The 70,798-nt window shown below is 45.8% G+C and overlaps 3 protein-coding genes across 4 annotated transcripts; all 3 read right to left on the bottom strand.

The window, feature by feature from the left end:
* Positions 1-12,493: 12,493 nt before the first annotated feature.
* RAX (retina and anterior neural fold homeobox) lies at positions 12,494-16,740 on the bottom strand. Its single transcript, XM_090285078.1, has 3 exons — positions 16,452-16,740; positions 15,886-16,139; positions 12,494-13,076 (listed from the first exon to the last, which is right to left on the bottom strand). Exons 1-3 carry the CDS (start codon positions 16,738-16,740, stop codon positions 12,588-12,590), a joined length of 1,032 nt encoding a protein of 343 aa, XP_090141204.1. The 3' UTR covers positions 12,494-12,587.
* Positions 16,741-27,995: 11,255 nt separating this feature from the next.
* Positions 27,996-45,331, bottom strand: CPLX4 (complexin 4). The gene is made up of 3 exons (XM_090285077.1): positions 45,037-45,331; positions 40,268-40,355; positions 27,996-28,256 (listed from the first exon to the last, which is right to left on the bottom strand). The coding sequence occupies exons 1-3, from the start codon at positions 45,201-45,203 to the stop codon at positions 28,029-28,031; spliced, it is 483 nt and encodes a 160-aa protein (XP_090141203.1). The 5' UTR covers positions 45,204-45,331; the 3' UTR covers positions 27,996-28,028.
* A 7,639-nt stretch (positions 45,332-52,970) lies between these two features.
* Positions 52,971-70,394, bottom strand: LMAN1 (lectin, mannose binding 1). 2 transcript variants are annotated; one of them, XM_090285426.1, is made up of 13 exons: positions 70,151-70,394; positions 66,827-66,981; positions 66,635-66,742; positions 65,431-65,492; positions 64,209-64,308; positions 62,117-62,240; positions 60,562-60,620; positions 60,006-60,138; positions 58,159-58,352; positions 57,956-58,026; positions 56,381-56,534; positions 54,555-54,676; positions 52,971-54,264 (listed from the first exon to the last, which is right to left on the bottom strand). In XM_090285426.1, the coding sequence occupies exons 1-13, from the start codon at positions 70,386-70,388 to the stop codon at positions 54,228-54,230; spliced, it is 1,557 nt and encodes a 518-aa protein (XP_090141552.1). In that variant the 5' UTR covers positions 70,389-70,394; the 3' UTR covers positions 52,971-54,227. The 2 variants fall into 2 exon arrangements, with proteins under 2 accessions (XP_090141552.1, XP_090141553.1); XM_090285427.1 differs by having other exon boundaries at positions 58,159-58,349.
* Between the last annotated feature and the right edge of the window lie 404 nt (positions 70,395-70,798).

Here is a 70,798-nt window from a genome sequence, read left to right as displayed (position 1 = left end):
CTTCTGAGTGCCAGAAAACCAGGGTTTCTGGACTGTACGCTTCCTCCACGGCTTCATCTGGCCTTCATCTCTGACAACAAGGGACTGCGATCGAGATCATGTTTTGTTGACTAGATGTCCTCTTTAATTTCTTTTATAATTTTTTATTGATTGATTTTAGAGAGAAGGAAGAGAGAGAAAAAGAGAGAGAAGCATTGATTTGTTGTTCCACTTAGTTATACATTCATTGGTTGCTTCTTGTATGTGCCCTGACTGGGGGTCAAACCCGCAACCTTGGGATGATGATGCTGTAACCAACTGAGTTACCCTGCCAGGGTCTCATCTTTAGTGTCTAAAACTAAACACAAGATGTGATACTTCCTACACACAGTCATATAGTGCTTCACGATGGGGATGCGTTCTGAGAAATGTGTCTTAGGCGATTTCATCCTTGTGCGAACATCAGAGTGCACTTACACGCACCCACATGGTGTAGTCTACCGCACACCTAGGCTGTATGAGATAGCCCATTGCTCCCGGGCTACAAGTGTGTGCAGCATATTACTGCACAAAATGACATGAGATTAAGTCAAACACAGGAGGAGGATGCAATCAAGGGACGCAGTAAACACGAGATGCACCTGGCTGCTGGTGGTGGTGATGTGGCATGCTGATTTACAGCGAACATCTTCTATAGGTCAAAGGAGTACACTCGAAAATAATGATAAGAGGTATAATATAGTAAATACACAGACCAGTAACAGTCATTTACTATCACTATCAGTTAGCACATAATTGTGGGTGCCATACTTTCATATGACTGGTAGCCCAGGTTTTATACCAGCGTCACCCCAAGCATGCGAGGGATGCACTGCTCTACAAATTTATGACAGCTATGGTGTCACTAGGTTATAGGACCTTTCCAGCTCCATTATGATATTAATGGTACCACCATCGTAAATGCCGTCCATAGTTGACCGAAATGTCATTATTGGGATGGGAAAGAGACTATCTTGTAGACCTTTAGGAATGAACATTGTATCGGTTGGAATACCTTTGGCTGTTAGCAACAGAAAACCCTCAACTCAGATTAGCATAAAAGAGAAAAAAATTACTGTCTCATATACAAGAAATCCAGAGGAAGGTGGGATTCGGGTTGTTCAGTTCAACTTCCTTCACTGATCTATTTCTGTCTTCAAGTACGATGGTCTTTCTGTCTTCCCACGGTGCCCCCAGGGGTTCAGATTCGTCCTAAGTCAACGACTCCTCTCATGGTCATCAGATGGCTCCTGGAGTTCCACGTGTCACACCTTCACCTTACTAATAGCTATGACTCCTTTTCCAGAGGCCTCTCAGTTCCTCACACCTCAATGGCTGGCTGAGTCACAGGCTTGCCCTAAACCCATCGCGGATGAAAGCGAATCAGACCAGTGACCTCACCCGATTAGGCTTTAGCAATGAGTCCCATCGGAGGAAGGACAGAAACACAAACAAAAGGCTCCCTGAGTAAGGCGGGAGTGTGAAATTGATTTGGATGGACGTCCAACCGCAACTGCAACAAGTGAGAAAGTCATTTCTTGTGACCCCACCCGAGCCTGGATCTACCTGTGCAGCAATTTCAAGAACTAGTCAGTGCTATTAAGTGTGAGCATATTGGGTTTTATGCCTTCTCGGGTGCTTGAGTCAAGTCCTTTTGATGGCTTTGAGACCATGAGTCCTTAGGAGCAAGCAATTGTCTGTTCCTCTTGCCCGAAGCTCTGCTCCCCTCTCTTGTCTGGGCCTCTTTCATCCTGTGTTCCTTTCTTCGCCTTGCGAGACAAGTGGCTGTTACCGTAACAACATAATTGTTCCTCCGCCTCTACTGCTGAAATAAACAGAAATGAAAAGGAAATAGTTTTAAATTGTGGTCTTCTCCACCTGGCAATTTCCCAAGATGCCTCAGCTATAGACAGCCTACATCGACCACCTACATGAACTTGAATTTAAAAAAAAGAAAAGACCAGACCTGATTGTAATCCTTTCTTCCCACTTAACTCCTGAGGATGGCAGGAGGCAAGAAAAGTGAGTAACGTGAAAAACCATTTATCTTAGTCATTGGGCACTGACAATCTGTTCATCAAATTCTGCCCATAGACATGCTGTTTGCCTGGACAGTTTCTTAAAAATTAGTATTAGCCCCAGACACTTAATAATCAAGGTTTTCCACATACAAACCCAGACTGCAATTTTTTTGCAAAATTGGAGGACTTGCTCCTGGGCCTGCTTTCCTTGAAGCCAACCAGTGCCTGGTGCTGTCCCTGTGGATTTGGCCCACCTTTTCCACTTTGCTACAGTCCCCACCACACCCTAGTAGACGTCCTGCCTGCTTTATTTGTTTCCATTTCCTGCCTGCCCCCGATAGGCATTGAGATGATGATCCTCGTGCAACTGTTATATGCGCCAGGGGTAAGGGGACTGACTATTCCACAGTTTGTTCAACCATATTATTTACATTCCTACTCACACCTGTGATTTTCTACCTGTGTGTGCAACCTTTTAGAAGGGTGCCATATAATGTTTGCTCTGCTGGCTGACTTGGAAGATTCACCCCTTCCCCGGCTGGTCACTGGAACAAAGAAGGAACCTGCTAAAGAAGAGGCGAAATTGTAGGCAATGCCATTCACTCCGAAGTGCTGCTGGTGAGCAGTCCTTAAGACACCAACAGAGCAGGGATAGAGTCTGGTGCAGGGTGCGGGAGCAGACTGCCCATTCCCATTGTCTCTTGACATAAACCAAAGAGCGGGCCTTCTGTAGACTCTTGCTGAGCTCCTGTGGTCTCTCTGCTCTGTGTCACCTGACTATGTTTGTGAGAAGACTGAACGCACAGTTCTCACAGAACCAACCAATCGTTGCCTAGAGACTTAAGTATCACAAAGAGAAATTTCAATGTTCCCTGACTAATGACATTGAGAGATAGAGCTTGCATCTTTAAGAGATTCTGTATGATTTTGATAGGTGACGTATTAGAGAGAGCGAGAGAGAAAGGTGACGTGAGACCTCTTTGTCATATGTGAAGACACTAGGAAATGTCTGTGCCTGATCTAACCCTGATGGGTGGGTGAAGGGCGAGGGGATTCCCACTATCCCTTCTGATGCTTGCCTCTTTGCTGAGAGGCTGGGCTTCTTTGATTTATTCCCTCTCCTCTGGGCCACTTGGCCTGACTCTTCACATGGAGTTCTCCAAGAGCAAAATCTGCAATCCCACTTCAGCATGAACAGAAGTCACACTGGGAACTCCAAATAGATTACCTTGCTTAGTATTTCAGAGCAGCCTTTAAGATAGATATCATGCACAGTGCACAGATTAGTAACTTCAGTGATATAACGTTAGAACACGATTAGGGGCACTTGGTTTACAAATGGCAAAAACAGAAATAAAACCCATTCTTTTAATTCCAAGGCAAGCTCCACTTTACTATACCACACTGTCTCCTACAAATACCTCAGGACCAAAAAGGGAATTCCCTTCCTGGGGACTGTCTAGGAAGCAAGTGAATTTAGAGCAGTTTTTTAATTTTAATTTTTAAAATTTTCCTTATTTTTAGAGACTAAAGAGAGGAAAAGAGGGAGAAAGACAGGGAGAGAAATATCAAGTGGTTGCCTCTTGCATGTCCCCAACTGGGGGCCTGGCCCGCAACCCAGGCATGTGCCCTGACCTGGAACCAAACCAGTGACCTTTTGGTTCACAGGCTGGTGCTCAATCCACTGAGCCTCACCAGCCAGGACTACAGCAGTTCTTCATGTCCTCTCCTGCCTATGAGCCTTAAGTATCACCAGCTTCTTGGTCCCTTGTGTGCTTATTCGAGGGTGGCCGTAAAGGTGACGGAGACTCAAAGTATGTCCCCACCCGATTTCTTACACACCTAAAGTCTACTATTTAAGGTTTATTCTCGGATTGGTCATTGTACCCCCAGAAATATGCCTTTAAAATGTAAATATTTCTAGATGGCTGGCATATTAGGACATTTATATCTTTATACCTTGGTATTAAATACCAGGTATTAGAAACTAACCCAAGTAGAACTCTTATAGTATATAATGTCTAATGGTAGGCCTAAACTTACTACCTATTTGCTGTGTTTTGAAGGATACCAGAGGGGCACACCATGTATCAAATATGCCCGGCATCTAAAATTCTACCTGTAGTGCATTTTTCTTAATAATGAAATTTGAATTAAGAATTGCCCTCCTTTGAGACTCATTTTGTTAAGATGCAAATATTTCTTCATGCAAGGTTGAAGAGGTCAGGCCAATCGCATTTGATTTATGCACGCGATTTAGAAGCAATTCCTTCCCAACGTGGATTATGGCGGGGCGTGAGAACGTAAAAGCAGAAGCTTTTTGGCCTCCTGGTTTATCTTAGGGTGGTTTTATAGGAATCTCCGGCGTGGGGTTGACCGGGCGGGGGAGGAGGGATATGAATGGAAAAGGAGAGGCTTTCCGCCCGAGGGGCAGCGTAAACCCCTGGACTTGGGGGCGCTCAGTCAGGAGGGCGTTACTGGGCTTAGGAAAGGCCGTCCTCGGTCATCTCTGGCGATTCTGGGAAGGAGGCTATGCAGTTCTCAAAGTACCCATCAGAGGGCACGCTCAGCCAAGGTACTGAATGAAGATGAGCATTTTGCAGCTAGGGGAGTATTAGAGGTTCTCTGGTCCAACCCCTAGATTTCCCAGGCAAAGAACTTCAGCCAGAGTGAGACTACCCTGCCCGAGGCCGCATAACAAGTCCTGGCAGAACTGAGGTTCCTGAGATCTCCTGACAGGGAATCCAATCATCTATCATAGTAATCTGAAAGGAGTGCTCCTTACCCAAAATGAAACAAAATATAGGAAAGACAAAGGAGCGGCTGTTTGAGTTTGAGTTCAGAGTCTTAAAGGTTAACCCTTGAGCCTTGAGCAGAGGTCAACTGTTAAGCAGTCACATTTACTGAGGGCTTGTTTGCTCTAAAAAGAGAGCAGGACAGGGCAGGGGAGGAACTAAAGAAGGATTCACAGACTGATCTGGGAACAGTAAGAAAACAGTGGGCAGGTAAAATCACGAGACCTTCTGGAAGGCCATGAACTTGGAACTAGAGATAGAATACTTCAAGGATAGAAGAAAAGGCAACCTAGTTGGAGGACATATAGAATTCGCCCAGGTGAAAGAGCAGGAATAAGCCCACCATTGCAGCCAGGCCTGTCCTATGCAAATAGCATGTAAGGCTAGCATCCCTCTTGCTGAGGCCTCTATCTTTCCTTAGTTGATTCTCATAGGACCCCTCCCCCCACCCCTATCCTCACCTCACTAAACGGTCACTGGCAGAAAAGGTTCTCCAACCAGGCTTGAACATGACAGTGTGAATCTAAGTGATTGTCTCTTTCCCAGGAGAGCAGGTGCTTCAGGCTGTTCTGTTATTTTGGATAAAAAGGTGTTGTTCATCTTGAGCAACAGTATAGAGGAGGAATCGGGGAGAGTGAGACACTGCCAAGGTCATTTGTTTAAAGCAGAGGATCTCTATCTCTGAGAAGGTCAATGGGAAGGGAAATGAGTGAGTCATGCCGGTGAGCCTTGAAGGCAGAAGAGGAAGTTAAGACTGGGAACTGTGGAAGAAGTATGTGGGTGTGTGTACCATTGCCTAAGACAGTAGGCATGCCATGTATGTTAGCTGAATTGATAACATCTTAATTGATGCTAACTAGTTTCATCTAGCAAGGGAGCAACATAGTGATAATGGTTTTTAGAAAAATCATCCCAGTGTGAGTACTTGAAATGGATGGAAGCAGCAGGAGTTTGTGGGAAGGCTATTTTTTTTAACAGCTTTATTGAGATGGGATTCACATATCACACAATTCATTCAAAGTACACTCGTTTGGTTGGGTCAAAGAGAAGTGCAACCATCCTCCCATCATCTCAGTCAATTTTGGAAAATTTCCATCACCCCTGGAATAAGTTCCACATCCTTTATCCATCACCCTCTATGTTCCCACACCCCTGCCCCTGAGCACTAAGCAACTACGGGTCTACTTTCTGTCTTATGGATTTCCTATCTAGTCTTTCATATGAATTTCCACTTATATGGTATGTGGTGTTCCACTTAACAGAGTGTTTTCGAGATTAATCCATGTTGTAGGATGTATCAGGACTTCATCCCTTCATGGCCAAATAATATTCCATCATATGCCTATAACACATTTTGTTTATTAATTCAACTGTTTATGGGCATTTGGATTGTTTACACCTTCTGGCTATTATGAAAAACGATGGTATAAACATTCACATTCAACTTTCTGTGTGGACTTGTTTTCATTTCTCTTGGCCAGGATTGAGAGGTCACATAGTAACTGCATATTTAATCATTTGAAGAACTGCCAGATTTTTTTTCCCCAAGGTAGCTCTCCCATGTCCCATTTCCACCAGCAGTGTTTGAAGGTTCTGAATTTCTCCACATTCTCACCAACACATCTTACCACTGACTTTTTGATACTAGCCATTCTAATACATGTGAAGTGTATCTCATTGTGGGTTTCCTTTTTCATTTTTCTGATGACTAATTATATCAAGTATTTTTTCATGTGATTTTCTCTATTGTTTTTCTATTCTATTTTTCATTAATTTCCACTCTAATATTTACTATTTCCTTCCTCTGCTCATTTCAGGTTTTATTTGATCTTTTTTTCCCAGGGTCTTGATGGTGGAAGGTTAGGTTATTGATTTGAGATTTCATCTTTTTTAATATAGGCATTTAAAGCTATAAAATTCCCTCTAAGGACTGCTTTAGCTGCATCTCATAAGTTGCATTCATCTTACATTATTCTCTGTGGGGGAAGACATTCCAGGGAGAAGGAAAAGCTTGTATATATGTACAATCATGTTCTTAGTTCCACTTTTGGGCCCTGCTCCTTGAGGGTGGAGACTTGTGTTTACCCATCCTTACACCTCCACCATGCCAGAATGGATAAAGATCCCAGGAAAATTAAGAAGGTGAAAAAAAAAGAAAACTAAGGGCAATTTTTAAATAAAGATTTTATTTATTTTTAGAGAGAGGAAGGGAGGGAGAAAGAGAGGGAGAGAAACATTGATGTGTGAGAGATACATCAATTGGTTGCCTTTGCACACCCCCAACCAGGGACCTGGCCCACAACCCAGGCATGTGCCCTGACTGGGAACCGAACTGGCGACCTTCCGGTTCGCAGGCTGGTATTCAATCCACTAAGCCACACCAGCCAGGGCAAGGGCAATATTTTTTAAAAGTACAAATGGGGAGACTGTAGAACCTAGGTATTATTAGCACTGAAAAGAGCCTTTGCTGGACAACTTTCGACAGGAAACCAACCTTGTATACAATTCATTCAGAACCTTCCAAGATGAACACACATGCTTATACCAAGTACAGAGCAGAGGAAAGGAGCTTCTACAATGAGGTGCTGTACTTGAGGCATTTATGGAGCGTTGGTGAGGGGGGAGGGGAGATCTTGGAGATCTAGCTTTACAGAGGAGCAGGGTCAGGCAGTGTCATAGCTGAGACTGAACCACAGATTCCCCATCTGCAGGCTGAGGGGCGCTGCTGCTCCTGACACTAAGAAGGTGGGGGGAACGCCTCCCTCCCACACTCTCCGCCTCTTCCAGGGCTGTGAGATGTGCCTAAGGATCTGGATCGGCGGTTCTCAACTTGTGGATTGTGACCCCATTGGGGGTCGAATGGCCCTTTCACAGGGTTGCCTAAGACCATCGGAAAACACATATATAATTACATATTGTTTTTGGGATTAATCACTATGCTTTCATTATGTTCAATTTGTAACAATGAAAATACATCCTGCATATCAGATATTTACATTACAATTCATAACAGTAGCAAAATTACAGTTATGAGGTAGCAACGAAAATAATTTTATGGTTGGGGGTCACCACAACATGAGGAACTGTATTAAAGGGTCGCGGCATTAGGAAGGCTGAGAACCACTGATCTAGATGATTTAATCCCCCTTTACCAATGGGCTTTTACAGCGAGCAATTAAGGCGCAGCTGAGAAATTAATCACTACTGAGTCATTAACTCTGCCTGCTATCGTACACTTCACAAGCTGAGGCCAGGTTATTAGAGACAGTTCCCAATTAAGGGGACGACATTGTCACGAAGCGCGCCATCGGGGTTTAGAAGGGTCCCGCGTGCCCCTCCTGGAGCGACGGCGCCACCCCTCTCCCAGGCAGGTTAGGACTCAGGATGAGCCCCTGGGCGGGTGCGGAGGTCTTGGTTCCTGATCAGAGGACCTGCCAACTTCTCGTTCTTATTATCTTCCCTAAAAGTCTTCTCCTGCCGGCGTCCTGGGGCAGGGGCAGGGGCCGGGGCTGGGGTGGGGGCCGGGGCTGCTGGGCTGGGGCCGGGGCTGGAGGTGTGTGTGTGGTGGGTGGGCAGGCGAAGGGGGGGTGGTGGCAAAGACAGCACCTCAAACGCTAAAGTCGCGGGGGCGGCTGGGTCCCCACCCCGGTGTTCCTACCATACACTGCCCGCAGGAGGGACGCGGCTCCCGGGACGCGGTGTCCAGCTGTCCCTCTTCCCGCACGCGGGCTCTCCAAGGTCTCTGCAAACTCTTTCAATCAACCGATGAATGCGGCGGGGAGAGAGCAGGGCCGGATTCCCTCCCTCCCCTCGCGGGATTCTAGATTTACTTGGGCGGGCGTGGGGACCCTGGGGGGGTTGTCTTCCCTGGTTTGACACGTCTCATCTCCCCAAATATCAAACTGTATGTTCAAAATAAGTAAACGCAGCGAGGCCGCCCCAGTTCAGTGGCTGACCTGTGGGGGAAGCCTGCCCCTTCCAAGGGGCCTCTGACTCCTACCATCACCCACAACGGCCTCGATCGCCCTTGGGGCGGCGGAGAGCGGGAAACCCATGATGGATGACCAGCTTGGACGGGCGTGGGGCCGCAGTGCGGGCCCCGGGACACCGTGCGAGGAAGGCTCTGCGGGGCTGCGGCCGCCACTGGACCCGGTGGCTCCGGACCGGAAGAGAGGAGCCCTCAGTCCCCGCGGTGGAGAAAAGTCTCCACCGCAGGCGGGAAGCCGGGCTGCACGCAGCTTGCACGACACCCGGGTGGGCGGGAAGAGCAGAAACTCCTCCTTAGGAAAAACTGAAGCGTCCCCAACACAGCGGGGGAGACTGATGGAGACCGAGAGGGCTAGGGTGGCCGGCTCCGCGCCAGCTGAGAACCACAGGATCAGCGCAGGGTCTCAGCTGGGTGTCCGCTGGGTCCCCGCAGCGCGGCGGACAGTCGCTGGCCCGACCTGGGCTGCGCCTGATTCAGCCATTCCGACGCGCGCTTCCCCGTGCGCCCCTGGGGACTTGGCGCCCCACTTGGGCGCCGCCCAACGCGGTGCCTGAGAGCCGAGACGGAGCTGTTGTACTGACCCACCTGCGGCCGGCCAGACCAGATGTCGTCTTCTGGGGAAGGGTCCCCAAGGCCTCCCTCTGAGATTGACTGGACCCGAGTCGGCCCGAATTAAGGTCGGTCTCCATATAGGTCGCTGTACTCCGAACAGCCCAGCGTTCTTCCTCCCCAAACTCCGTAAAACCACTCGCTACTGGTTCTTGTTCCCCTTCAGTGGAACCCCAGGCTCATTATAGAAGACGAAAGAGCCATTTCCCCAGGGATGCAGGCTTCCTGGGGGAGGCCTTTCCCTCGGAGTCCCGCGTGCCTGCCCCGTATCAGAGCCAGCAGAGTCTAGTTTGGGAAGCCGGTGCCCACCTAGGCCGGCGCCTCTGCAAAGTGCTTTCTGTAGCCGTGAGCTTGAGCAGCGGCCCCACCTGTTTCAGGGTCGTCAGGGGCTCTAATACTCCTTCTCACAAACCGTCCTCGCCTTCTCGCATCACCAGCACCCCTTCTGGAGCTCACAGCAAGAATCTCCGGGCCTTAGAGCAGCCCTGCTAGGCAGCCCCTGGGGGTGGGGTGGGGGTGCTGGGACTGAAGTGTCGTCTAGCCTTCCCGCAGGAGGCCCAGGAAAGCACCCACACCTGACACTCAACCCGCAGGCTCTCAATTCCCATGTGGTCTAATGAGCTGTTCTTAGGAACTGAAATAAGGAGCACTTATTCAGAAAATGTTTCCTGGGCATGCGCTCTAATGGTGAACTGACCCCAACTTCCGGTTGTTTCAGCTCCAACCGTTACAGGGGTGTTAACGGGGGCAACCTTTCTGTGCCTCAGTTTACTCATTTATAAAATAGAGCTAATTGTGTCTTCCTGATAGTGTCGTTGTGAGGCTTTCATGAGTCAACAGATAGATGTAAACCACCTGGAAGCGTGGTGATCATTAGCCATTAGGATTTTTATGATCTTTTCTCCAAGGACTTGTCCCTGAAATCCAGTTATGGTTCAAATTGTTGATACCTAAAGAGATGGTTTAGAATATTCACTCTCAGACTAAAGTAAATAGTAAAAGAGAGGGAGGTAGTGGAAAGTTGTGGAAGAAAAAGAAGAATAGAAACTAAAATGTCAAAGACAAAATGAACAGTCATGGGAACGATCTAAGAAACGAAGGGGATACTGAAGGTGGGATGGGCAAAGTCAGAGGCGCCCAGGATGAGAATAATGAGGGCAGAGCAAGTGTGGGGGGCAGTGAACTTGGCAGTTCTCTGAATAAATTATTCCTAAGTGTCAAAGAATAAAAGAGGACAGGCCAAACTCAAATAAGTTTACTTAAACATTCATCTTGAGTTTATCTACTTCTTCTTGCCAAGAGCTGATATCACTTGGGCCACTTCATCCTTTTTCCCAAGGAACATCCTTGTGGGTGAAAGCGCACGTGTTACTTGATAATCTTGGGGAAATAACCGATTTAATAAATGCTGACTGAGCAGCCTACTATGTGCAAGGCACCAGAGGAAGGTCTAGGGTAAACAGCCTGTTTGTGCCCTAGCCTCTCAGGACCTGCATGGCAAGGCCTGAATTCTGCAATGGCTTCCTCTGTCCCCAGTCCCGGGACAGTCACCTTTTCCCCAAGGACGTTTCAGGAACCCAAGCACAGCGCAGTGATGCTGCGGGAATCGCAGAAGCGGTCCAGTATGTGTGGCCTCATGCCGGGTCACTGAGAGTTTACACAAAGGACTTACAGGTGATCTGATTCCATCTTTCCCACCTCCCTAGAGGTAGGGTTCATTCAGGCAAGGAACGCGGACTCGGTGGTTTGCTAGCGAGCTAACCACCGACATACACTAGCCTATTGATGCGTAGCCCGGAGGCTAGAGGACCTGCTTGGTGGGAATCCGGCTTATTCCCGCGGCTGCCCAGCTTCCAGGGCCAATTCAGGGTATCGCAGCTGCTCAGGCTGGGAGTTGCGGGCTCTCCTTTACTTGGGACTCCGCGAGAACCTCGGGAGGTTCTGAAGCCTTCGGGTGACCTCTAGATTCCCTCTCCACCCTACAGCAGGAGCAGAAGCCAGGGAACTGCAGATCTGTCCACGATGCTCCTCGAGGATGTGCCCTGCGCCTCAGCTAACCCATCATTGGTCAAAGCCGTTGGGTTGGGGCTGCGGAGCGAGTTTGGGAAGGGGGTGCCCGCGAGAGGCGCCGGGCTCAGAAAAATGTTTCGGAGAATTCGGAGGACTAATGTCATCGACCCTGGTTAGCAGGGGCTGGCAAGGACCCGGTGACCTGGACAGTGATCTGAGAGGGGCCTGGGCCTCAGCACAGGGAAAGAGGGAGGCGGGGCCGCTAGGGGCTTCGCGTCGTTCAGCTCTCACCCCGGGAAGGTGGTGTAGACGCTTTCCATTGGGGTCAGTCCTTCAAAGAGGCAGCCTCAGCTGGGCTTCTGTGATATGGCGCAGACAACTGAGCCTTAGGCTCCAAGTACCCCGAAAGCCGCGCATGTGCACATGCCCTTCAGCGCCAGGGAAGGGGCGCCTTGGGTCCGCGATGCCCGCAGCATCCGGAATGGAGACACAGTGTCTGGGATACGGACACAGCGTCCGCCACAGCACAACTCCCCCCACGAGGATACCTTGGGGGAGCCCGGGCTCCGCTCACTCCTCTGCTTTCCTTGATCCACTCGGTCCGACACCTCATTGGCTCTTACACCTTCCTCCCCCCACCGCAGTTCTGAGCACGCTGAACTAGAGTCAAACTAAAACAAGTAAATCTTTAATTTTCTTCCCAAATCCTCTGAAACTACTTATACAAACAGTCTTCAAACTATTTTCCCGCCTCCCCTTCCTCCCAGTTGTTATCTGGGGTTGCCACTTCGCCCGGGAGAGGCTGAGGTCAGGCGCTTTGGACCCCTTGACCCTGGAGGCTCCAGCGCCCCGGGGGTGGGAGCAGCGTGGCTGGCGGGGCCCAGCTGCCTCACCCCTTCCCGCAGCAGGACTGGGGTCCCGTGGATGGGGGGTTTGGGGTGGCCTCGGGGCCTTGGCAAGCCTGAGTGTCGGCCCTCTCAGGGAGTCAGGAGCAGACGCGCACCCAAGGCCCAAGCCTGGCTGCAGCTTCGGGCCGCACGGGGAAGGAGTAGCCGAGTCGGGGGACCCAGGGAGAAGGGGTGCCCGCTGGCGGCTCGCGGTCGGCCCCCAGGAAGGTCGTCTGCCCCGACGTGGCCCCCGGTGCCTCTAGAGGGCCTGCCACGGCTTCCCGATGGCCTGGATGTGCTCCTTGGCCTTCAGGCGCAGCGCCGCGATGCTGCTGTTGCGCGGGTCCGCCTCATCCAGCGGAAACTTGTCCCCGAAGCCGGGCCCGCAGGGGTAGGCGGGCGGCGGCGGCGCGAGCGGCTGCAGGCCGGGACCCAGCGTCGGCGGCGAGCTCAGGAAGGGCGGGGGCGTGTAGCTGGCGGGCAGGCTCTGCGCCGGCGGCCCGAAGCCCGGCAGGCTCTGCAGCGCCGTGGCGCCGCCGCCCGGGAGCGGCGGCCCGAGCCAGGACTCCAGCGGCAGGGCGCCCCCCGCCGGTCCCCCGCCACCTCCCGGGCCCGCCCCGAGGGGCGCCAGAGCCGCCGCGGGCGGGGAGCGGCTGAAGGAGAGAAGGGGCGAGTCCTGCAGCTTCAGAGACGACACCTCCAGCTTCTCCTGTCGCCGCCACTTGGCCCGTCGGTTCTGGAACCACACCTGCGGGAGGCAGCACCGTGGCCGTGGGGCTGCAGCCCAGCCAGCGCGACGGCTCCACCACGAGCAAGACCGGGCCGCACCACTGCACACCTGCTTCTCTCCCGCCCCCACTGGATTATCCTTCCTCTTCCGCCCGGTTTCTCCTTTTTGTCCCGTTCCTCCTCCTCTCTTGTTTCCTCTGGGTCCCATCCTGTCCTCCCCACATGTCCCTGCTTATCTCACCCACAGCTGCGGTTGTGTCTGTTTCCCTAAGAGCGAAGTTAACCCTGGCAGCAGACCGCAGGGCTCTGGCGCATCCAGATCTCCCGGACGCCCGTGGCCTGCTGGTTGGCAGCCCCTCCTGACACTTGGCTTTGGCCGCAGCGTCCTCCCTGCGTGGTTCCGCTCTCAGTGGCTCAGACTTTCTCTGCTTCACTTACCTTTTGTCTCGACTGTGAACATGTGTATAAATAAACACTCTACTGTAACTGGCACTATTAGATGCCTAAGTACAGCAATTTCCACGAATTACTGGTTATGATAACTAGTGGGAAAGTGTGCATTTATTTTATCCCAAGCATATTTGAACTGCTGCTTTGATAAGATTTTCATTTTGATTTAATTGATATTCATTTAGGATTTCTGATGTTTCTTATAAACGGCTTTCGATGATTACAATAGTTTATCATATCTTACTTTTACTTTATGGATTTCGCTCTGACATTACCCTAAGATGGGTTCAATGAGTTCAAGTCTTTTTTTCTTTACATATAGAAAGCCTATGTCAGAGTGAAGTCTGGTACCTTTACAATGAAACTTCCATTATTGATTTGATAAAAACACAAGAAAAGGTGTAGTTAGTGTTTCACCACAAAGTTCCCACCCTCAGAAACAGCAGAGAGAATTGGTCTAGTTTAGTGCAGTATCTGGAAAGAACTTTGGCCAAACTAGTGACTTCAGTGTTGAATTTATAAAGGGAAATGGGGGATTAGTTGCGACTTCAGAAAGGAGAAAGCAGTTTTGAGTCAATAGGAGTGGGGAGGGACACCTCCCATCTCTGATGGAGCTGAGAAAAGAGCTACCCAGCACCTGAGCCAAGCAGGGTAAATGTTTGTAAGGCTGGGATTTGGGGGGAGGGGAGGAGAGAGGAAGAACAAAAAGTATAAGTAACCCTGCCCCCTTCCCACAAAATATTCATCTACATATCCAAGGCCCCGATTTTCCCAGATGCAGGAGATATTTGCTGAAAATAGAGAAAAGAGAAACACTGGCCTGGGTGAGGGCTCCCATCTCCCTCTCTTCCCTGTTTCTCTGCATGTCCTGCTCCACCCCCCCAACCCCCAAATATCGGCTATAGTCTTCAGATCCAGTATCTCAAATAGGAAGGCTAAAAACCGGGATAGCCGCTCTTACACAGCTGAATGCAGTTGGAGGCCCTGCCTAGCACCCACACCCCTATCTGATTACATCATAGTCATGTATTAAGAACCTGCCATATGCAGGGCACTGTGCTGGCCCTATGGGCACAGAAAAGTCACAGACATTGTTCTCAAGAAGCTCATAACTTAGAAAACAAGCCAAAGACCTGAACAAGTAAAGAAGGAGAAAAGGAGGTGGGACGGAGGTGGCCTCAGGTGTGAAGGCTGTCCCTGGACAGGCTCTGCCTTTATACTGCCCGTGCACTGGGAGGGTTGGCCTCTCCTCTTCCTTCCTCTTTCACTTGTATGCTCTTTGTCTCCCTTCACCATCTTCCTCCTTGAAAAGTAGGTGCTAATACGCTCACCTCTTCAATGAAATCATTACAGCTTTACTGCCCCAAATCAGGAGAAACTGAACTGTCCGTGCCAGTTAATCCCAGGTCACTTTAGGGAACTATGTTTGAAAGCCATGACGTTTCCTCATTACTTTAAACCCCCAAACTAAGCAGAAGAGACAAAGGCAAGAGCTTGTCCCCTTTTACTTTTCAGACAAGGCCAAAAGCCCCCAAATGTCTGAGTATCTCACATCCTGGAAATCTAATTCATTAGACACACACAAAAATTGCATCTTAGCTCTCCTGCCTTTCGGACGCAAAGAAATTGGTTCCCAGTGACTCCTTTTCAGGCCTCCATAAACTCTTCCCAATTTGGAAATCCTCCCAGACTTTTTACAGATGACTAGCAAATATTTAAGGCTTTCAAATATTTTAATGATCAGGGATTAAAGATAATTCAGCTTTAATTAAAGCAAAAACCCCTTTACAGCAATAAGAAAAGGCCTCTGCAGCAGCAGGAAGTTTGGGGGGATGTACCCCAGAGAAGTAAAAGTCAAGTCCTTAAATAAATCCACTGAAAGGGTCAACTGCAAGGCGCCAGGCTCCTCACAGGAAGACAGGGTTTTTGTTTTAAACAGGTTACACGCAGCTAGTGACTAGGGTGGCATTTGGCACCCCAGTTCGGTGACCCTCAAATGCAGCTTACAGTCCCTCTCCACACAGTACTGACCCCCCACCCACAACACACACACATACACACCCCCATCCTGGCTGTGTCTAATGAGCTGTCACTTCTTCGCCTTGCCTGCCATTCCCAATTTCTGTCTTTAACTCAGAAGAGGGAGACCGCAAAAGGGAGATGGAAACTGCCACCTGGAACCGAGTGCCCGAAGGATGGTGCGTGGGACACCTGGAAGGTCTGCGACGCTCCTTTGGGGCTCTGGGCCCCTCAAGTAGAGGAAGGCCCACGAGAAACGTGTCATCGTAAATATAACCGGGTGGACTCCTGGGCATTCAAGGGAGCATTGGCTGCAGCTCTGGCTAGGGCCCTCCAGGGGACCGATCTGGGCGCTTTACCTGGACCCGGACTTCAGGTAGATTGACCTTGCCCGCCAGCTCTTCGCGGCTGTACACGTCGGGGTAGTGGGACTTCTCGAACGCGCGCTCTAGCTCGTGCAGCTGGTACGTGGTGAAGGTCGTGCGGTTCCGCCGGTGCTTCTTTTTGGGGGGCTCCTCTTCGGCCAGCTTAGCGTCGCCAGCAGAGGGTCCGACAGGCCGCCCTGGGCTTGGCCGCGCCTCCCCCGTCTCCTTGGTGCAGTAGGGGCCAGGGGCTGGGACGACCGGGCCCCAGAAGGTCAGAGATACTCCCCAGAGTATTCCTGGAGCCCACCCTCCCACCCATGGGCACTGGCATCTGGATGCGGACTCCGAGGTGGCCTGGCAGGGGGTCGGGGGTCGGGGTAAGGGCTGCGAGGAGCCCCTAAGCTTTCTCTGATCGCAAGTTGGAAGCTCCGGCTACACCTACAGTGCCCAACCCCCGGCCCAGGCGCCTTGATAAAAATTAAGGCAGGGTCTCTCTCCTCTTGCAGAGTTCCTGAGTTTGGGCTCCCCGGGGCCTCGCAGCAGCCGGGGTGCGCACTCACCTTCGTACTCCGGAGCGGGCGCCACGGCCCGCGGAGGGGAAGGCTCCGTGCCTCCCCCCAGTGCCTTAGGGCAGGCAGCCCGCAAACCGAGCCTCCTGTCCCCCTCCTTGGCGCCTCGGGCGCCCGGCTCCGTCGGGAAGGAGCCGAGGATCCCATCATCCTTGGTAAATCCCAGGATGGCTTCGATGCTGTGCAGCCGCGACGTACTCCCGCCCGGGCTGCGGAGCAGGTGGCCGGTGAGCGAGAAGCTGCCGTCGGCCATGGTGGGGGCACAGCCGGGCAGGTGCATGGGGAGAGCGGGAGGCAGGAGGGCGCCGCCCGAGCTCTCAGCAGCGCCGTCTACTTTGGGGACAGAGAAGAGGCTCGAAGTCGGTGTTTTCCCAGTGCAGCCGTCCAATCCGAGAGCCACGGATCCAAGGTCAAGCTCAGTGGGCAAAGCCGTCGGGACTTGGCGCGCTGGAGGTGGGTGAGCGCTCGGCCCGCGGACGCCTGGGTCACTGCAGGAGTAGGCCCGTGCGACTCCCGCGAGCTGGGGCTCCGGGCGCTAAAGATCGCTAGCCCGCTGACCCGGCTCCTCCCCGCTGCCTCCGGTCCGAGCCCCTCCCCGCAAACCCCCCTCCCCACGCCGGCAGAGGGGCGGATCCTTCGCTCACCCAGACCCCAGGGGAGGGCAGCCCTCAGAACCTTCCACCATCCACCTTCCACCTGTGGATTCACTCCAAACACACTCCGGGGACAGACGACAGCCGTGGGATGTTCGACAGGCCTGGGGACCAGGGTCTGGGAGTCGGTGACCCCAGTCCTGCCTCGGTGGGGCCGACGCCCTCGGTCTCATCTCCTCCCCTCGGACTTGCCTCCCTCCTGGGGCCCACCTACCCCTTCACCTCCCCCACCCCAGACTCGCCTCCGCCCTTCGGCTCTGCTCCTCTGTAGGGCTGAGAGTCCGGGGCGACCCTTCGAAAGGCTTCTTGGCTCCACTGCGTTGGAAGTCCGTCCACGAATCGTTTCTGCTTGAATGTTCCCGTCTCTGTCCCTCTTCTTACCCGCTCGGGCAGTCCCCTTTCGGCTCCGTAGTCCAACCGGCCTTCGGGTTCGCTTTGCTTGTCATAGCTGTTAGCGACTCCAGCCTGTCCTCTCGGACCGGGGGCCGGCAGGCGCCCTGACCCCAGCGCCCGCTCCAGGAGGCGGTGGGGCCACCTGTGCTCGCACTCCTGGGACCTCAAGGGCCCGACGGCCCAGCTGGAGGCTGCGAGGCCCGAGGCGGACGGACGCGCTGCCGGCCTAAGGCTGGGAGGGAGGCCCACTCGGGCTCCTCACTGTCTCGGACTGTGTTCTGCGGGAACCCTCCCCACCAACCAATTCTCCGAGCTGATGAGATGACCCAACCTGTGGCCCAGTGGGGAAGGACCTTGGGGGTTGCGGGGAGGCCTCCAGCTTCTCTGGGGGGCGCTTGCCTGTCTTTCCCCTTGGGGGTGGTGGTGGTGGTGGTGGGGAGGCTCGAGGCTTCCGTGGCCCAGAGCGACTCACGGGCCAAGTGGAAAGATGATTTCTGCGGGGGGAGTGTCCCCACTCCACACATACCCCAGTGCTGTGACCTCTGGCACTTCTGAGGGCGGATCGAGGCGGGAGCCCGGTCTTCGCTGAACTTAAGTGCGTCAGGAAAAGCCTAGCACGTACAGGAAAGGACCCAGGGATTCTTTAAAATCTGCAGCAGGCGCCTTGATCTCCATGCCAGGGCGTCCCCTCCCCCCATTTGCATCGGGACAGGTGTTTACTGGGTTCTTTCTGAGGGTCCAGCTCTGACGTGGCTGTGTCACCCCCACAAAGGGAAGGAAGGGCCAGGGCCGCTGGCCTTGAGGAGCTTAAGGTCCAGCCCGGGTGACAGCAAGACAAAAGAAACAAGAGAAAAACACCTATCTTTGGGTCCTCCACCTTTAAATCGAAGTTAGAAGGACATTGACAAGGGCAGGACTCTACTAAGAATCGTTAAATGGGCAAATGGAGGGGAGGTAATTGCACAAATCGCTTTATTTTTTTTTTTAACACAACCATAAAGAGGTAAGTTAAAACAGCAAGCATATGAATTCCAAGCACACAGAAACTGAGCTACTAAGTCAAGTTAAATGAATGAAAATCAGTATGTGCTTTATAAAGTGTTTGCACATCATTTCATCATTTTCAGAATCCTTTCGCATTCTTCCTGTCCTCTGAGCCCCACACCCCTGTAAGGTGAGCAGGACAAATGTATTCGTCCTCATTTTACAGAAGAGGAAACTGAGTCTCAAGGTGACGCATGCAGCTGTTAAGTGGAGGGATCAGGACTAGAACTCAGACCTGCTGACTCCTTGTCCCCTCTTTTCTGACTGCGGCTCATTTGTAATTATTATTATCGAGGGTGATGCTTTGAAAAGAATCAAAGCACAGCTTAGCCTAAAGGTGTCTTTAATTCTTCCCCAAGACTGAATCATATGTCTAAGAGGCTGAGGTAGAAAGAAAGGAAGTCAGACTCTGTAGAGACAGGCCTGTGGGTGTCCAGGAGGACTGACGAGGTTCCCACGACAATCCTGGCGAAGAAGCCTGCGCCAGGCTCTACGCAGACTCCCTAGTCTGTCAAAGGCACTGTCCCATCAGCCTGGTGGCACCCTACAAGGTCCCACGTACCAGTGACCTCGTCCAGGCAGCTGGAATGCTGACGGCTTTGTGACCAGAGGGCAGCCTTCAGGATAATTAATTGGTGTTTGCTGCTTCCTCTCTAACCGAGAATGCTTTTTATGTAAACTTGCCCAATATTAAATTGATCTCTATAATTACTGCTAAACAAAGATTGGCAGCGTTTTCTTAAGCTCCTGCCCACACGCTAAGGGGCTTATGGTCTTTGCTTTCCAACACTAATTCCCTCTGGAACTGCCCAGCTCTCCCTAATAGGCCCAGGTGAGGTTAGCTTTTATTTATTGTTTATTTCAGAATCTGGTTGGAGGGGGCAGTGGGGGAAAATGCAGAAAAAGACTTCAACAGCCACTGGTGAAGGACTAAGGGGGAAACAGGGCAAAGCGGGCCAAGGGGAGGTTGGGGCTCCCTTTGTGAACCACATAAAGAGCCAGTCAATACCATTGTGGGCACGGTGGAGGGTACTCCAAGCAATCAGCCGGGGGTCATTGTTAGGGGCTAATCTACATGTGTATTTCCCAAGAACTCGATTAGGGAAGATGAATGGACTCGCCCTTGTCCCTAATTCTTCTAGCACCAAGCGGCAATTTTCCAGCAGTTACGCCAGCTCACAATCAGCCCAGCTTCAGCAAAAGTAAGGAGCCTGGCTTCTGAACCCCACCTCTGTGTAATTCATTAATTCATTAGGTGGATCAAAGAAAACTGCCCCCTCCCATCTGCCTCCGTGGGGGCTGAACTGAGAAAGCTCAAGCCCCTTCAAACCAGGCATGGCTCAGAGAAACATTTCCAGAGGTGAGGAGAGTAGGGTGATTGGACCATGGCCTGGGGTGCAGTTCTTAAGAAAGCGAGGTTCTGTGTGACGGGAAGGACAAGGCAGACGACTAAGGTTGGGAGAGAGATTTCGGGGAGAAAGGAGCTAGAGACTGCCTAGTCCCAACAAAACGAAATCTAAATGCAGGCAGCGGTTAGGTGGAGCTGTAGCATAAAGTGGCTCCTTTCTCTTGGGTGTATGCAGGAGGCCCCATTTCTGGAAGTAAGAATACGAGGCGGACGCTTCACCCACAATGCTCTTGAGAGAAATGGGCATCTATAGAGTTCCCTGAGCACTGGGAGGGCAGGGGGCAGGGTCACCAAGTGAGTTTATGCCCTTTGACCACAGCCTGGAAGTGATGTTTTAGGTTTGGGTGAAAAAACACCTATTTAAGGGCCTGTGGGATATCACTTTATGAAGTATATAAAACGACTTGCCTGTCTGCATGTAGACCATCTCCTTAGTAGCTGTAGCTGAATCCTGGGGTAAGTCCATCAGTCTCACCACACCCTGGAAAGCCATCGCTTCCCGCTAGTGATCCATGCTCATTCAGGAAAGACAACGCAACCTTAGTGTTAGCCAAAGCAAAACATGACTCCTCTCATCATTACACACCACACTGAAGTTCAGCGTTTTCTAGACTTACAAACAATATGTAACAACAGTGTTTATTTGTAGAGTACTAACTCTATGCCAGTGGGCACTCTTTCACACGAATTACTTAATTAGTCCTCACAATAACCCTGTGAGGTAGACACTGTTATCTGTACTCAGATAAGAAATCTGAGACACAGAGAGGTTAAGTCACTTGCCTAAGGTTACACAGCTGGTTTCAGGTGGAGCCAGGACTTGAGCCCAGGTGTTTTTCCAGGAAAGCATCCATCTAACCACAGTGTGTACTACCTCCCTTGTGGAATAATCTGCACTGTTAATTCTTCTGTGGCAATAAGAAAACTGGCAGCTAAAGTAAGAAAGTGTGGGAGTCAAGAGACACCAGAATAATATGGTTTAGGTTTTGAGGAATATGGGAGTAAAAAAAAGTATGATGGATAGTCTATAATTTATGTGGGCAATTATGATGATGACAGGCATGCTTCACAATAAATTAATTTCCCGAGGCTATCTTACAAAGTTTAGGGAATTCTTGCTCTGCTCCCAGAGTTTTAATTCACTCTCAGTGGTTTGTAAACAATGTATTTGTGAGCCCCCACACATGTCATTTAGTTGGTCTGCCTTGGATGCTATGAATTCTCCCCTACAATATACTCTGTATTGTATGCCATGGGCAAGATACATACGTAGCTAGCTGACAATGACTGCAAAAACATCAATAACTAAACTTTCTCTTTAGTACCCAGGGATAAAATACACTATGCTTGTTCATCTCTCACTACACCATCTTCCAAATCAATGAAATATTTTCCTACTTGGGAGCTTCACAGAAGCTACATTAAGGAAATATTCTTGAGATGCTTATAAGAAGTGCCATTTTCACATAGAGATAACTAATAATGACTATCCTTGGTCACACTTATAAAATTGGCACAAATAATAAACATATGTCCTACATACCAGTTTATGAGTCAATATGACAAGCTGAATACTTCTAATATTTTCAGACTAAATTGAAGTGTCGATAGAAGGATACTGCAGTGAATAATAACCCTATCATATCATTGTGGCTAAAATACACAAATCAATGAAGAGATGGGCTTAGGTAGGCATTTTTGGCTGAACTGAGAGTCCTCCCAGATGAGCACGTGGAAACTGAACTCTCTTCTGATTATAAGATGACACCAAGGGCAGTTGGAAGCTGCTGTGTTTCCCAGCGGTGATACCCTGTTTGAAAGACTTCCTTCTGTGTAAGAACAGGGTCGGCAGCTCTCGGGAGACCAGCCAGTAATTAGCAAGAGGTCTCTCCTCCTTTAGCATCCTCATAGTTTCCCAATGACGATACTTCAGGGAACGACACCATAAAGCTAATCTCAACTTAGTTTTCTGCTATTTCAGGGGATCATGTGTTTAGGACTTAGAAGGGGGAAATTTGGTGATTATGGTGTGGACGCTCCCACTTCTAGCCCCCACCACCTTTTCTTTATTGTTGTGGAAATGGGGGCCTAGAGAAATGAAGGGCTTTGCTCAAGATGAACAGAGCCTCTGTGGCAGGTCTTGGACTCCCAACCCTCCCACAGGCCGCCATGTCTTTACTCTGCTGTGCTGAGCTATCTGGGTCCTACACTTGGGTGTCCCATGCTGGTACTTGGGGTTAGTCTGCATATGGACCTGGAGGAATGTGTTTGCTGTACAGAAACAATGAAGTTACTCTTTGCATGGCTCCCCAATCATTTACCAGCCCGATTCTCCTAGACTTGAACTTGCTTTTGCAGCTGATGCTAAAATCCAAGTAGCCTCTACATGAGAAAAAAGAATCCCTTGGCAATAGATTTGCATGGAATGTTGGCAAACAACTGATGTTCTTACCGACTGGCCATGAGAGCCAATGGTTAGCCCCTCTTCCCAGCTCTGAGTTCAGTGACGTCATAGTAGTAGCTTGTAGTCCACCCTAGTGGGAGGATTTCTCCCATAGAAATCGGCAAACTCTAAAAATCAGGGCATCCTCCCTCCTCTGCCCATGAATGGTTTTTAAATATTTACTAGGATCCCACTCAAGAGCAAAGAAATCAGAAAGTATTATTATTAAAGCTAACATGATCTATTGGATAAAAGATGTTTGTCTATCTTTTTGACAAAAAAATGTTGGAACATTTACATACTTATCTCAGAATATGTAAATAAAAGAGGAAAACTGGCCAAAGAAATGGCCATTTTCTTCTCAGTTGCTAGGAGCAAAACTATATTATGATAATTCCTCTTTATATGTTTTCTAATTAAACTAATTGAATTCAGAGTGTCTAGGGGAAGCACAAAAGACATGTATCTTGAGGGGATGTTGGTCTTGAAGCCAGACAATCCTCTTACAGAGCTAAGAGGACAAATCCGGGGATGCCCACTTTGCAACAGCTTTGACCCCACCCACCCCCACTCAGAGTCTGGCCGTCTTCAAGATTCTTCTCTCCTCTTTTACTATTAAAAAAAAAAAAGAAAGAAATCAGGGAGCCAATTCTCATTTCATTTTCACAGCACCCTATGAGGTCCATTTTATTATTATGCTTTCTTTCCTACACTAACACATTCGGTACACTTCTTTGGCTCTCTTTCTGGAATATTTCTCACATCTGGACACTCTTCTCTGTCTCCATCACATTGTAGGCCATCATCCTGTCTTGCTTGGACAGATTACTGAATTAGCCCCTAACTGGTCTCCTTCCTGCTGCTCTTAGCTCCCTACTTTCTACTTTCCACTCAGCAGCCAGATGATCTTTCAAAAACATAAATCAGATCATGCCACTCCCTGCATAATACCATCCAAAGGCCTACTGTTACACTTAGGGTAAGATCCAAACTCTGTGCACTGGTTATAAGACTTACTCCTTCCCCATTTCTCAAATAGCCTCATAAAACACTTTTGGCCACTCTCCAATCTGCCCCAACTTGCTCACTGAGCTACAGCCACATTGGCCTTTTTCCTCTTCTTGAAATCCTCCAGGGCCCTTCCTGCCTCAGAACCTTTGCACAGGCTATTCTCGCTGCTTGAAATGCCTGCCTCCCAAATGTTCACACGATCCTGCTTGTCATTGTATTTATCCTCATAGCATCTTCTACTCTCCAAAACTATTTTATTATCATTGGTTTGCTTGTTTGTTACCCATCTATTGTACCTTCACTAGAATCTAAGCTGCATGAGAATAGAAACTTCTCCACAGGCATCCAGAATATATGTTGCACATAGTGGTGGTTTATTTAATGAATAACTGCAAGGAACTCAGTTATTCATTAAATAATTCATTACAGATGAGAAGACAAGTTAAGTAACTCATTTAATTCCACACAGCTGTTAATTAGCACAACTGTACATTTTTTTCATGTTCTTATAATCAGTCATTGGGAGTTCTTCTACAATATTAATTCTTTCCCAGATTTTTGGAAGATGCCAAACTGCTTTGCTTTCCTTCCCAAACAACCCACAGAAAGCATCTGATTATTTTCCAAAGCCAGTTCCATCTATTTCAGTCTTGTTAGCATCAGTGCTGGCCAGGGTTTCCCCCACTGGCTTTGATGGAATGTTCATGGACCGAAGGGTCCGGAGTGCTCGGCCCTCTGCTCTGCTCACTGAGTGGGCTGCACTGTCTCAGGGAACTCCATTCTTTTTCCAAAGTGGCTCCTGCAACTCTACTGCAGACTAATAGCTGTAGTTTACTTTTACAGTTGACAGCCACTTCATGGACATTCATTTGTCAGTTTTTACTGTATTTTCTCCTCAGACCCCTTAATTCCTAAAAATTCTCATTTTCTACGTCCTGACCAAACTAATCAGCCCTCTTGAACCACCAATAAAAACCTTCAGTAAGGTTGTCAGGATGCTCCCATGAAGGGTCTTCACTCAAATATCAGGAGCTTACTGCACTGACCACAGGGTAAATTAAGGGAATGAGTTTTAAAGAAATACAGCCTGGAAATCTTTAAAGTTTTTCTGAAATGGTGTAAGAAAACAAGTAATCACCCCTCGGGACATACATGCAACATTCCTATAGCTCCAGGAATGAGCCACCACCCAAAAATGATGCTGTCAGTTTATAGATGAAGTAACAATATAATACAGTTTTCCAAGGATAGCAGCACTTTGGGGCTAAACTTGGACACATGTGGATTTTTTGACTTATATTTCTACTTTTGGTAAGGTTTGGAATATTTCCATAATAAAAGATTTTTTCAGAAGGCAAAATAATTACAAGAGTTTTGAATCTAAACTTAATTTGTACAATACCTAATTTTATAAGATTCTCCAAGCATAAGTTTTGTAGCTCCCCAAACTTCTTTTTAAAAAATATATAATTTGTTTATTTTGAAGGATTGCATACATAGAGAAAAGTGATTAAAACAAAAATTACACCTCAGTGAGTTATTAGAAGGTCAGTTACCTCTTGTATGTGCACCAACATGCATCCAAGCATGTGTCCTGACTGGACCTTTTACTTTGCGGGATGACACTCAACCTGTTGAGCTAAACACGTCAGGGCACCATTGTGATATTTCTTTGACTTTGGAAGTTTATATTCAAATGTTTGAATATTTCTAATTTTATTTATATTTAAATTTTATTTTTCAATAACAGTTTTATATTCAATATTATTTTGTATCCAAACTATTATTTCTAATGTAGACAAAAACCCAATTCCACTTCTGAGTGGAATTTTACCCAATTTCACTGAAAAAATTGAAAACAGGGACTAGAATAGATCTATTTTTAAAATTTATTGATTTGGAGGAGAGAGAGAGAGAGAGAGAGAGAGAGAGAGAGAGAGAGAGAGAGAGAGAGAGAGAGAAAGAGAGAGAGAGAGAGAGAGAGAGAGAGAGAGAGAGAGAGAGAGAGAGAGAGAGAGAGATTTATTGTTCCACTTATTTATGCATTTATTGGTTGATTCTTGTATGTGCCCTGCCCAGGGATTGAACCCACAACCTTGGCATATTGGGATGATGCTCTAACCAACTGAGCTACCTGGCCAGGGCTTAGATTAGATATTTGTACATTCATGTTCATAGTAGCATTATTCATGCTAGTCAAAAGGTAGAAGCAACCCAAGTTTTCCCTGATGGAGGAATGGATAAACAAATGTGGTATATATACAAGAAAATATCATTCAGCCTTAGAAAGGAAGGGAATGATGACACACACTACAGCAAATGTGAACCTGGAGCACCTTATGCCAAGTGAAATAAGCCAGGCATGAAAGGAAAAATTTTGTATGATCCGCTCATATGAGGTTCCTACAGGAGTCAAATTCGGAGACTGAACTTACAATTCAACACCAAAAAAACAAACAAACAACCCAATTAAAAAATGGGCAAAGGACCTGAACAGACGCTTCTCCAAAAAGGACATACAAATGGCCGATAGGCATGTGAAAGAATGTTCAACATCACTAATTAACAGAGAGATGCAAATTAAAACCACAGTGAGATACCATCTCACTCCTGTCAGAATGGCCATCATCAACAAATCAACAAATAACAAGTGCTGGCGAGGATGTGAAGAAATGGGAACCCTAGTGTGCTGCTGGTGGGGATGCAGATGGGGCAGCCACCATAGAAAGCAGTATGGAGATACCTCAAAGAAGCTAAAAATGGATCTGCCTTTGACCCAGTGATCCCACTTCTGGGACTATATCCGAAGGAACCCCAAACACTAATTTGAAAGAACATACACACCCCTGTGTGCATTGCAGTGTTATTTACAATCACCAAGATATGCAAGCAGCCAAATGTCCATCAATAGATGAGGGGATAAAACAATCATGGGTTACTTACACAATGGAATACTACTCAGTCATAAAAAAGAAGGAAGTTTTATCCTTTGCAATAGTATGGATGGACCTGGAGAACACTATGCTAAGTAAAACAAACCAGTTTGAGAAAGACAAATACCATAGGTTTTCATTCCTGTGTGGAATTTACTGAATAAACTGAACTAACAAGCAAAACAGAGACAGACTCACAGACAGAGAGCAGGCTGACAGCTAAGGGTGGAGAGGTCAGGGCACGGAGGGATTGAGCAAAAAGGAAAAAAGACTCATGGATGTGGACAATGGTGTGGTGATTGCTGGCGGGGGAGGGAATATAAGGCGAATAAATGGCAATGGAATAAAATACAATAAAGATTAAATAAAAAGTAATTCAGAGACTGAAAATAGAATGGTGGTTGCCAGACGGGGTGGGAAGAAGAAACGGAGAGTTAGTTTTTAATGGGTACAGAGTTTCAGTTGGGGAAGAAGGAAAAGTTCTGGAGATGGATGCTTTTGGACCCCTAATCATCTGGTTTATTTGCATATTTTCATATCATGAAACTCCTTATACAACAGATGCAGGAACTCTGGGTATGGAACAGGTCAGTCCCTAACTTTTCGGTTTTAGTTCCCTTTCCTCCAATAGAGCAGACCTTTTTGATACAGTTTGTCTTTGAGGATTATCCATTCTATGACATGCATTAGCTGTGTTTTAGAGGTAAATGCCCTAAGTTTTGGACAACTCTCTTTGAAAGAGCAAATGTTAGGAAAAGGAATTCTGTGCATACCCTGGGAGATCATGGGACAGAATGATGGAATGATTTATTGGACACTGGTCTGAAGCAGAGGGATGGGAGAGGAAAAGGAAGAAGGAGAGGCAGGGAGAGGGGTCAAGAAGGGAATGAGAGAGGAATAGGGGGGCAGAGAAAGAGGGACAGAGAGAGAGACTGGCTTAACTTCTCAGTGCTCTCTTTGTTTCCAGGCCCTTGGGTCCCACTGCTATCACCAAGGCCAGGCAAGAGGAGATAATGCTGAATGTAGAAACGGAGATGACCTTCTCTGCCTCTAGTTTCACCCCAAGTCTGTTCTTCACACAGCCTCTATGAGACAAGGGCTAGAGAAGTCTGCTCTCTGCCTTCATTGCTCATCTTAATATTAGCCCATTCCCACTCCTGGCCCTTGGCTCCAAACTATCCAAGGGCTGCACTTGATGAGAAGCCTTAGGATGCCAAGGAGTCTGGGAGTAAGAGGTGGTGTGGTCTTTGCTTGCTGGTGGGCTCCTGGTGGCATCATGACCTTCCATCTCTGAAGGGACCTGGAGTCACGCTATTGACTGGACAAGGTGAGACCTTACGCTCTAAGGAAGGAAGTCGAACAGGAAATCCTATTTGCTTTTGTTTCTTTTTGGCTATCCTGGACGTCTTAAGTAGATACGTGTTCTGCATCGTTCACAGCAGAAATCCCACGCTTAGCCACATTTATAACAAAAAGGAAAGTATCGTTTTCTGCTGCCAGGTGCTAGCTAAACATTCTACCGGGACCAGTTAGGACATCAAGGTGTTGTGAATGTGTTTGTAGAGTTTTGTCATCGTGGTTTTTCTGACCCCGTTCACTACATTGAAGTATGTGCTGCTCAAAAGCATTCCTTAAGACAGTGGTCCCCTCTGCCTCGGCCCCTCGTCCACCCTTGCTCACCCCTCACATCACAGAGCACTTCTGCTCCGCCGTCTGCTTGATTCCTGTGAAGGTGGCCTGGGCCTTTTCTTTTATGGTATCCAAATCCATGTTCTGAAGATTCTGTAACTGCCCAAGAATAGAATCCTTATCTTCTTCCTCTTCTTGGTCTTCATCTACCATTTTCTGGAGATCTTCAGGCAGCTCCACGTCATCTCCGGCCATATGGATTTGGTTCTCATCCATTTCACTCTATGCAGAAAAACAAATGCAGAGATGGAGAGACCACTCCAGAACAGACAGACAGACAGACAGACATTCACAGCAGCAGGAAAATAAAGGTCTGTTGAGGAATGAGGGGAATGGTGTGCTTGTCTGGGCCTGGGAGCCGTTGTGGAGGCTGGAGGTCCTGGGGGGGACACCCCTCTTTCAGTGCACTTGGGTGGATCAGAACCTCTAGCACAGTGGTTTTCAGAGCGTGGTCCCTGGTCCCAGCAGCCTCAGCATCATCTAGGAACATGTTAGAAAGACAAATTTTCAGCGCCCCCCCACCCTAGACCTACTGAACCAGACACCCTCAGTGGGGCCCAGCAACCTGTGTTTTAAGAAGCCCTCCCTGTTATGCTGACGATACCGTTTGAGGGCTGGCATCTATCCGCCGCCGCGGGCTGAGCCCTCGCTGATCTGATTCTGCAGGGTGGGGTTTGCTTTCATGGTGGCCTGACAGTGCGCCACCATTTTAGTCACCACTCTTGAGTAGCAACTTTTGCTTAACTCTTGCCCCTCTGTCCCTTCTCGACTGGGGCCCCTCATGGATGCACAGTCATGTGAACTTGACTCTCCACCTGTAAAGTGGGTCTGCAAGGGCCTTTCCCGTCTGAGCCATCCAAGGCTCCATACTTCTTTAGCAGATCCTTGGAGAAGCTGGAGGCCTCTCCACAGACCCCCTTGTGTTTGTGTCTCTGGGCAGAGTAACGAAACAGCTGGAGGGCAGACTTCTGATGCAGAGAAGACGACATCTCATGCTGGTCCTGCTGAAGACCCCTGACAAGGTCCACTCCCAGCGCCAACCCCCCCCCCCCCCCCCCAGGTCAGGGAAGCCTCTCCTGCACTTGGTCAAAGCGCTTAATGGATTATTTTGTTCCTCCTCAAACTGTTGTGGGGATTAATTAGGTAGTTAATCCCCAGGGGCTCTCAGCCAATCCTCCCTGTCTATTTATTTTTTTATTTACCTGCCCTAGAGCTTGTCTTCCTTGAGATCACCTGCCCCAGTTGGCAGTTTCAAAGGGAGGAGAGGAAGTAGGACGGCAGCCTGGCGAGTCCCAGGTCAAGGGGATGCGGGATACCTGCCTTCCCTTATGCAGATGAAACGCCATGTGCCTGATTTGAAAAGGCATTCCTGGGAATTCTGACACGTCCCCCTCCCCCTCCCCCTCTAGTTGGTGGTAGGGTCTCTGGGCTGTCACCAGGGCCTCAGAGGGAGTAGGGCCAGGCGGGGTGGGGGTGCACCTGGTAATGGTGACTCCTGCGTGCGTGGTCAGCCCCAGCAGAAGGCTTGCTCTCTCTGTACGTCACCTCTGGCTTGCGAATGGCCCCATTTTTGCTGAGTAGGCTCAGCTTTCCTAGCAACCGGGGCCCATTTATTTCCTGTTTGTTACTAGGCCCTCAATTCTGGGAGAAAGCCCCCTAGAGGGCCCTGCTTCCCCTAGCCCTTGTCAGGCCCGTTCTCGAGTTTGTGGGGCCCAGAGGAGGCGTACTGATGGAGGTCCTGGCTCACCACCTGGTCCTCGTTTTCCCAGTCCCTGGCCCCGTCTCTCCCTGGGAACGTGGCCCGTGTGGTTCTCAGGTGCCCTGCCCTGCTCTTCAGCCCTAGCAATGCTCAGGCCAGCAGCTCAGTGCATCCTCAGGATGACAGACAAGGTGCAGAGGCCCGGGCTGGCCCCGAGTGCATCAGGCAGAAGATTCGGGGTCCTGGGCAGCCAGAGTGCGGTCTAGGAGAGGCGTGTGGGCTCTGTGGGGGCCTGTCCCTCTGGCCCGGCAGCCTTCTCACCCCCTGTGAAGGAGGGTACGTAGCCTGAGGAGGGGGCCCAAGTTGTCAGTCTCAAGCAGCAGTGGGTGTGGTCAGTGCTGCGGCCAGAGTCCTGTATGCACTATCCTTCCAGAAGGACAAGGTGACTGACCGCCCGTCAGCAGCACAGTTGCTTCTGGTGGTGACTCTATACCGGAACCCGGTTCCCTGGCCACAGCCTGGGCTGTGCACAGCTAGTGACTCAGGGTAGGACTGGGCCAGTGAGCAGCTAGAGGACACAATGAAGTGCTCTGGAACCCAACCTGCACCCCTGGCCGCGTCAGCCCTGGGTCCTCACCGAGTGAGCTAGCTCAGACCGAAGACAGGCCAGGGGCCAGGGTGCCATTTGTGTACAGAAAGCTGCAGCGGATGCAGATGCAGATGCAGATGACGGTCCTGCAGAGAGGGCCCATGACACTGGGAAGATCATGGGGTTTGCAGTCAGGAGACCTGGCTCGAGCCTCTATCTGTCATTTGCCCATTGCATGACCTTGAGCAAGTCCCCTTGCACTTCTGGTGCCCAGTGGGGGTGGCGCCCTCAGAGTTTTGCTGAGCAGTCTGAATGAGACGTTGTAAAAACAGATTTGTAAACTTCTAAGTCTGGGACAGACCGTGCCTGCGGTTATTAATATTTTAGTGGAAGAAGGGCAGCGTGGGGCCAAGGTCCCTGCTGAGAGGGTCCCTGGGATAAAGAAGGCATGGACAGTGAGACAGAGGGTGGGGGATATCGGCCCTGAAGAGAGAGATCTGGGACAGAGCGAGCAATTAAGCAGCCTGAGTGGGATTTGTGCAGAGGGCCCTGGGTAGCCGCCTCCTCCGCTTAATGAGCTGCCCTGCGGAGGGAACTCTGTCTACAATCCAGACAATGAGTGTCTTGTCCAGTCTTTCTGCTGCCCACTGGCAGGCCTTAGGGTGGGAGACCAGGGACATTTTTGTCACCGTTCACACATCCAGGAAAGGCAGTAATGCCTCATTATACCCACCACGTGTAACTGCAATGACAGCCAAAGTGAGTCAGCTCCAGGGAGCGAAGGTTTGGTGCTGAGAACCAAGGCATGATGAAGGAAGGAAGGGAGGGAGGGAGAGAGGGAGGGAACCTGCACACAATTAGGGGGCTTATAGGCTACACTGTATTCTTAGAAGTTCTGTTTCAGAGGTCTTCTCATTTCTAGAAATCTTATCAATTTGGGATATTGTTTTAATACAGTTAAGAGCTAATTATTTTTATGCCAGCTGACCAGACTCAGTTTTAATCTCTTGGTTTTTAACTCAATTTATACTCTTAATCACCAGTGCTGAATGCCCCATTATTTAAATAGCCCCATATCCTGCCCTTCTTATTCTCTGTGACTGATTTCTGACTTTTCACTGAAGGGTAAGCAGGACCCTGAATCCAGACTTTTTACCCCCTGGATCTTGATAAACTGGCCTTCACCTTGTGGCCAAGTTGAGATACGATGACAAACTATTGTAGATGGTTATATAGCCAGGTGGTCAGGGGACGAGAACCCAGCACGGCCACCAGGTTTAGCAGAAAAACAGCCAGTGGGGGCCGAGAGGGTTGGGGTCTTATCTTGCCCTGCCATTTACAGGCTGTGCGACCTTAGGAAGTCACTTTCTCTCTCTCAGCTGGGGTTCTTGTCTACGAAGGGGACATACTACCTGCCCACCTTCCAGGGTAGGTGTGCCGATGGACTGAGAGAGCTAAGAAGCATGTATTAAATTCCTGCTGTGCTGCGGCAGGTCCAGGACTCTTTCTTCCCTTCCTCGCATCCCCTTAGGACATTCAGCCCAAAGGGCACGTGAGGAGAAGGAGCGAACTGAACTGGGGCCAGATGGGGAGGGAAGGAACAGAGGGCCCCTGGCTGGGCCTCTGATGGCCTCCCCACCAGGCCACAAGACACAGCTGCTCAGTCCTGCAGACCAGCCAGACCCCAGAGCTCCTCATTTGAAGGAGAAAGGCAAAGAGAGGCTCGCAGAATCATATCTTTTTTTAAGAGGTGAATTTTAAATTCAATTCTAATGGAGCTTTCCCCGTGATACTTTGAAAGACAGTTCTATTGATAGACTGTCTCTGTCTTCATCTTTATTCAGACTGAATGATGCCCTTAATACAGCAGACAAACACCAGGTGTAACTAAATCATGGAGCTCAGCAGGGGGCATGACATTATTTTTCAATGACTAACCTAGATTGACAATGCCATTAATAGGATTAGGGTTCATTATCGAGCTGTTTTCGCTTATTAATTTGGCTTGACTTACATATACGTTTTGAATTGGCTAGGAAGAGGGGCACCTTTGTTTTTAAACAGAATCTTGTGGCTTTAATTATAACATACTACTTCCTCTAGTTGAAGAAAAGTGACATCTTAATTATAATGGCAAGGAGCCTTTGCATTTTATACAAAATTATAATTTTGTATTATGTTACAATGTCAAATTCAGACTTGTTCTTTTCATGAAAATTTATTTTAATATAATTCTCATGGCAGACAGAGTCTTTCTACTGTTTTTGATACTTTGTTCTTTGGGTGTGGTTTCTTTTTTTTCCTTTTCTGCAATAACATCGCCATTCAGCAAACGTTTTACACAGGTGCGTGCGCGTAACTTCTACATTCCAGGCACCATATGAGGCACTGAACACAAAGGTGAAAAACAGAGCCCCTTTTCTGTTAAGGAGCGCCCAGTCTAGAGGGTGACACTATTCTGGCTGGCAATGACATAAGAGACATGTACTTGGGTATTTACAGGAATAAGGAGGAGGGCGGGGAGAGGGAGGTCATGGAAGGTTCTGGAAGATCTGGCACTAGACCAAAGTCTTACAGGAGGGAAAGGGACCACAGGGAGCCATGGGTAGGGAACAAACAGGAAGAAGGGGCAGGTAGTGGCAAGAGGAGAGGCTGGGAGGACAGGAGCCACATCATGGTGTACGGGCCAAGGGGTTTGCACTTCATCCCAGAAAGTCATGGCAAGTTTGTTTGTTTGTTTAAATAACAGGAGAGGAACAGGATCAGATTTGCATTTTGGAACCTCACTTTGCCATTTTAAGGGGAGCAAGACTCCAAGTCGGAAGCTACTGAAGAGCTGGTGTAATAAAAGAGGTGACAGCAATGGGGCCTGTACTCGGGGAGAGGGTTGGGAATTATTTAGGAGGTGAAATTCGGGTGACTTGGTGATTTGCCGCAGAAGGAGGGAAGAGCCAAGGGTGACTTCCAGTTTCCAGCCTGCAGGAAGGGCTGGCCAGGAGGAAGGCAACAGGAAGGGCAGGCTTAAGGGATAAGGAAGGACTCTCTTCTGGACATGAGGTTTGAGGAGCCCCAAGGAGAGGGGATGTTTGGGGAGAAGGTGTGAGCTGGAGGTCAGCACATCCACACACAGGTAGGTGGTAGCAGAAAGCAACAGCAAGGTGTAGCCATCCGAGGGAGCACCCTGGAATATTCCACAATTTGGGGCAGACCGGGGGAGGGTAACCCATGAGGAAGACAGAGAAGAAACAGTTGGAGGAGAATGAGAACCAGAGGGTGGTGTCCAGAAGCTGAGGACAGAGAAGGCTCGGGGAGGGAGCAGGGACCGGTGCTTAACGAAACGAGGAGGGACCAGAAATAATGGGATGATCTGGCCGAGCATCAGAAGGGAGAAGTTTCAGCAGAGCAGAGGCTACCAGTCCTTTATGGGAGACACTCAGAAAGGCATGTTTACTCAGAAAGTGCTGTTAGTTTGTTTTCGTTGAGAGAGATTCAACTTTTTTATAAAGGAGAGGCCAACAGAGAGAAAAACCCAAAAATACAGGATTAATGGAATGGGACCCTGTCTGATATGAGCATCATGGCTTCCTGTAACATCGGAGGTCCTTGAATTACTAGCGATACGAAAACCAGAGGAAATCTACAGAGGGGAAGTGCACGTGGACATGATGTCACTAGGTGCTTCAGATTACTGCCACTTGATCACTGCACTTATTTGACTGCTTACCTCATCACTGCAGTGGTCAGCAAAAGACATGGTTGTGACAAGTGGCATTGTCACCGGCAGTAAACAAGCACCTTGGAGAGGGGGCCTTTTACAGTGTGTCTGCCGGGCGAGGACCCGCACTACTCCTGCTCGCAGCCCAGGCGTCCTTTCCCCAGTCAGCCATCAGGCGAGGACAGCCAGTTTCATGGAAAACACCAGCCGAATAATTTATTTAGAAAATTGAGTTCTGAGTCTCAAATGTGACACTGTTATCCTCATTAGACCTGACAGCTCCCAGGAAGACATTTTCCTCCAATATGCTCTCCATTGGGCCTGGGTAAAGGGGAGGGCGTGGGACCACCTCCTGCTAGCTATGCATCCCCAGGCGTGACCCTGGGGAATTGTGGGCAAGGTGCCCAGGTCGTCGCTCATTAGCTGGAGGACATGTTGAGTGTGTCCAGCTCCCTGGACTGTTAACTATTAGTGTGGTGGCTTGCCCAACATGGACTTTATAAGATGGTGCAGGGCTAAGAATTCTGCAAACTCTGAGGGAGGGGAAGGATGTTATTAGGAGCCCAAGAAGGCCCTGGTGACCCTTTCCTTCTGCCCAGAGCCATTTTTTTTTTCTTTTTGTTAGACAGTTGTGTTCAGTTCTCATGTTTATCACGTTGGGTGGAGAGACACAGGTGAGGGGGGTGTGGGGGAAATAGGGCATGAAAAAGGACCGGGAGAATAAGGAGGCTCGAGAGCCCGTTTGTCAAACTTTGTGATCTTGGGGAAGTCCCTTAATTTACATAAATTCAGTGATTGCGCACTGAGTGTGGACCTATGTCATGTGCTTTTCTGTAGACAAAAAAGAAGTTCAATAAGCAGAGAACTAATACTCAGACACTGGGGTCAAGGAGCCAAAGTGCCGTGGTGGCTCCGGAACCCACCCACACCTGTGCGAGAGGCTTAGCAAGGCGGAGGAGGGGGTCTCTGTGGGCTCCCCAGGTGACCCTGCCTGGCCCAAAGGTCATCCCTAATTGTTAATGACAATACCATGTTTCTACAATGTCTTTTGATGACCATTTTTAAAAACACTCATCATGCTGTACATTTTAGCCCTAAGGCCTATTTATCTTCTAACTGGAAGCCTGTCCTTTTGACCTTCTTCACCCATTTTTCCTGCCCCTCCCACTTGCCTCTGGCAACCACCAGTTTGTTCTCTTCTCCTATGAGTTTTTTTTTTAAAGATTCTACATATGAGTGAAATGATACAGTATTTGTCTTTCTCTGACTTATGTCATTTAGCGTAATGCCTTCAAGGTTCATTCATATTGTCGCAAGTGGCAGGATTTCCCTCTTTTTAATGGTCCAATAATATTCCATTGTATATATTCCACAACAACCATTTTTTAAAATTCTAATAGTATATTTATTAATTATTATATTATTTTTTATATGAACAACTGTAAACATACTTTTTCTCCACCTTTTATAATGTGGAAAAATCTATAACTTAATCTTCAGTAGTCAATTAAAAAACAGAGGAAGAGGTGAAATTAATTTTAATATACATTGATCCTTGAAGACCATGAAGTTGAAAATCCACCTATAACTTTTGGCTCCCACAAAATCAATCCTCCCTTAATAGCAGTGTGAGATTGGTTCCAGGAACACACACCCTTCCCCTTTACCAAAATCCATGGATGATCAAGCTCCCTATAAAAAATGTCATAGAACAATGTATACAGTTTGTTTTTCACACTAACAACAACCATTTTTAATTGCAGTAATCAGGTAAGTAACCAATTAAGTCCAATAATCAAGATGCCAGCCCAGGACTTCCGGCCAAGATGCAGGCCTAGACAGACACGCTGTGTCTCCCTCCACAACTAAGAAGAAATACAACTACCTCAAAACTAAAGACAACTGGAAGTTCCAGAAAATTGAGCTGCATGGAAGTCCAACACACAAAGATATAAAGAAGAAATACTCATCCAGACAGGTAGGAGGGGTGGAGCTGGGGTGGAGAGGATGCGGTGTGGTGGTGGCAGCAGCAGCGGCAGCAGCAGGCTGGTAGAAAGTGCAGTCACACATTTTAAAAAGCCAGGAGGGACACCTGGGGAGCACTCCCAGCACTAGACCAGACCATGCAGCTCACTGTCCCAGCAATGGGGAAAATCAAGCCTCATTGCTTCTGACTGTGCAAACCAGTGGGGGTTGGGGTGGAAGCAGAAATTGCCAGTCTCTCAGCAGAGTCAGCTTGTTTAAAGGGCCCCCATGGGCCTAGATATCCACAGACCCACCCACTCTGGGAACAACGGCCAGGGTAACCACTAGAGAGGTGCCAGTCCCATATGGAAGTGGGAGAAGTGCCTGGAAAAGGGCAAGTGCTGAGCAAGTGGTATTGTTCCCTCTCCGACCCTTCCCCCACACACAGCACCACAATGTGGTGAAATGGGTCGCCCTGCACTGACGCATACCTAAGGCTCCGCCCCTCACAATGTAACAGGTGTGACAGGTTTATGTAAGACACAGAGGCAAACAAACACAGGAGCATGTCAGGATGAGGAGACAGAGAAGTATGGCCCAAACAGGGAATGGATCAAGGTTCCAGTGGGAGAACTAAGCGATGAGGAGATAGCTAACCTAACAAACTAGGAGATAGCTAGCCTGACAGATGTAGAGTTCAGAACACTGGTGATAAAGATGCTCACAGACTTGACAGAATATTCTTAAGTATGGCAAATGCATAAGGGAAGAAGCAAAAGCTATGCTAAATGAAACGAAGGAAAATTCACATAAAACTAATGGTGAAGAGAAGGAAACTGGGGTTCAAATTAAGACCTGGAACATAAGGAAGATAATAACAGCCCACCAGTACAAAATGAGGAAACAAGAATTGAAAAAAGTGAGGAGAGGTTCAGGAACTTTTGGGACAACTTTAAACATGCCAACATCTGAATTATATGGGTGCCAGAAGAAGAGGAAAAGCAAGAAATAAAAAGCTTATGTGAAAAAATAATGAAGGAAAACTTCCCAAATTTGGTGAAGGAAATAGACATACAAGTCCAGGAAGCATAGAGAGTTCCAAACAAGCTAGACCCAAAGAGGACCACACCAAGACACATCATAATTAAACTGCCAAAGTTTCAAGATAAAGAGAGAATCTTAAAAGCAGCAAGAGAAAAGCAGAGAGTTACCTACAAAGGGGTGCCTATAGGACTATCAGCTGATTTCTCAAAAGAAACTTTGCAGTCTAGAAGGGACTGGCAAAAAGTATTCAATGTGATGAAAAGCAAAAACCTACTCTATCCAGCAAAGTTATCATTTAGAATGGAAGGGCAGATGAAGTGCTTTCCAGACAAGGTAAAGCTAAAAGAGTTCATCATCACCAAGCCATTATTATATGAAATATTAAAGGGACTTATTTAAGAAAAAGAGGGTCAAAAGTATGAACACTAAAATGACAACAGACTCACAACTTTCAACAACTGAATCTAAAAAATAAAAACAAGATCCAACTAAGCAAACCAGAATAGGAACAGAATTGTAGGTATAGGGATCATTTGGAGGGTTATCAGCTGGGAGGAGGAAAGGGAAGAAATGGGGAAATGGTGCAGGGACTAAGAAGCATAATTATTTGATTCAAAACAGACAGGGGGAAGTTAAGAATAATATAGAAAAGGGTGAAGCCAAAGAACTTATATGCACGACCCATGGACACGAACTAAGGAGGGTGGGATTGCTGGAGGGAAGGTGGGTACTGGGAAGAGGGGAGCAAAGGGAAAAAAATTTGGACTATTGTAACAACATAATCAATAAAATATACTTTTAAAAAAGATGCCAGCCCATGAGGGAGATGTATGTAGTGACGTGGGCATTTGCTGTCTGTCTCCAGCCTAGCAGGTGGCCCAGGCCTCTGTCCCTCCTCTGCTGCTGCAAGACTGTAACACTGGCAGGTCAGCCCCTCATTCCTTTCCCTTCGACTCACTGGACACACGGCCACGGTGTTGAGCTTTACCAATCACCTGGTGCCCGTGGGCACTGCCTGGCCTTCCAGGGCCTCCGTGCCCCTTATGGGAACAAATAGGAAATGAGAACCTACCACGTTAATTTCCATCGTGGTTTTGGATGGCACTCTGAAGGGTTCTTCTGCATAGTCAGAGGGAGACTTACCAGTTACACACAGTTCCCTAACCGGGAGCCCCTCCAGATGATGCACTTGAGCCACTGTGCGAATCAAAGCATGGCATTCAAGGCCCGGGCCATGACTCTCCCCACGGCCGTCATTTCCCCAAAGCCACCTCCTCTCAATGCTGCGCACCCCAATTCCACAATCCCTCCCAGTCATTTCCAGACCCTCGCCATCCTCGCTGCTGTGGAGACAGCTAAAGCCGCTGTCCTGGCTGATGCCCCCTCCCAGCCTGTCCCCACCCAGGTCCCTCTCAGGAGCTGCCACCTGCTGCTTTGTGACAGCTTCTCCTAGAAGGGTCCACCAGGCTCTTCCAGGCTTGCTAGCACAGCAACCACTTTAGAATAAAATGCGCACCTCGAAGAGAGGACTCCCACTATCTCCTACAACCCAGGGTCCCCGCATAAGAACTACAAACAGTCACAGCCAGGGCGCATTTCCCTGGGGCTCCCTGCGCCCGCTGCGACGGGGGACGCCAGGGGGCGCGAGGGGCCTGGAATCCGGTCCCCGCAAGCTGCCTCCGCGGTGCGCCCCTCACCAAGCCAGCGCCAGGCTTGGACAGGAGTGGCCGAACCGCAAAACTGCACAGACGGGAAGCTGTCGCCGAGGTCTGATCGCGGGGCCGGGGGATGCGGCTGCACCCCAGCGCCCCTTTCTAGCCTCGGAAGCTGTTGAAGGCCCGCTGCACCCAGAGCCCCCACCGGGCGGGTGTGTGTGGGGGAACAGGAAACCGGTGACAGCCACGGGAGGCAGCGGACACGCCCCAGGCGGGGGCTGGACGTCGTGCCCAAGATGCGGCGTTGAGGTCGGGGCGTGGGCCACATCTGGGGATAACTGAGCAAAGTGGAACGTGATGGGTCATATTCTCCCCAAAATGTTTATTTTGTACGGTGTACTTCCTATTCATTACCGTTTTATGGTAGTGTGCGTTGGATCAGAACTCCCATGTGCTTTAGACAGCTGTATTATTCGTATTTTTAGTATTTTCTACACCACGGGCATATTCTCCAAGCGTCGTGCGTAGAATCCATTCTTACAAAACGTGGCTGCAACATAGCAGCCGCCCAGGACGCCCCCACCTGACAGCAGACTCTGCAGTGCAGGATGAAGGGACGCTCTCCTGTTTATTCGGATTGTGTTTGGGATTCAGTTTGCGACTCAGGTCTGCGGTCAAGCCCTCAGACGGCACAGAAGAAGGAACAGTGGCGTGTCTGCCTGCTGGGGGTGGCATTCTGCGACACTTCACGGGCACAGTGAGCAGTACAGCTTGTCCCCAAGGTCTTTGTGCAGTTTCAAGCCACGAGGAACTCCAAACTGCACTGAAACCTTTGGGGCGCCTGGACTATTCAGGGTAGAGAGAGCAGAGACCTTGGGGCCCAAAGGAGCAGTGTTCACATCGTTTTGTGTGTCACTCCTAAGTTCCAGTCCCAGCTGTCACTCAATAGCTGTGGGTTTTTACAAAGTTATTTAACCCACCCTGGGCTGAAAGTGGCGTTAGTTTCTTAGATGAACTCGAAGATCCCTTTCAGGGACCAGGAAAAGATCAGGAGGGGTCTCGTATGCATGATGCCTTTGAAACTGTACAGAGAAGGGGGTAAATTATGCAATGAAAGATCCCGAGCTCCATTGTCCACCATTTGATGACTTTGTCATGGTCGCTTCCCCTCCCAGCCCCCAGCTGGCTTCACGAAGCAGCGCCCTATGCAGACATGGTCACTTCTGCTCCCCAGGGCCTGCCCCTCTCCAGGGAAGACATGCATTTCATGGCTGTAATTCTGGCCTCTTCCCACAGCCTCTGTAGGAGAGGCTCTTGTCCCGAAGGACAGCTGGGCTCAGAGACGTGGGAATTATCTTCCTGCTGCTCAGCCTGGGGATGTTCACCCCTGAGGATCTGGAGGTGAACAAGACCACTGGCTCACGGTAAAGGAAGCAAACGATCCAAAGGTCAGGTCTTTGAGGTTCAGGGACCTCGAGTTGTTGCATTTTTAACCCATGTCACTGCGCTCCATTTTTTAATTGTGTAAGAAGTGGCTGGATAATTACTGTGTTAAGCATGGCTCACCTTTGGCAGTCTGTACTTGTCTCTGAGGTGAACTCTGAGGCATGCCCTCTCTGCCTTCTTTTGTGTAAATGCAGCATCTCTTTCCATCCTGAAAGCAAAAGAAGAAAGGATCAAAAGACACAGAAAGCTGAGGACTTCTGGGCCCCTGCTCAGAGGAAGGACCTCACACCGGTCTACACCTTCTGAAGTTGCCAAAGACCTGGGGGTTAGAGCGTGGAGCTACGTTTCTAACAACCTGTGAGTGATTTCTTCAGCCAGCTAAAACATGCAGAGCTGGGGGTGCTTTGGGGGCACGTGGTATTTCGGGATGTAACAGAGAGCCGTTTTTCTTCCCTGTCACTCCTGTCTGGGGAGTCCTTTCCCTGTTTGAAAGGGGGCACCCCAAAGAAAGTGGGGTAGGTTGTGAAGTGCTCTAGGGACCCTTAACTGAACTTGTAATCATGCTGGTTTCAAATAAACTCCCTTGTTTATGATCCCGACAGAAGCAGGCACTCCTGGGGGTGTCTACAAAGTTCCCAATACTGCCCCCACCCACGGAAGTGCATCACTGGGGACTGAATTTACACATACCGCCCTGCCCTCTGGCTGGACTGGACTGGGCCAAGATAGCCAAATGAAACCTTTTCTCTGGGAATTGGGACTGAGGAAGACAGAGACTCTCAGGGTGGCTGGGGCTGTGACAGGTGGACGTGGCGGCCATCGGCTGCCATTTTTCCAGGGGCCATGTGGTTGGGGTGATAGGCAGAGGAGTGAGCTCACTGCTGAGAAAGAAGATCAGCCCAGCCATGTGGAGACGGAAGTGATGGCCAAGGGTGGAAGAGGGGCTCGTGGCTTTGCAACAGCTCTCTGGTTTAGGCCCCAGTGAGGCCTGATGGGATTTCTTTCTGCTCATGGGTTTGGTGAAGCATCTTTGCATGAAGCATTATTTGCATTAAGATAACCCCTCTGTTTTCATTTTCAGGTGGCTAAACCGGTTTCTATTCTTGACTGCAAGCTTTGAAATCATCTTAACCACGACAAGGAAGGCTGGCTGAAGGCAGGGCTGGACGGGAAGCACCCACATGAAATTGTTCATCCCCAGGCCCTGGGCTCCGGCACTCCCTGAACTATCTGCCCGCCACAGAATGCCAGGCCTGGACTAGGCAGGAGGGAACACTGGGTTCAGCCTGCTAGTTTTGGAGAGGGAAATAGAGTAAGTGACTTACCCATGACATCAATGACCTGTGGCATGGGCAGAAGCAAGTGTTTTTTTTTTTTTTTTTCCCCTCCCAATATTTTATTATGAAAAATTTCAAACATACAGAAAAGTTAAAGGAATTTTACAGTGAAACCCAGATGCTCACCCTCTAGATCCTATAGTAAGCATCTTACTAGATGTGTTTTATCATATATTTATCTCCCTCTAACCATGCATTTATCCACCTTATTTTTGATTCATTTCAAAGTTATAAAAATCAGTACTCTTTCCCCCAAACACTTTAATATGCACACCACCAATTACAGTTATATATTTGTTTTATCTATCAATTATCTATATCTATCTATCGATCTATTGATCTATCCATCTCTATCATCTTGTCCTATCGGTTCTATTTCTGTGTGACCCAAACACCTATTAAGAAAGAAAAAACATTATTGTCACCTGAGTACATTCCCTCATCCCCATTCCCAAACAACGCCTATTACTCAGTCCTAGAGCCAGCCACGGTCTTGTCTCCATCATAGATTGGTTTCACCTGTTCTAGGACTTCACACAAAGGCAGCCATGAACTATGCAGCCTTTTGTATAAGGCTCCTTTCGCTCAGTGTAAAAAGCTTTTGAGATTTAGCCAGGTTTTTAATTTATCAGTGGTTAGTTCCTTTTTATTACTGAGTATATTCTACTGTATGGATATATCACGTTTGTTTATTCATTCTGCTGTTGATGGACACCTGGGCCATTTCCTGTTCTGGGCGACTGTGAATGAAGCTGCTATGAACACTTTTGTACAAGTCTTTTTGTGAACATGTGTATTCACTTCTCCTAGGTAATATCTAGGCATGGAATTACGAAGCAATAGGGTAATTTGGCTGATAAAATGTTGTTTTATCAGAAATTGTCAAACCTTTTCCAAAGTGGTTATACTGTCTTACATTTCATTAACCAGAAGAATTCTAGTTATTCACATTCAGGCTCGTTGGTATGTATGTATGGTACCTGCATGTGATTTTAATTTTCCTTTCTATGATGACTAATGATATTGTGTTTTTTTTCAGGTACTAATTGGCCATTTGTAACACCTTTGTGAAGTATATGTTCAACTCTTTCCCTCATTTTTTTCCTTTTATTATTGAGTTGTAGAAATTCTTTATATATTCTTGAGCCCAGTCCTTTGTAGGTATGTTTTACAATTATTTTCTCTGTGTCTTGCCTATTTATTTTCTTAATGGCGTCTTCTGATGCACAGGTTACTTTTGCTAACATCTAATTTGTCATTTAAAAACCTTGTGGTTATTGCTTTTAGAGTCATGTTTAAGAAATCTTGGCCTACTTCCAAGTTGCAAAAATATTCTATGCTTTTCTTAAGTGCTTTGTAATTTTAGCTTTTATGTTTTGGCCTGGGATACATATCAGAGTTCAAGTTACAAATGGAACTGTAGCAATTGTTGTATGATAGCTAACGTAAAGGGATGGTTTAATATAAGTGAGAGGCATGGAGGGATGAACAGATTGTTGTTTTATTTAGACCTTTCTAAATATTCTATTTAGGTGTAGACCTCTTTCAGTATTACTGTTATCAGTAGTGAAAAGCTCAGAACATAGAAGTAAAATAAAAATAAATGCAATAGAGTACGTTGTTAAGTAGATTTTGATTTACAACGAGTGGAGTCAATCCCACTATTTCTCTAAAATGAGGAGGGCAAGTTTAGAAGGCTTCTGTTTGCTAGTATTCATTTTAATGATTATAGATACCATGATGTCTATAGCTCTCTCTACATGTAACTTGTGATGAATCATTTTAATGCCTACTTCTTTATGTTCTATTCTTGGTGATGTAGCTCTTGCCACGGGGAAGCAGGCTGGCTCCATTGTCTTGCTATTATTTCTTATATTAGGTGACTACATGGATTTATAATACACAACACATACACACACACACACAAATGAGTAGTTGGCAAACAATTGCATCCACTGATTGACCATACCATTTGGGTGTTTGGGTCTTTGATCTGTCCAGAAATAAAATTAAGGGAAACCAGGACATTAGTTAATCAAACAGATGTTATATCTGCCAACAAATTCATTGCTTAGACATATTAAATATTTTATAGGATCAGGTACATAATCTAAATTTCTGACCATTTTCTTTTTATAAGCCCACTTGAGCTGAGAACATTTGGTGCCATTGTTCTACTTCTGTTCCTTCATTATACTTGTTTTTTAATGTGCCATAGGCAAAACTAGCTAATGTTCAAGGAATGCTACTCCACCTCCCCCGCCCCGCCAAGTATTACCTTAGCAATGACATCCTTTTTGCAGGTATTTACTTTTTTAAACTGACTTTCATTTACTGTAGAGCCAAGCATAATACCACTCTAGGTAGTTACTAAGCCATTCTTTCTTTCAGAGAAAATACAATAGATAAGGTTTCCATTAAATGTAGGCCTTTGTACTTTCTTAGTTTCCTCCAGTCATTGACCTTTTCACTTATAATCATCTTAGCAATAACTTAGGCAATTATTATGTACTTGATCGTTAGCAAATAGCCATGGTGGCAAAATGGTTTTTCTTTTGTAACATATAATGAACATTAACCTCATGGTTGATGTTTCAATTCTTAGTTGATTACTTAAAGAATCTTAAATTAATTCTACCTTGAACTTAAAAATTACATATAGTTGCACTTATTTAAAGATCAGTCTTTAGCAGTGAAAAACTTATTGATATTCACACTCCATAATACCCAACTAAAATGTTACTAGTATTTTATTTTTATTACATTTTCTATAGCCAGGAGAACGTCCTTATTTTTTGGAGGTATATGGCTGAAGTATTCAGGGGTGAAGTATGATGAGGACAATAACTTACTTTAGAAGTGGTCCTATCCATCAATCGATCTACCTGTCATCTATCCAACTAACCTGCCTATAAGCAAATATGTAAAATACCAGAAAGTGGTCGGTTTCATCTGATCGTAGATCTCAATAATCTGAACCATCTGCCTATATATGGGTATTTATTATACTGTTCTATTTTTATGTGTCTTTAACATTTTCATAATACACAGTCACAAAGTCTTTGAGAAGCTAAGTCATATTGTGCTTTCTAGGCTTCCTTTTTTCCTTTTCTTTCCCATGGGAGGTCAGGAAGGCTGCATGAGATATTCTTTAAGGCCCCCATCCAGGTGCCAACTCTAAACTCTCACGATGTGAAAGCTTTCTACTCACCAGGTGGGTGAATTTCAGAAAAACTGTAAAGACAGGCACACAATTTTTCATCTGAATAGTTAAATTGAGGTCAGTTAAGATGTGCCCATCTTAGAGAGTGTTAAGCTGCCGTAAAAACGACATAGAGATTTACTTACTGTTCTTCATTTCTATCTTACAGGCAGAACACAGTAATGCTGGTGCTACAGAACTGTTCCCTTTAGCAGAGTGAACAGGTGAGAGGCAAACAGCACAAGCAAAGGCATCAAAGAGCAAAGACAAAGGAACTGGGGAGCTGGTGAAGGTAAGGCCGGCATGAGTTTCTCTTTGCTCTTAAAAGCAATAAAGTTGCGTGTACTCACTTCTCCTCAATCACTTGCTTCTGATATTCCTCATATTCCTCTCTAGTCATCCCTTGGGCTGCGGCAGGATCCGAGGCCCCGCCTTCTTCTTTTTTGTCTTCAGACCCGCCACCAAATCCTAAATTCTTTACCTGGTTACTTATCATAGTTTTCATAAAGAAAGCCATTGGTTCTGCCCCAGGAAAAGAAAACCAAAACCCAGACAAAATCAGAAGAAGAAGAAGAAGAAAAGACAAAATCTCCAAATATCCTCAATGACAGCCACGCATTTAGGAGCACAGGACTTTGCACAGCCTGGTCTCTTCAAGGGCGTGCTGGCAGAGCGGAGCGGTTTGCGGGCTGTAAGCTGGATTAGAGAGGCGGGCGAGCTTGTGGGCAGAGGCAGATGGTGCAGATTACTGAGCCGTACAATCAGATGAAACCGACCGCTTTCTGAATTCATACACTGAGCTAATTTCAGATCCCCGTTCTCTCCGACTCCCTCCCCACCCATTTCTAAAATTTAAATTATAAGCACAGCAGGGCTTCTGCTTCAATTAAATTCATCACAGCTGACATTATATGGCTATAGTGGAATTTCCAAATTTCCAGCCCTAGAGCATAATATCCTGTTGAAATCTGAGTCCAATGAGACTCAAAATCCAAAATGCTTCATTAAGCAAAAATAATCCTTCGATCTATCATTTTATCCCATTGGACTTGTAAGGCCAATGCAAGGATTTGCCTTTGGCTTGCTTGGGTTCTGTCCTGCTTCCGTGGTTACCATGTCCCTTACATAAATGCCCAAGGGGGGCAAGTCCAAAGGGAGGGCCGGCTGCTCCGTAATTTCCATCTGGAAGGTTGTGCCAGCCTTCTGCACCGAAATGTTACACTTCTACCTGGAAGGGATGCTCCGGACACTCTCAGCGTTCTCATCCAGAGAGGAAGAACATATGTGGGTCACGTCATCAGTGTGTAACGGGCTACCTATTCCTCTTGCAGAAAGTCCAGTTCCTGGGTGCTCTCTTTAAGCTCGGTGGTGTACTTGGAGAAAACCGTTGTCAATGGTCTGTCACTCACCAGATTCTCAATGATCATGGTGCTCCTCCGGTCAAGGGAGGAACAGTATGGCTAAGACTTTAATCTACACTAGTATCTTTCTCATTAAAGCATTCCAAAGCCGGCCTGAGAGGGTGTGGGCTATCTGTAACTTATGCTTATTCTTTTGTCCATAGACATGAGCCCTCCCAGGAAACAGAACACCGTCCTTCAGGTTGCACAGGACTATATAATCAGGATTTTTGCTTAAAATGCTTGTTCTATTTATTTAAGATATCTTAAATAAATTGCTAACCTATTTAAAAATGTTACTAAAATGGTCTTTTTTTTTTACTCAGAATATTTTAAGCTATAGGTCTGCCTGTAGTTTATACTCTTTTATTATCAATCTTTTTAATTTTAATTTAATTTTATTGATTATGCTATTAGTTGCCCCAATTCCCTGCCCCCCTCCCCCTTTACCTCCTTCACTCAGCAACCCCCACTCCTTCAGGCAGTCCTCACACCTTTGTTTATGTCCATGGGTCATGCATATAGGTTCTTGGGCTGCTCCATTTCCTGTACTGTACTTGACATCCCTACGGCTATACTGTAACCACCAATTTGTATTTTATCTTCTCACCTCTTCACCCATCCCCCATACTCTCCTCCCATCTGGCAACCATCCAAACCCTCTCCATATCCATCATTCTGTCTCTGTTCTTCTTGTTTGTTCAGTTTGTTTTTTAGATTCAATTGTTGATAGATATGTATTTATTGCCATTTTAGTGTTCATAGTTTTGATCTTCTTCTTTTTCTTAAATAAGTCCCTTTAGCATTTCCTATAATAATATAATAATGTTTAGGTGATGATGAGCTCCTTTAGTTTTTTTCTTTTCTGGGAAGTTCTTTATCTGCCCTTTGATTCTAAATGATAGCTTTGCTGGGTAGAGCAATCTTCTTTTTTTAAAATTATTTAAGATTTTATTTTAATTTATGTTTAGATAGAGGGGAAGGGAGGGAGAGAGGGAAAGAAACATCAATTTGTGATTGCCTCTTGTGCACCTCCAACTGGAGACCTGGCCTGCAACCGAAGCATGTGCTCTGACTGGGAATCAAACTGGTGACCTTTCAATTAGCAAGCTGGTGCTCAATCCACTGAGCCACACCAGTCAGGGCTAGGGAGAACAATCTTGGCTGTAGGTCCCTGCTATTCATGACTTGGGACTGTTTCTTGGCAATCCCTTCTAGCCTGCAAAGTTTCTTTTGAGAAATCAGTGGACAGTCTTATGGAAATTCCCCTGTAGGTAACTGCTTTTCTCTTGCTGCTTTTAAGATTCTCTCTTTATCTTTCACCTTTGGCATTTTAATTATGATGTGTCTTGGTGTGGGCCTCTTTGCATCCATCTTGTTTGGGACTCTGTGCTTCCTGGACTTGCATGTCCATCTCCTTCACCAAATTAGGGAAGTTTTCTTTCATTATTTTTTCAAATAGGTTTCTGATTTCTTGCTCTTTTTCTTCTCCTTCTGGTACCCATAAGATGCAAACCTTGGCTCGCTTGAAATTGTCCCAGAGGCTGCTTACACAATCCTTAGTTTTTTGGATTGTTTTTTTCTTCTTCTTGTTCTGATTGGTTGTTTTTTGCTTCCCTGTGTTCCAAATCACATTGACTTGATTCTGGGCTTCATCCACTCTACTGTTGTTTCCCTGTCAATTGTTCTTTATTTAAATGAGTGTATCCTTCATTTCTGACTGGATCTTCTTTTATATTGTTGAAGTCCTCACCAAGTTCCTTGAACATCCTTATAACCAGGGTTTGAATTCTGCATCTAATAGATTGCTTATCTTCATTTAGTTTAGTTCTTTTTCTGGAATTTTGATTTTTTTTTTTTTTTCCATTTGGGCCACGTTTGTCTCCTCATTTTGGCAGCCTCCCTGTGTTCGTTTCTATGTATTGGGTAGAGCTACTATGACTCCCTGTCTTGGTAGTGAGGTCTAATGTAGTAGGTTGTCCTGTAGGCTCTAGTGGCACAACCTCCCCTATCCCAAACCTGGGTACTTGAGGTGCATCCTTGGTGTGGGCTTTGTACACTCTCCTCTTGTAGTTGAGACTTGATTGCTATTGGCAGGTAAATGTGAGGGATTTACCTGGGTCAGCCAGCTGCAAGGACTGGCTGTGAGCAGACCTCTAACCCCCACCCACCCTCTGTGCAGGATCAGCTGTGTGGGGGCAGGGCAGTGGTGTTCTGATGTGGTCTGTAGCTGTCCTCTGGGTGCACAGACTCTGGAGTCTCCTGGGGTGGTGCAGGCCCAAGTCAGCCTCAACCTGTTTTGCCTGGGGCCACCCTGCCTGAGCTATAAAGCAACCTGCTGCTGGCTGCTATTTGTGCTGGGCTTGGAGATTCTCAGGTGAAGCCAAGCTGTGAATCTAGGCTGTTTGTTGCTACTGCAGGGCCAGGGGCCTCTTAGCAAGAGGTATGAGGGCTGTGGGCTCATTGAAGCCAGCTGTTGCTTGTTTGAGAGGATTTAGGAAGTTGGGAAGCATGAGCCAAGACCAGCCATTCATATGGAAAAGAAGCCTGGATGGACACGTAAGGTGCGTGGGACAGGGTCTCTGTGGATCTCTAGGGTGGGGCAAACAGTGTTAGCCAGGTTGATGGAGTCTGAGATATGGCACCAGCCTTCCGGTTCTTCGGCAATGCGGGGGAAGGGTTCAGAAAAGGAACAATGACCTCTGCCCACCTTTCTGTCTGGAAAAAAGCTGTCCCCTATCTCTCGCCTTGATGCCAGACACTTCAGCTCCTCCCTGGTCTTTCAACCTGCTACCCAGGTGCTGGAGCTCAAAGGGAGTGTCTGGTTAAGTCCTTGTGTGGGTTCTTTAAGAGGAACTGCTTCGGACCCCAGTTCCTTCCAACTCAATCCCCACTAGTTTTTGCAGCCAGAAGTTATGGGAGCTTTTCTTCCTGGCACTAGAACCCTGAGCTGGGGGGCCTGGTGTGGGGCTTGGACCCCTTGCTCCCAAGATAACCTTCCTGAATTTTTATCCACTTCACGTGGATGTGGGACGAGCCCATTTCATGTCTCCTCCTACCAGTCTGAATGAATGTGGTTTCTTTTCATAGTTGTCAGACTTCCATTCACCAGATTTCTGATAGTTCCGAGTGATGATTGTTCTATATTTTAAATGTAATTTCGATATGGTTGTTCGAGGAGGCGAGCTGTGTTTACCTACGTTGCCATCTTGCCAAAATGGTCTCAGTTTGAAAGACTAACAGGCATGTAGGATGAAACAGAAACTTTGCTCAGTGAGGATTGAGAACATACATTAATAATTAGCTCCACTATCACTTTTAGTTGCGTTGCCTGGAACTCAACCTGCAAACCATGATGGAAGTTACTGTATTTCATCTCCACCGAGGAGCGCTACTCATTAGTAAGGCCTTACGGAACTTCTCAGGTGATAAAAAGCCAGAGCGCCTTTATTTGTCTGTTGTTTTGCTTCCCAGTTCAGCGCAACTTCCCCTTAGAAAATACTGCATAGGTGTCTCATGACATTGAAAATATCCCTTTATTTCCCAAAGACAAGGACAATCTGCTGAAGATCGGCCCTATATAAGAAAATAAAATCCTCAAAGCCAACTTGGATTTGTTAGGTCTGAATCAGAGGGTTAGTATTATCCCTTAAAAAACAAAATAAAAAACCAAAATAATAAAAATCCATTTCATTATATTGTATTATGTTATGAAATCATTTATATTTATTATAAAACCTAAAATTCCACTTTATTAGGAATTGGGAAATATTAATGGTAGTGGTGTCAATTCTAAACTCTAAAGTGTTTGTAAAGTAGACTCTCCCTGTCTTGGCCTTCTCTATGTGTGTGGGTGGATGGGGGTAGCATGTCAAGCATGACACCCTCAGGGGGTAGCTACATCGTGCAACAACTGAATACTCTCTGGTATTGTTTTATGAAAACAAATGTCTCGATGTCTCTCCAACAGATGATTCCACTGACAATGGGATGTCTTTAAAATCTTTTTATTCCACAATTACACTGACCTTTCTACTTGGACATCCAGTATTTCCTGCTGTGTGCAGAATGATTCATTCCTCCAGAAAGGGAAATACCCCAGGATCTGTGAAACGGGACCACCCTGTGTTACTCCGTCAAAGGCTTCTTATCCTGCCCGAATAAAGGCCCAGGTCTTTACCATGGCCTGCAAGGCCACGTCCCCAGTGCCCTGATAAGTGTCCAGGGCCTCTACAGCATCGAGAGTCCACCACACCATCCCCACGGGTTCCCTCATCAGGCTTTCAGTTTCCTTTGGCTTCTTTCAAACCCATCTGATTTATGTAAACCTTTTATTTTATCCATTATTTCTCAGAAGAGGGGTCCATTACCTCAGCCTGCCCGTTTCCTGAAACCACTGTACAAGAATCCTCGTTTATGGTGCTACCAGCGTGGGAGGTAAGGGGTGTGAGGAAACTGAAGGCCATCTTTACTGAGTGACAGAGCCAAATTCAAATCCAGGTTTGTCTGACCCCGAAGCTCCAGCCTTTCTTTCTTATATGGCATGGACTCTGAGAATTAGAATTCCTTGGTTAAAAATGGTTCTTGCTAAAAAAGATTAGAAGATTTTTTAAACTGCCATTAGTAAGGACTAAAAGTCCAAATTAACTATACTTTTACCAGTATTTGGTAATTAAAAGCGAAAACGTCATATTGATTGTTAATTAATTTGTTTTTTCATGACCAGCAAGGGTTAGCGTTTATCCATTACCTTTTCTACATCTCCTTTTATGCTTCCCAGTGTGGATTCTGCAGGCGGCATTCTGCCCAGCGCAGAGTGCACAGCGCATCACAAATGAAATACTATCACAAACCAGGGCCTGTGTGGAAAATAAATAGCTACTCACTGCTGGAGACCAATGAAGGAAAAAGTACAATTACTAAAATATTTCTTTATTTGAATAAGGTCAAAGTCATTTCTGGAATCCCAGCTAGCATCAAATAGCAATCAGAAAAAAACACTTGACAAAATGTTATCCAACTGAAATTAACAGTGGCTCGAAAACTCTTTTTAAACTTCAAAAGAAATATATTAAACAGGCAACACACAGATCTAAAAAGTTGCAAGTGGTGATTTCACATTAAATCGTATTCATACAAAGATCCCCAGTATAATCGTTTGCTTACCATCTCCCAGAGAGGAGCACATGGGCAAGAAGAGATAATCACATCTTAATATTCACAACCATTATGTTCTTTACAAAGACCCCCGAGTCTCTGTGATGCAGCGGATCTGGCAATCCCTTATTCAAGTAATTTTTGTTTTCCCCAAGTTATCAAAAAGTACAATTGTCTGAGATAAAATGTCACAAAAATTGCAATCAGGAGAGCAAGAAGCTTTAGCAGGTGGACAGGAAGACGGGAGGTTTTCATGGCTTGACCATGACCTGAAAACGATTTTGTAGGTTTAAAAGCCATCAACCAAAGTATGAAAGCTACAGGCAACCATCTGGGTTTAGTCTGTAGCTGCTACTAAACCAAGAGCTTCGGTAAAAAGAACACCAGTCAATTGTAAATATAAAAGAATCAGTGCTCACGTGCTAATACAACGAAAGGGTTACGCTCTCAGCTCGGCTTTAAGCCAGCAAAACGCTGTTCCCCGCTCCCCTCCTAGCGGTTCTCAAACGTCAGTGTGCTCCGAATCACCCGAGGTGCCTGTTGAGCCTCATTCGGAAGCCGACCCCCGTGTTGGTTTAGGTGGTTTGGAGTGGGGTCCTGGGGTCTGTATTCGAAACAAGCACTCCATGATCCGCATGGACCACACTGTGAGGACCACTGACATTCCCTTAATACACGACGAAAAGTTGTTTATTGTTTGCAGCTTCAGGGTCGAGTTGCGAGCCGAATAAAACAGCCAGACAATTGGAACACAAGAGGTACATTAAATAAGGGTATCGGCCATTGTGTAACAGCATTTCTGTTTAAAAGTGGCATCATAAGCATGACTCACAATAAAATTTTACATCGATTTTGTTTTAATCTAAGGCACCTGTAAAATACCTGCTGGTGTGAGAGAAGTTAACAAATTCAATTATACAAAACAGTACAGAAATGAAAGAGTCCTGGCAGTGACTGATTTTTCCACAGAGCAATCGTTTTTCTTCAGAAATGAGCTAAAGTCCATTGTTTTGAGGAAAGTAAAACAAATTTCAAACAATACAATAAACGCCCGTGTGAACTGCTCTGCCGAGTGAATGGCAGCTGGTTAAATGACCAAGCAGGAAAGACTCACGCTCACGCTCTTCAGTAATTGGCATCTCCATTTCTGTTGGGAATGACCCAAATGACTCCTCTGGCATTTCAGCCTGGAAAATGTACACTGCATAGATCTGGATTTCATTAATAATTTCAGGCACATGTGACCGTGGACTTTTTAATACTGAATATTTTGAAGCCTTTTACCTCAGGAGGATTTTCCAAGTTCATTGTCTACAACTTAAACATTTCTCTGAAGGTATTAATTTTTTTTCAGGACATAAGAATAAAGTCTGTGATGATGATGTTTCAGAAACATGAATTTCAAAATGTTAACACTACAAGGAAAAACACGGGCGAAGCACGCTGAGGTGCCTGCAGCTGAGGCATTAGCTGATAGAACATGCCTGTTCCGTGTTCAACAACAAGCGCTAACAGAAAAAGCAATGCCGGGGCTGTCTGCATACATAGTTCCAGTTAGGTATTGCTGTCGTGTAGAGTTCCTCAGAGTTTTTGTACAGATTTTAGGCAGTTAGCCCAATCTGTAAATGACATCTTAGAATAAACTGATGAAGGCCTGGAAGAATTAAATAGTACTATTTTACAAAACAGTATTATTTTGGATTCTACAACAAATGAAAGATAACCACTTTAGCTAAAAGAGATGAGTATTTTGAGGCCGGCAAAAGTAAGTACATCAGCTGCGAAAACAAAATGAAGTGCATTTTAAAATGTCATTGACAGACTGTTTCTATAATATCTGAAATCTGTACAAAGACTCTATCAACCCCTTTGAGCCTGACAATTCGAGATTAAGTTTTCTAACAATTGCTTCACAATATCCTTCATTCTGGCATTAAAAGAAAAAAATCAAGAAGTATTAACTCCATTTTTAAAATTCTGCCTTCAACAACCGTACACTGCTGCTAGTCCAGCCCCCTTGATCCACACGCGTACACAGTCATGAACACCAGGCTGCGTGGAGTAACGTAAACCAGAACGCAGTGGTGGGTTTTGTGAATTAAAACATCCTCTGAACATGCAATCTGAGCTGAATTTACAAGCTGCACAAAAGGGCAGAAGTAAGTTGCTTAAATTACAAATACAAATGTAAAAATTATTTTCATGACATTGAACTGACACCATTGGAATGAAGACATTCAAGCACATGAGCGATCATGAAATGAACACATTACCAGGCAAAATACCCATAAAAACTACCATCAGAGGAATGTGTTCACCAATTTTTTTTTGTTTGGCAAAGAGCAGCTCTTATCCCCCTCCCCCAAATTTCCTTTAAAGGTGAAATCTATCATTGATAATCAGAGGGAAAAAAAGACTTCAGTAAACATTCTGAAGCCTATTATCCAAACCCGAATGCTCTCAGACAAAATAGTCTTTGACTTCAAAGGGAATAGTATTAGGTTCCAGGATTGAGGGGTTGGGTTTTCCAGTACAAAATTCTGACTTCTCAAAAAAAGACTTGGGTTAAAAACTAATCATGATGAGGAGCTCTTAGTTAAGACTCCTATTTTGGGGGACAGGAGGGCAAGTGTGTTTATATGAAACAAAGAAACTTCCAACGTCCAAGACTTAGGAGTAATTTTCATATTTGGGGGTTCCCCCATTTTCTGTTATTTACCCTCCTATTTATCAATAAGAATATGGAAGTTCAGTGGCTATATACTACTGGCCAGAAATTGACTGAAATTTAAATAGATTTTATGTACTATGCACAAATTTACATGTGGTTGTCTTTAAGGTCTATTTTTACTGAAAATCAATGTTTAAAGTTATTTTATACAAAATTGAATAATTTAGCCTATGAAGCAATTTAAATACTTACAGTCCCTCAAAAAGACAACATTTTGTACATACATACATGATGCACACATATGAAAATGGGGTCAAAAGAATTTTTTGGCAGCGGCTTCTTGCTGAGTCCTAAGGAAAAAGACAAAGAAAAAAGAATTTCTATACACTTTACCTTGGAAAGAAATAGGATGGCTTAAAATTAAAAGTAAAGTATAAAATACATTAAAAGTAAAGTATAAAATACATTAAGATAAGCATACATTCTATACATGCAATCCCATGTGAACTGAAATACACCAGAAATATCTGCTTTGTAGAAAATAATTTGTAGTTAATGAAAATTCTAGTGTGAACATGGATACTTTACTGAGTAGTTCAAATTACACACAAAAATGCTGGGTCAAATTTTAAAGACTTACCTGTACATGATATAACCAATGAATAACACCGTCTGTACCACTACAAATATAATGAAGTGAACCGTAGATAAACATGATGGAAATGGTGGTACTTCTGGGCATTTTGGTCTTTCATTTCCTGGCTAGAAGGCAAAGAACTCTCCATTACAATGAGTGAGATTAGTATTTTAGTAAAAGAAAAGCAAAATCTTTATAAAACTCATAGGTTTACTATATAAACACAAGTATTTTCATTTATTCAGCCTGTATCTTCCATCCCCTTAACTCTTACCACCAATCTTTCTGAAAAAAGTAGCTGACATTGGATGGCTTCCACCTTTTCACAGTCCAGCCACTAACTCCCTGCCATCTGGCTCCTGTCTTCATCACAGTGACAATAACCTTAGTGTCCCTGAAGGTCACAGACCACGAGTTCCCGGGGCACGCCCAGTGGACACTTGCTGTATTGGAGTCATTACTGATATCATCGCCTTCGAAAGGGCAGCCACATCACTGTCAGAGCCAGAACTCGTCTGGAGCATTCAGCGCCCCTCTCCATAGTGCTCCGGGTCAGACAGCCCCCCGGCTCGCTACCAGCGAGCTGCCGGGCTTATCTCCGCTCTCACACCCCCTCTCCTAGCATTCCATATTACTAATTAGTATTTGGAAAAATGTCTCTTTTCCTATTTCCACGAGTATTTCCTCTATTATAAGGAGATAAGTACCAGGGACAAAGATTCCCCCAAGGGCTGCAGATAAAATGGCTTCCAAGATTATTTGTTTTCAATATGCTTACATTAAAAAAAAAAAGGTTACATCTATGGGACAAAGCTCCTCAGTACATATATAGTAGCCAACCATCAACTGGGCCATTTCAATGAAGGCTAACGTGGGTGGGTGGGTGCGGGGTGGGGTGGAAATACCAGAATTAAGGGAACACGTAGAGAAAAACGCTTAGGAGGAGAGGCAGCGGTCAATAAGAAAACTATTAAGCCACATATGGAAAACCAGAAGGGGAAGAGGCAAATGCTACTAGCATCTGTGAATTTTGTAAGGGTTTTTAAAGCCAATAATTGAGAAAAAACTTAGATGTACCAGGGATCTGTCTTCTAATATTGTCTCTTATGCATGTTAAATTTCAAAACAAAAAGTTATCTATTTTTAATATTTACTGTGAATCTCCAAAAATGTAGATGGGGCTTACACTATAAAAAATACCTAATAAAGCCAAACAAAACAAAAAAAAATTTTAAAATAAAACAAGACAGGAAAAGAGCTGAAAAAAGGATCTTGCTTAGACAAAGCTGCTGTTAGCTTTAGCTCCGCGTTTCCTTAACATCCGAGAAATGAGTTACCCAGTGTGGTTTATCTAACATAAGAGTTTGTCAAGGGAGACGTTTATCTTTACACAGTTTTTGAAAGACATCATTACTGTTCTTTTATTTTTTTAAAGAAAACTTACAGGAAAAAAATCTAGGGGAAAAAAAAGTCTGAGATGATGATGGTCCCACTAACTGGAATAAAAATCCTATTCAGTAAGCTATGGAAGCATGATGCAGAACTTACAGACATATGGAACAATTCTACCGGAATACAGGGGCGAGCAAAAGTAGGTTAATAATAATAATAATTTTTAAAAAATAGTACAATAATTAGTAACTAAATAGAAGAATCAGGCTCTGATTAGAACTCACGACTGTGAAGGTACGTTTGCCCACCCCGTATTATAAAAAAGCATCTGGCATGAACTAAAAAGCTAAAATGGTCTCTGTGGAACGCAGCCGAGTATGCACCCCTCCTTCCCTAGGGAAGGCGGGCCACCAGAGAGCGAGAAGGGAGCCGCTCACCGCGCCCCGCTGCACCAGGTTCTCGACGTCCCGCTTCACTAGGTGAAGGTGCTCCTTGATGTCGTTGAAGTGCTGGGTGGTCTCATAGACGCCCCCTGCAGACCCCGGGTGCTGGATGCCGCTGACCAGCCTGACCGTCTCACTCATGGAATTTCTGAGAGAGAAAATCCCTTCAGACAAGGGAATCACTAGAAACATGATATTTTTTCCAGCACAGATTTCCAATGGATAGATATACTTCTAGGCTCAATATATCAGATCACAAGACAACAGTTAAACAATATTAATATTTTAAAGAACTGCACTGTCTTCAACATTGGAAAGTAATTTATAAAACTATAAGTTAACGTTATGCCTTTATCTTTCACTGAAGGTTGTCTAACCATATAGAGAATAACGCTAAATAATTTGTGTTAAACCAGTACTCAAATGGGTATTGAATAACATAATGGATGATAATCTTTAATCGATGTGCATCTTTCTAGGTGTTTAATGCGCTGCAGGAAGGAATGACCCCAGCAGGCCCGGGCTGCCCCCCACTGCACACTGCACAGGTCTCCAGGACTGGCCCTTGCCCAGCTTGTAACGGCCTGTGTGGAAAGGGCGCTTCTGCCCACCCGGGTCTTGGACCCACCAGAGAGTTCACGGTAACGATGTGAGTTACGTTTTTGTTTGTCTGGGGCCATAGGCCGCTGTATCAGTTTGACCTCTAGGGGGTCAGTCACATGGGTGCTTCATGGAAGGTTTTTTAAAATGCCACACAGTACAACTGAAGGAAATACCAATTTGCTGTTAAAGCTGGGTTGCCTTTAATTTCTAGGTGTCTGAGATTTTCGCCTTCTATTTAACCTAATCCCGTTTAGTCTTTCAGTCCTAGATATCTCATCCGGACACCCTTGTCTGTCCAGGGCCACACTAGTTGGCACAGTGCTCTAAAGCATCCGCTTATGAAACATGACTCTGGCCGTTTCTCAGCTCCAGGCATTGAAAGCTGTTCATGATCTGCATAAGTCAGTCCTTTTTAGAAACTTATCATTCAACATTTCAAGGACACAGTATCTCCTCTGCTCCAACTATTTGTCCAGTCTCTCTCAGTTTACAAGATGGAATGAAAAAGTGGTGGTCACACATTGCGTATTTCCTTCAAAGCACTTCCCTTCCAGCCCAAGTTCTTGCATCAGGTATGCGTGGGCTACAGTCCTAGAAGGCTATGCATGCTTACTGCCCTAGCATTTTTCAAAGAATGAAAAATATATATTACCCATATTCTTTTTATATTTTAGAAATGTATGAATAGTCCTGGCTGTTAAGTAACTATGACAAGCCTACTTTTTTTAACAATGCTACATTTTTTTTTTCTATCTTACAACAATTAAAAAATTTTGACCTGTTTGCAGTTTCTAAATGTCAAAAGTTCCTATAACTTTTCACCCCCCTATGTATAAAATGAACGTAGAATGCGATCCTCACTCTACACAGGAATCTTACAGCAATAAGTGCCTGCACATCTCGAGAAGTCGCAGATTTAAAACAAAGGTAGCACAGAACACTAAGACGTCACTGTTGTATACTTACTTCATTTCATTTACTTGTCTCAGAATCTCATGCTGAGTGCTCACAACAGCATCCAGTTCCTGTTGAGGGATCTGGAGGAAAAACAAAAGGCACAGCAGCTCAATAATCCGCACTCCGTAGGCACACAGAGCGCCGTGGCCTCTCTCGTCCGCCTCTCCCCCACCAGGCAGCTGACAGGGCCCATCAATATTTTGAAAGCTCACCTGTCCATGCTGCCCTGGAACGCCTGCTCCTCTCTTAGACATCTCCTCCGTCAAGGAAGAGACGTATTTTCTCTGTTCATCAAGAATCATATCTAACTGTCGGTTCAGCTGCTTGATCTCAAGGTGAATACGATTCTGTCCTTCAAAGATTTGTCTCAGCTCACGATCTCCTACACTCTCAAATATATCATCTGCTAAAATGGAAATTACAAATTAAAATTATTAGAATCATCTATGCATATGTAGTTTTCAAAAAAACCATTAAGTGACCAATGTACCAACATATGCTAACATTAGAACATCACCAACGCAGTGGAATAAGCTTCCGAACAGAGAACATGCAGATAAGTAACTCAGTCATAATCAAATTACTATTTGTCTTTGCTATGCCTGGTAGTCCAAACATTTATTATAAATTTGGTCTGAATTAAGTCACCTAAAGCTCAGTTTTTTCTTTCAGATATACTGGGATTTTATTTATATGAACGGACAGAACTAATCTATGTTAATGGAAGTCAGAACAGTGGTTGCCTCTGTCGACTCGGGTTGATCAGAAAGAGGTACCAGGGAACATTCTGGGTGACAAAAATATTCTGGGTACTTATCTGGGTTATGGTTAAATGGGTATTCACATCTGTGACAATTTATCAAACCATACTCTTAAAATTAGTGTATTTTACTTGCATAAAAGATTAAGAAATGGAGTGAAGACCTGATTCTCCATTAATAGCTGACCATGCTGAAAACAGATCATTACATTCAAACACTACAATAAGCTTCAGGACATACTCACAAATCATATGTGATATTTAAAACAAATCTGGTAAAAGAGGACAATTTCTCTTTCATGTTTCGCCTAAGTCTGAATCATACTGTTTATCATTCAGGAATCACTTACTACAAAGAGTTCAATTGTGCTGATGGAGAACCCGGGTAACAAAAGTTAGCAAATAAAATAAAGTCACTCTGTTTGGCCTCACCATGTTTGTTTCTTTTTAAATCCTCACTGGGGATTTGCTGGGTTTTTTTAAATTGAATTTTTTAGAGTTGGGGGGATAGTGGGGGTGGGGGAGAGGGAGAGAGGGAGAAAGAGAAACATCAGTGTGAGAAAGAAACACTGACTGGTTACCTCTTGTAGCACCCCGACTGGGGATCGAACGTGGAACCTAGGTATGTGTCCTGATGCGGGGCTGAACCTGTAATCCTTTGGTGCATGGGACGATGCTCCAACCAACAATGAGCCACCCAGCCGAGGCTGGCCTTAACATATTTTATTTTTGACACACTTAAGTTCTTAATAAGTAGCTTAGACAAGTATTTTAAAACTTTCAACCTTTAAAGTCCAGAATTATGTTGAGTGGTTAAGGGAAGGAGGGCCAGATAAATCATTTCACATTACTCTCCCAACAGCTGCGATAATTTCGAAGTATTATCCCTGTGTAAGTTAAGGTAACTGTGTGCCACTAAAAGGAAAGCAATCAACCTTGGAAGATTTCATACAGCAAATATTTCCTGAGTTTCAACTCCGGGGTTGGATGGTCATTTTCTCGGTTTAGGGGACACAGCAGGAACACAACCAAGTCCTGTCCAATGAGGTCACACTGCAGTGGGTCACGGCTCGCCCACGGCACCACGGGGGTCCTGGACACACCCACTGCTACCTCCCTTCCCGGGACGAAGATCACTCTTGAAGCCCTTTGAAGGTGAGGATTTGCTCACAAACTGTTTCCTGAAACCACCTGCAACGTCCCAGGTAAGCGAGCGGGGGTGAGCGGACTGCAAGTGTGCGGGGGCACCAGGGCTACCATGAGTGCCGGAGCCCTGGGGACGGCCTCGCTGCAACTCACCAGGCTGTCCTTGAAGGTCAGGGTGGCCCTTCTGAAATTCCTCTTTTTTTTTATCCAGTTCTTGTTGAAAGTGCTCAAATTCTTCCTGATATTTCTCTTTTTCTTTTTCTGAAATTTCTTTATCTGGTGTAGGCTTTTTGGGAGTTTAAGAACAGGTCATTAACAGGAACTTAAAAAAAGAAAATAATAAACCTCAATATATGTCCTTTTTCTCATGTTATCTACTCCACCACTAGTTGAAAGGTTAACACGAAAATGCTATTTCTTACTTAAATCATGACCAACTTACTCTTGCTATTAACAATTCCCACAAACAACACTAACAGCTGCTCCCATTTACTGCGCGCTTGCTAGCGCTGCGCTGTGACGGAATGCTTACGAACATCCGGGCACTGCCAGTGCAAACAGCTCAGTTTACCCGTGAAGAAATGCTACGTAACCTGCACACGGTCACATGGTAGTAACTGGCAGAAGCAAGAGCCAAATCTAAGTGAGTCCCCCCAGGTTTTCACCATTAAACTGAAAATAAACGTTTTGAAAAACTGTTTGTACTTACTGGCTCTTTCCCAGGCTCAGTCAACTGGAAAGTCAGAAAAGAAAGGACATCATGGTCATCTATAAATTTAAAAAAAAAAAAAAAAAAAAAAAAGGAAAAAGTTCCATAAGAGGTTATTTTTATGGTTGTGAATCTACGGATAACTATTGCTTTAAAAAAATAATAAGGGGAAGAAAAATTAGCTCTAATTTGGTAAATGCAATGGTGCTCTGTGAGCTTAGGCAAAAATTCATCAGAAAGATTTACATTAGAAATAAGCAAAATTCACTTTCTTAAATCCTAACGCAGACCATTCAGCAGTGTCTAACACAGAACAGATACCTAATAAATCGCTGAAAAGAAAATGAACAAACAAATGAAGGGTCACGTCAAGCCCAAACTCCCAACCCTGGCACCAAGACCGCCCACCCCCCATATTTTCCCACAAACCTTCATGGACCACGTCTCAGCCAAACAACACAAAATCCTGACCGTCACGTAGTTCCTGTACCTGTCTGTCTCCACCTACGTGTCTTACAGCACCGCCCACTTCTTGCCTTACCTGTTGTAACACCGCTCTGTCTGGCTTACAGGGAGTGTCCTGATCCACGCAGGTTGTCCTGGCCTTACTAACAGCATCGCCTTTTACTCTCAAAGTGTCCCGATTTAGATAATATAACTCTATCTCGTATTTGTTGCCCTCACACAGCTGACATTAACTATTTTATTTTATCTAAAATCACATCAAAACAGAATTAATTTCAAGCTGTTTAAATTGAAAATGGATGTAGCAGATCAAACCTCACATTGAGCTAAAATATCAATCCTGGCTGGTCAGATCCACAAAGCAAGAGCAATTACTTTCAACTGTGACAATCTCTGATTTTCTGCCACTGGTACAGAAGTCGAGATTAAAGAGGAAGCTATAATAGCACAATGTGGGTTAGGGAACTTTAGGGGACGTCATGCCATGTAGTAGAGGCTGGACCCAGGAGTCCGAAATCCACACTGAGTCCTGCCTGGGTCTGACCATTACAGGTCAAAATCACCTAACATTAGGGAAAGAAGCCATCCTCTCTCTCTCTCTCCCCCTGTGTTGTTGTAAGGAACAATTCATATATTTGAAAACAATAAAAATATTACATAATGTGCCATATAAACTTGATGGTATTGTCAAATAAGTTCATTTACCACCACACGTAGAAAAAAAAATTTTTCCAATTTGGTCCTCAGTAATATTTCCTCAGGCTACCATAAATGTGCTGTGACACCTCTCAGGATCCTAAAACATCCAGCAAGTAACCTTTTATAGCCTCGACTTTAAATGTCTCCTCCACTATAAAATGGCACCCAAACCGATGCTCTCACTTCCATTACGGTATGTGGCCCCACCTACCGGCAACCCTGCAGGACACAGTAGAGAATTAGCAGTCCCAGGAGACCAAAAGTCTGGCCCTGCAGGCCATGGGAAGCTTACAGATAGTTGTAAAAGGTCAAATGTAAGAAGTCTAGACATCTCCAAAATATACTATTCCCACCAAAATTCATTTGAATGTTAAAAGATGGTAAGATTTACCTGCAAGACCTCCAGTTGCAGCAGAGATTCCAAAATGCCCTTGTGTGGGGATAATCATATTTTCCACTTTGGCACAAAATTCATAATCGTTTTTATCTGGTGTGAAGCCATTATTGATCATTACCTAGAGAGACATATAATAGCTATAGCTTTTACAATAGACACTGTAAAAGGAATTTCAAGTAGTCAATTTATGACTAATACTATTTGATCTTTATATTTGATCTAATAACCAATTGTCAAAAAGCTATCAGCTTTCTCCATTATAAAGGGTAATTAATTCCTTGCCACTAAATAACCTCACTTATTTTTGGTACATTAAACAACAAGATATTTCGCTTAAGAAAATGGTTTTTGCCCTGCTATGTGGCAAAGGCTTAAAGAGAAAAATTTGGTAACTTTCCATGAAAATCTTTCTAAAATAGAATATGGTTCACCTTTTCTAGAGAATTCTTAGTAAACCATGATCTCTTTGAATGGTTCATGCAGAAGAGGGATCAAATTTGTTCTGAAACCCCAGTGACAGAGCTAAAAATAGGCTGAATTTACAATTTTTACTGCAGGTAGTTGAAAATTAAATAGATTACCTGACGAAACAGCGAGCTCCTCCTCATTAAATTAGGAGGTAAATGAACTGTCATTAAGTTAGCAGAGGGACAGTGGAAGTGACAGAAGTCATACTGACAAAAAAGGTAGAAAACGAAAACACTAAGGAGACCCAAGTCTCCACTCCGCAGAATGTAAATGGCTAACAGAACCGGGGCACTCTCAGGACAGCAATCTGCCTAACGCGGGGCACGGGAGCATCCTTCTCACGACCCCCGCCCAGCGGCAGCGGAGCCGCCTCCACGCCGTGCAGCTCCAGCACCAGCCACCGGCCCCTCCGGGATGAAGAGCGGAGGCGTTATGTGGAGATCGACCCTTCACACTGACAGCTATCTTGCCACAAATGCGGGCTGGATATTTTCTCTGTGACTTAAATCTTCCCCACCACTGACCCAACGTGGCGCCCCCCGCTCAGACATAATGAATGGCCATCCTTGGCTAGTTAACGGTACCCATCAGTTGTACAACTGGCCAGAAACTCAGGAAGGATCTCTGACCCCACGACTGCACTCACCCCCGCCCCCCAGCACACCAGCGCCAAGTCCTGTAGAGTCCCCTCCTCCTCTCCCCTCCCCCTCTGTGCAGACCCCAAGTGCAGTCTTGTTACTTACCTGGTATGACACTGTCAGTCACTTCAAACCTCCCACGTTCAAGTCCCCGTGAAACGTGGGACGCCCGCCCCACAGGGCTGCTGGGAAGACTACACGAGACACTGCACGTGAAGTGTCAAGCTCAGGGCACGCCCGTTAGAAGCCAAGGAGTCTAAACGACCGTTCCACAAACACCACGATAAGAAAACTGCTGCCCCATCTTCCTGTGCTGCGAATCTGCTCACTTCACTTTCCTGCTTAAAATTCTTTAAACCATTCCTTTCAAGATAAGCTACATGCAACCTGCAAGACCTGTTTGCTGCTCACCTTTCGCCTCACTTCTTACCATCTCCTCTATCCTCCGGCCACGCCAAACCACGTGCCTCTCCCCAGACCTTCAACAGTCCCTATGCCGTTTCCTCTGCCTGGAATATGCACCCCTTCTCGGAAATCCCTACTCCCAGACACTGTTCCTGACCCCCTGCCTCCCACCTGGCAGGTACCGGGTTCTAACCCCTTGGCTCTTCCACGGTATCTGCGTGGCAGCATTTGTTACACAGTGTAGTAATTCCCCAAGTGTCTCCTGCATTAGACTACAAGCTCTTTGGAAAATGACCTTTGCCTTACTCATATTTGTATCCTGAAGGCTTGTACATGCACATAACGTGTGGCACATGGTAGGATGCTTAAACATTTACTGACTAAATGCAAACCACTAGGTTTTAGAACACACGACCACTTACACCAGGCTTTGAAACCACTCCTGTTCTCTCCATTAACCTTGATGAGTACACGAACAATACCCAAACTTAAATGAATTTAATTTCTATCCGAGATTCAAAATGGAAAATCATACTAGAACACTGTTCATTTATCCCTAAATGCATGGTACTTACTGTCAATGTTTTCTGGTAATATATAATCTTTGCCCGGACAGGATAGGGTTTATTACGAAAGTCCCTCTGGCAACTTGCCAGAGCTTGGTTAGCACCGTCACTATAGGATGAGGGAAAGGAACACAAACAAGAGACATAAGTTTTTCAATATTTAAAAAGTCACTATTAAAAATGACTCATGTCTAGAAAGATTAAAATAGTATCAAGTAAAGACAAAGTCTTGGGGCAGCTGAGTTATTTATTCAGAAGGCACAAAGCTGACACATGAGTTTGCCTCTGACTTGTCAGGCCTCTGGAAAACACCAGGAGCCGTTGTTAGCATGCACAGGGACTAGGGCAGAAGTCTTTCACCCCAGGGCAGAATCGGAGTCACAAGAAGGCCTTGGCACCTTTATTTTAAATAGCTCCACAGGTAACTACTGGAGTAAAAAAATTACTAAAGTAAACAGGAATACAGATAAACAATTCTTACAGTTCATAGATTGGCTAAAAGGTAATTGCTCCCACAACAAGCATGTAAAAAAAAAATGTAGCTACCTAATTACTACATGTTACAAATATACTAACTACTTAGAAGCTTTACAGCCCACAAGTATCTTTAAATATAGCAATTCTAAGGTAAATAGGTGGCATAAATTTTTCCCCTAACACTCTTATTTATTTTAGAGAGGGGGGAAGTGAAGGAGAAAGAGAGGGAGAGAAACAAACCTTGATCAGTTGCCTCTCGCATGCCCCCAACTATTGGGGAGACCCTGGCCCAACACAGGCACGTGCCCTGACTGGGAGGACCAGCGAGCGACCTTTCAGTTCACAGGCCAGCGGTCAATCCACTGAACCACACCAGCCACGGCAAGGTGGCATAAATTTCTTAGTCATTAGTTTAGTCAAGGCTCTGAACTTAATTTTTAATAGAGATGCAAAAACATGAGTAGTGGCATCACTGAAAGCCAGGAACATTTTATAACTTTCTAAAGTATTATATAATTTTAGCTTAAATATAACATTTTTAGGCTTAAATTCAAAGATGCTCCACAAAAAGAACTTTAAAACAGAACCAAATTAAAATAAGACCTTTCCATTAAGTTATCAAATAAATCTCAAAAAAAAAAAAAAAGAATAATCTTATTTCATTTGGAAAATACTCATATTTGAAACAATATATTTTATAAGGTTTCTAAAAAAGAAGCTGAAATCAAAAATAATGTAAAAAACACATACTTACTTTTGATGGTCATAATGGATTTTTCCATTGTTGCCTATAATTACTATAGCAGGATTATTTTTCTAAAAATAAAAAATATATACTTGTATTAAAGTTCCTAGACCAAAGAATTCTATATCATTCTGGATATGCTCTAAGGTTTTTTACATCTCTAATGTTCTAGAACTGAGAACTTAAAAATAATGAGGAGATTTCTACTTATTTAGAAAAAAATTTAGTAAGCTCTTACAATCATTCAGAAACAGTCACTTAACACCTCAGTAAGGACTGAGGATGTGCTCTCTTTGAATAATCCTCAACACGCATTTGCGGCCACACTGTAAGCATGTGACAAGTGTGGGACTTGTGGAAGCCAGAACACGACTAACACGGCCTCAGCATTCAAGGATTAATCGACTTCTCCTTGAAACTGCTAATACTGACTCCAGCAGAGAATCGATCAGCTGGAACAAAGGTCATCTTAAGGCTGCTCAAGCACACGTTAATGTTCCCCATTCTTTTTTTTTTTTTAAAAAACAGAACAGGTATTTTTTTTTTAATTGTTTATTTATTTTTAGAGAGAGGGGAAAGGAGAAAGAGAGGGAGAGAAATATCGCTGTGTGGTTGCCTCTAACTCATGCCCCCAACTGGGGACCTGGCATGCAACCTAGTAATGCGCCCTGACTGGGAATCAAACCAGCGACACTTGGCTCGCAGGCCGATGCTCAATCCACTGAGCCACAGCAGCCAGGGCTATGTTCCCCATTCTTAAGTACGTTTTGTTCTCAACTGTTTTAGGGGAGATCAGAGAAACCGGCTGATCAAAAAGAATGCTTAATTCAAGAAGAGATATTAACATGTGCGCTAGCAGTAGTAACCCACATGGGTATTTTCATGAAAACAAACTATAATGGTCGACTCTAAACACTATTGGTTTCACTGCCTACATCTAAATGACTCATGCGTATCCATCAAAATGACTGTGCACAGACTGGGTGCTAGGGACGAGGGCCTTGCAAAATTCTGTTAGGGCTCCAGTATGACCCCAAATTGGAGCACGACAAATCATGAACTCACAGCTTAAAATGTATGAATTCCCAGCTATATAAACACTAATCATCATACTCTACTGTCAAAATGACAGAAGTGTTAAAATAAGTTGTATTCTCACAGCTTTGCTTTGTTAGCAGAGATCAATACATTAAAGTGGGTAACAGTCATATACCTTTCCATCATTGTCAAAAGAATCGAAGAATATTCCAACACCGTTCCACATATCAGCTGATCCAAACACAGGACCCTCCAGACCTTGATTTTCTGTATACCAAATTGCCTGTCAATATGTAATAGGGAACATTTAGAGGCTGGTGGTATATGCATTTATATACATTTTCTAAGTTAAAAAAAATGATCATACCAGGCCATCAGCTCCAATTCGACCTCTTCCAGTCACTCGAAATGTCACCTCGATTTCCCAGTTCTCAAAGGCTGCTTTTGTCTTCGTCCACACTGATCCTCTTTGGCTTTTTAAAGATGGTGCTATTCGAATTTGATCTGAGCTTGGAATAGCATCTAGAACAAAAATCAGGGAAGAAAAGCTTTAAGTTATAATTAGGTAAAACTCAATGAATCACCACCAAACTGTTACATACAGTGATCTAATTTTAACTCAGTAACCTGTACAGTATGACAGTAATTTTGTTAGGAAAAAATTTCACGTTGACAGTTTCAACTTTTGAGTAGTGGAAATATCTCTGCAAAAAAAAAAAAAAAAAAAGAAAAAAAAAGAAAAAAAAATTAAAGCTATAGCCATACACTAAAAATGCAAGGGGCAGGAGAGAGGAAATTTTGGCTTAGAAGCACCAAATACTTGATTCTCATATTATTTTTCAAATGCTTTTAAAAACTGCGATGTTTTTTTATTTCCAAACGTCAGAAATGCTCACACAGTGTGAAAAGAACATACCACTAGGAATCAAAGAGACTTATTCCTAGTCTCAGATCAGCTGTGTGACTTTGAGCAAATAATTCTCTTGTTCTCTTGGGCTCACCACATGGTCACTTAAACTGATGGGGCTGGGCTCAATCACTTCCATAAAAAAGGCCGAAAATTATATGCAAAACATTGTGCATATATACATTCTTCTAGGGACAGGGTCAACTGAATTTCAAGTCAATAAATAGTACTTGAGCATCAGCAGATTCTCAGAGAGAAGAGAGCCCCAAAATGATGGTTCGCATCTCCACACTAAATTCAAGTCCCAGCTACGCCACTTACTAGCTGTTTATCACAGGCAAGTTACTCCATTTCTCCAACCACCTCAGAGGCATGTAAGTTCCTATATAAGTCCATATAAGTAGCTTAATAAATGTTAGCTATTGCTATTACCGGACAAAATTAATTATAAAAGCACCTATCAGGCCTAAATTTGAACAATTTCAGCACACCCGCTCAGGTATTAAACCAGTTCTGACATCCATGCAGGGAAATAACAGTATTGTCTCTTTATAGGCAGGAAAAACTGACAAAAAGTTAAGATGCTTTAGTAAGATCAGCTGCTGTTTGTCACCATCACTTTCAAACACTTAAGGGATAAGGGCAAGCATCCTGGAAAGAGAACTGGGGATAGATCAGAAGACCTAAATTTGAGTTCTGTTCTACTGACGCTAGCTATGTAACATTTTCCAAGAGCCTTAACCGTTCTGAACATCAATTTTTTCATCTATAAAACAGAAACCACCTGCCTTGCCTACGAAGGATCAGATCAGAATGAAGGTGAAAGCTCTGAGAGCTATAAAAGGTTATAAATTGTTATCATTTTCTGCCCTTATGGACCCGAGGACGTGTACTGACAGTACAAAAGGACATCAGAGTTAAGAAAAAGAAACCATAGATTTGGTCCTAATTTGGGGATGAACGTAAAGGACCGTGTTTAAACTAAAATTTAAATTTCTCTAGTTTTCAAAATTGTTTTACATAATGAATCTCAGAGCAAATGAAAAGGGAAAAAATAATCAATGGAGTTACGAAAACAGTGACATGAAATCGCGGTGACAATGAAAGCAAAGGATCCCACAGCCGTGATTCCCAGAGTCAACAGATAGAAGTGTCATGGTTAATATACTAATCACTTTAATTCAGTCCAACTATAAAACTTTAATGAACCCAGCCACAGTATCGGACATTTCTGCAGCAAACTTGGTTGGTTACAGGCTCTGTAAAGAAAGCCAAGGTAACTAATGTGAGTAGCTGATTAACACTGCTAACTGGCCAAGGATGGGGCCTAAACAGAGAAAGAGAGAAGAGCGAGCAGCAGTGGAAAGATGCAGAAGTGAAAAAAGGTGAACAGATTCATCACCACTAGTGACAAATTCACCATCACCCCAAAAAGAAAAACAAAAAAATCCCAAAACTTGTGTTTAGTACATTGGCACCTTCTTTTTGAATTAAGAACGTTACTTTGATAACAAAAGCCCAGGAATATCCCCTTGATGATTAGGCGCATAATTAACGCCTGTTGAGTAACCAATTACTAACTGCACTCTACTTCAAATGCTTAATGACTTGGTCATTATGTCAGATTGAAATTTCTACCTTTTAATTACCCACTAATTCCAGGGAATTGGCCCTTCCTAGGAGTGTGCTTCCTATTCAAGAATTACTTTCTAGAAACGCAGCATTTCTAGACTGTCCAATACGGTCTAAAATGACTTCTATAAATGACTTAATTACACATAATTCAAGCTGCCAGAACGTCGTCCCTGACGGTCACTGCACGGAGCTTCCAGCATGTCAACGCTGTGGCTGATTCCTTAGCCAGCAATGACACATCAGCACTGAAGTACAGATACAGTTCTTTCACATATGCAAATGTCTAGCAAGGCAGGCTCTTATCTACTAACAGGGCCAGGCACAGAGCGAGTAAAAATCACGGAGCACAGGGTATTTTGATTTTTCCAAAAAAAGTAAAAAAAAAAAAAAAAAAAAAAGAAAGAAAGCGCTGAAGATACAATGCCAGTCTCAAGTTCTGAAACAATCAGTATCAAAAAATACATCTCTTGGTCTACTAAACAGAGGGACATGGGTGACTATTAAGTTACATAAGGCGTTAATGCAAGCGGGAAGATCAAAGACCACACCGGGTCACCGAGAACGGCAAAGTGAAGGTGCCTTTCCGACGGGTGGGAAGCGTCCCGACATAGAAAGTGTCACTATAGAACCAACGTATATCACCTCCGCAGCCGTCAGGAGGCCTCGGGGACACACTGGAGCATTAACCGTTGCTAACATCGGCTTAGAAACAAATCCCGGGGGTGGGAGGAGGGGAAGCGGAAAAGGAGGTAGGGGGGCTGCCTGAACAGGTCTCAGGGTGGGATCGCTTGGGGTGGGGGGAGGTGCGGGGCGTTTCCCCTCGAGACGCGGCGTTAGGGTGACACGTGACGCCTAGGAGCGAGTTTAAGTGAGCGGCCGAAGTGTAAGAAGTAACGAAACACCCTTAGGACAAACGGAAAGAGCCGACGGGATCCAGGAGGAGACAGGCGGAAGGGGGGCGGGCAGAGCGGGGAAAAGGCTGGAGAGCAGGTGGAGGGAACCCTGCAGACCAGAGCCGACCTGCAGGAGGGGCTGCCTACAAGGGTCCCCACCCACCGCGCTTAAGGTGTGCAGCAGGGAGCTAATGAAGAGGCGGCGGCGCCAGGCGAGGATGGGACCCGGGCCCTCCCGCTCTCGGCCCCGGCTTACTCCCCGCGTGGGCCCAGAAAGGCACGGTCCCGTCGCTCTGCACCAGGTGCGGCCCCTTGAAGCTGTATTTGTATTCGAAACGGCGATGAGGCAGCGCGGCTGGTGTGCCCGCGGCACCGGCGGGCGCGGGGTCGCTTCCCATGCCGTCGCTCCCGACGAAGTGACTAAGCGACAGCAGCACGGCGCAGAAAAGCGGCCGAGCTCTGCTCTGAGGATCCCTTTGCCTGGATCCCGCCATATTGGATTCTGGAAAGCGGAGGCCGGCGGGAGGGGGAGGGCCGCGGGAGCTGCGGACGGCCAACAGGGCGTTCCCTGATTGGTGGAGCCAGAGGTATCCCGAGGGCAAGGGTGAGCCCCGCCTCCTGCCTCTGCTAACCCGGCGGCCGCTGGACCCGGAGCATCTGTGGGCGTGACCAAGCCGAAGGGGGCGGGGCCTGGGGGCGGGGCGGCGCTCGTGCTCCGCCTTTTCAACCCGGTGGGGCAAGGTTATCCAACATTTCTCACCTGACAACGGAGTGTTGCAGGAGCCGACTGGATGCATACCTGCAAGAATCCTCCTGCGTCTTTTTTTTTTTTTTTTTTTTTTTTTAGTTTATTTTTTAGAGAGAGGGTAAGGGAGGGAGAAAGAGAGGGAGAGAAACAGATTTG

This window comes from Furipterus horrens, unplaced genomic scaffold (genome assembly GCF_987537825.1).
Source record: "Furipterus horrens unplaced genomic scaffold, mFurHor1.1.pri manual_scaffold_8, whole genome shotgun sequence".
Lineage (NCBI taxonomy): Eukaryota > Metazoa > Chordata > Mammalia > Chiroptera > Furipteridae > Furipterus > Furipterus horrens.
The sequence above is the reverse complement of the archived record's forward strand: the minus strand, read 5'-3'. Positions and strand labels throughout refer to the sequence as shown.

Excerpts from the sequence above, each read along its gene's own strand:
- LMAN1 (XM_090285426.1), bottom strand. The coding sequence starts at position 70,388 with ATGGCGGGATCCAGGCAAAGGGATCCTCAGAGCAGAGCTCGGCCGCTT. Across the intron at positions 58,353-60,005 it reads TGACCTTCAAGGACAGCCTG|CAGATGATATATTTGAGAGT; the intron begins GTGAGTTGCAGC and ends TTTCCATTTTAG. Across the intron at positions 56,535-57,955 it reads AGACAAGTAAATGAAATGAA|AAATTCCATGAGTGAGACGG; the intron begins GTAAGTATACAA and ends TTTCTCTCTCAG.
- RAX (XM_090285078.1), bottom strand. The coding sequence starts at position 16,740 with ATGCACCTGCCCGGCTGTGCCCCCACCATGGCCGACGGCAGCTTCTCG. Across the intron at positions 16,140-16,451 it reads GCCCGCTCCGGAGTACGAAG|CCCCTGGCCCCTACTGCACC; the intron begins GTGAGTGCGCAC and ends CGGTCGTCCCAG. Across the intron at positions 13,077-15,885 it reads TACCTGAAGTCCGGGTCCAG|GTGTGGTTCCAGAACCGACG; the intron begins GTAAAGCGCCCA and ends TGCCTCCCGCAG.
- CPLX4 (XM_090285077.1), bottom strand. The coding sequence starts at position 45,203 with ATGGCTTTCTTTATGAAAACTATGATAAGTAACCAGGTAAAGAATTTA. Across the intron at positions 40,356-45,036 it reads AAGCAAGTGATTGAGGAGAA|GATGGAAAGAGATGCTGCAT; the intron begins GTGAGTACACGC and ends TTTTGCTTTCAG. Across the intron at positions 28,257-40,267 it reads ACAAGTACAGACTGCCAAAG|AGTGAAATGGATGAGAACCA; the intron begins GTGAGCCATGCT and ends TTTTCTGCATAG.